Raw genomic sequence first — 72,089 nt, forward strand, 5'->3', positions numbered from 1 at the left:
ACAATGAAATTAATGCTGGAATCATCTTCAAATTGCTAAAATACACTAATGACAGCAAAAAGGTTGAGTCTACAACATTTAGTTAAGGTGTGAGAGCCAAAATGAACTTTGTATTGCTTTAAATGCATTTCCAGCCCAATTGTACACTTCAGGTGAAACTGTCAAAATCTTCAAAATGAGCAAAAGCACAATGCAATTAATGCTGGAATCATCTTCAAGTTGCTAAAATACACTAATGACAGCGAAAAGTTTGAGTCTACAACATTTAGTTAAGGTGTGAGAGCCAAAATGAACTTTGTATTGCTTTAAATGCATTTTCAGCCCGATTGTACACTTCAGGTGAAACTGTCAAAATCTTCAAAATGAGCAAAAGCACAATGAAATTAATGCTGGAATCATCTTCAAGTTGCTAAAATACACTAATGACAGCAAAAAGTTTGAGTCTACAACATTTAGTTAAGGTGTGAGAGCCAAAATGATTTTTGTATTGCTTTAAATGCATTTTCATTCCGATTATACACTTCAGGTGAAACTGTCAAAATCTTCAAAATGAGCAAAAGCACAATGAAATTAATGCTGGAATCATCTTCAAGTTTCTAAAATACACTAATGACAGCAAACAGTTTGAGTCTACGACATTTAGTTAAGGTGTGAGAGCCTAAATAAACTTTGTATTGCTTTAAACGCGTTTTCAGCCCCTGATTGTATACTTCAGGTGAAACTGTCAAAATCTTCAAAATGAGCAAAAGCACAATGAAATTAATAATGGAATCATATTCAAGTTGCTAAAATACACTAATGATAGCAAAAAGTTTGAGTCTACAACATTTAGTTAAGGTGTGAGAGCCAAAATGAACTTTGTATTGCTTTAAATGCATTTTCAGCCCGATTATACACTTCAGGTGAAACTGTCAAAATCTTCAAAATGAGCAAAAGCACAATGAAATTAATGCTGGAATCATCTTCAAGTTGCTAAAATACACTAATGACAGCAAACAGTTTGAGTCTAACACATTTAGTTAAGGTGAGAGAGCCTAAATTAACTTTTTATTGCTTTAAACGCGTTTTCAGCCCCTGATTGTATACTTCAGGTGAAATTGTCAAAATCTTCAAAATGAGCAAAAGCACAGTGAAATTAATGCTGGAATCATCTTCAAGTTGCTAAAATACACTAATGACAGCAAAAAGTTTGAGTCTACAACATTTAGTTAAGGTGTGAGAGCCAAAATGAACTTTGTATTGCTTTAAATGCATTTTTAGCCCCTGATTGTATACTTCAGGTGAAACTGTCAAAATCTTCAAAATGAGCAAAAGCACACTGAAATTAATGCTGGACTCATCTTCAAGTTGCTAAAATACACTAATGACAGCAAAAAGTTTGAGTCTACAACATTTAGTTAAGGTGTGAGAGCCAAAATGAACTTTGTATTGCTTTAAATGCATTTTCAACCCGATTATACACTTAATGTGAAACTGTCAAAATCTTCAAAATGAGCAAAAGCACAATGAAATTAATGCTGGAATCATCTTCATGTTGCTAAAATACACTAATGACAGCAAACAGTTTGAGTCTACAACATTTAGTTAAGGTGTGAGAGCCTAAATGAACTTTGTATTGCTTTAAACGCGTTTTCAGCCCCTGATTGTATCCTTCAGGTGAAACTGTCAAAATCTTCAAAATGAGCAAAAGCACAATGAAATTAATGCTGGAATCATCTTCAAGTTGCTAAAATACACTAATGACAGCAAAAAGGTTGAGTCTACAACATTTAGTTAAGGTGTGAGAGCCAAAATGAACTTTGTATTGCTTTAAATGCATTTCCAGCCCAATTGTACACTTCAGGTGAAACTGTCAAAATCTTCAAAATGAGCAAAAGCACAATGCAATTAATGCTGGAATCATCTTCAAGTTGCTAAAATACACTAATGACAGCGAAAAGTTTGAGTCTACAACATTTAGTTAAGGTGTGAGAGCCAAAATGAACTTTGTATTGCTTTAAATGCATTTTCAGCCAAATTGTACACTTCAGGTGAAACTGTCAAAATCTTAAAAATGAGCAAAAGCACAATGAAATTAATGCTGGAATCATCTTCAAGTTTCTAAAATACACTAATGACAGCAAAAAGTTTGAGTCTACAACATTTAGTTAAGGTGTGAGAGCCAAAATGAACTTTTTATTGCTGTAAATGCGTTTTCAGCACCTGATTGTACACTTCAGGTGAAACTGTCAAAATCTTCAAAATGAGCAAAAGCACAATGAAATTAATGCTGGAATCATCTTCAAGTTGCTAAAATACACTAATGACAGCAAAAAGGTTGAGTCTACAACATTTAGTTAAGGTGTGAGAGCCAAAATGAACTTTGTATTGCTTTAAATGCATTTCCAGCCCAATTGTACACTTCAGGTGAAACTGTCAAAATCTTCAAAATGAGCAAAAGCACAATGCAATTAATGCTGGAATCATCTTCAAGTTGCTAAAATACACTAATGACAGCGAAAAGTTTGAGTCTACAACATTTAGTTAAGGTGTGAGAGCCAAAATGAACTTTGTATTGCTTTAAATGCATTTTCAGCCCGATTGTACACTTCAGGTGAAACTGTCAAAATCTTCAAAATGAGCAAAAGCACAATGAAATTAATGCTGGAATCATCTTCAAGTTGCTAAAATACACTAATGACAGCAAAAAGTTTGAGTCTACAACATTTAGTTAAGGTGTGAGAGCCAAAATGATTTTTGTATTGCTTTAAATGCATTTTCAGCCCGATTATACACTTCAGGTGAAACTGTCAAAATCTTCAAAATGAGCAAAAGCACAATGAAATTAATGCTGGAATCATCTTCAAGTTTCTAAAATACACTAATGACAGCAAACAGTTTGAGTCTACGACATTTAGTTAAGGTGTGAGAGCCTAAATAAACTTTGTATTGCTTTAAACGCGTTTTCAGCCCCTGATTGTATACTTCAGGTGAAACTGTCAAAATCTTCAAAATGAGCAAAAGCACAATGAAATTAATAATGGAATCATATTCAAGTTGCTAAAATACACTAATGATAGCAAAAAGTTTGAGTCTACAACATTTAGTTAAGGTGTGAGAGCCAAAATGAACTTTGTATTGCTTTAAATGCATTTTCAGCCCGATTATACACTTCAGGTGAAACTGTCAAAATCTTCAAAATGAGCAAAAGCACAATGAAATTAATGCTGGAATCATCTTCAAGTTGCTAAAATACACTAATGACAGCAAACAGTTTGAGTCTAACACATTTAGTTAAGGTGAGAGAGCCTAAATTAACTTTTTATTGCTTTAAACGCGTTTTCAGCCCCTGATTGTATACTTCAGGTGAAATTGTCAAAATCTTCAAAATGAGCAAAAGCACAGTGAAATTAATGCTGGAATCATCTTCAAGTTGCTAAAATACACTAATGACAGCAAAAAGTTTGAGTCTACAACATTTAGTTAAGGTGTGAGAGCCAAAATGAACTTTGTATTGCTTTAAATGCATTTTCAGCCCGATTGTACACTTCAGGTGAAACTGTCAAAATCTTAAAAATGAGCAAAAGCACAATGAAATTAATGCTGGAATCATCTTCAAGTATCTAAAATACACTAATGACAGCAAAAAGTTTGAGTCTACAACATTTAGTTAAGGTGTGAGAGCCAAAATGAACTTTGTATTGCTTTAAATGCATTTTGAGCCCGATTGTACACTTCAGGTGAAACTGTCAAAATCTTAAAAATGAGCAAAAGCACAATGAAATTAATGCTGGAATCATCTTCAAGTTTCTAAAATACACTAATGACAGCAAAAAGTTTGAGTCTACAACATTTAGTTAAGGTGTGAGAGCCAAAATGAACTTTTTATTGCTGTAAATGCGTTTTCAGCACCTGATTGTACACTTCAGGTGAAACTGTCAAAATCTTCAAAATGAGCAAAAGCACAATGAAATTAATGCTGGAATCATCTTCAAGTTGCTAAAATACACTAATGACAGCAAAAAGGTTGAGTCTACAACATTTAGTTAAGGTGTGAGAGCCAAAATGAACTTTGTATTGCTTTAAATGCATTTCCAGCCCAATTGTACACTTCAGGTGAAACTGTCAAAATCTTCAAAATGAGCAAAAGCACAATGCAATTAATGCTGGAATCATCTTCAAGTTGCTAAAATACACTAATGACAGCGAAAAGTTTGAGTCTACAACATTTAGTTAAGGTGTGAGAGCCAAAATGAACTTTGTATTGCTTTAAATGCATTTTCAGCCCGATTGTACACTTCAGGTGAAACTGTCAAAATCTTCAAAATGAGCAAAAGCACAATGAAATTAATGCTGGAATCATCTTCAAGTTGCTAAAATACACTAATGACAGCAAAAAGTTTGAGTCTACAACATTTAGTTAAGGTGTGAGAGCCAAAATGAACTTTGTATTGCTTTAAATGCATTTCCAGCCCAATTGTACACTTCAGGTGAAACTGTCAAAATCTTCAAAATGAGCAAAAGCACAATGCAATTAATGCTGGAATCATCTTCAAGTTGCTAAAATACACTAATGACAGCGAAAAGTTTGAGTCTACAACATTTAGTTAAGGTGTGAGAGCCAAAATGAACTTTGTATTGCTTTAAATGCATTTTCAGCCCGATTGTACACTTCAGGTGAAACTGTCAAAATCTTCAAAATGAGCAAAAGCACAATGAAATTAATGCTGGAATCATCTTCAAGTTGCTAAAATACACTAATGACAGCAAAAAGTTTGAGTCTACAACATTTAGTTAAGGTGTGAGAGCCAAAATGATTTTTGTATTGCTTTAAATGCATTTTCAGCCCGATTATACACTTCAGGTGAAACTGTCAAAATCTTCAAAATGAGCAAAAGCACAATGAAATTAATGCTGGAATCATCTTCAAGTTTCTAAAATACACTAATGACAGCAAACAGTTTGAGTCTACGACATTTAGTTAAGGTGTGAGAGCCTAAATAAACTTTGTATTGCTTTAAACGCGTTTTCAGCCCCTGATTGTATACTTCAGGTGAAACTGTCAAAATCTTCAAAATGAGCAAAAGCACAATGAAATTAATAATGGAATCATATTCAAGTTGCTAAAATACACTAATGATAGCAAAAAGTTTGAGTCTACAACATTTAGTTAAGGTGTGAGAGCCAAAATGAACTTTGTATTGCTTTAAATGCATTTTCAGCCCGATTATACACTTCAGGTGAAACTGTCAAAATCTTCAAAATGAGCAAAAGCACAATGAAATTAATGCTGGAATCATCTTCAAGTTGCTAAAATACACTAATGACAGCAAAAAGTTTGAGTCTACAACATTTAGTTAAGGTGTGAGAGCCAAAATGAACTTTGTATTGCTTTAAATGCATTTTCAGCCCGATTGTACACTTCAGGTGAAACTGTCAAAATCTTAAAAATGAGCAAAAGCACAATGAAATTAATGCTGGAATCATCTTCAAGTATCTAAAATACACTAATGACAGCAAAAAGTTTGAGTCTACAACATTTAGTTAAGGTGTGAGAGCCAAAATGAACTTTGTATTGCTTTAAATGCATTTTGAGCCCGATTGTACACTTCAGGTGAAACTGTCAAAATCTTAAAAATGAGCAAAAGCACAATGAAATTAATGCTGGAATCATCTTCAAGTTTCTAAAATACACTAATGACAGCAAAAAGTTTGAGTCTACAACATTTAGTTAAGGTGTGAGAGCCAAAATGAACTTTTTATTGCTGTAAATGCGTTTTCAGCACCTGATTGTACACTTCAGGTGAAACTGTCAAAATCTTCAAAATGAGCAAAAGCACAATGAAATTAATGCTGGAATCATCTTCAAGTTGCTAAAATACACTAATGACAGCAAAAAGGTTGAGTCTACAACATTTAGTTAAGGTGTGAGAGCCAAAATGAACTTTGTATTGCTTTAAATGCATTTCCAGCCCAATTGTACACTTCAGGTGAAACTGTCAAAATCTTCAAAATGAGCAAAAGCACAATGCAATTAATGCTGGAATCATCTTCAAGTTGCTAAAATACACTAATGACAGCGAAAAGTTTGAGTCTACAACATTTAGTTAAGGTGTGAGAGCCAAAATGAACTTTGTATTGCTTTAAATGCATTTTCAGCCCGATTGTACACTTCAGGTGAAACTGTCAAAATCTTAAAAATGAGCAAAAGCACAATGAAATTAATGCTGGAATCATCTTCAAGTTTCTAAAATACACTAATGACAGCAAAAAGTTTGAGTCTACAACATTTAGTTAAGGTGTGAGAGCCAAAATGAACTTTTTATTGCTGTAAATGCGTTTTCAGCACCTGATTGTACACTTCAGGTGAAACTGTCAAAATCTTCAAAATGAGCAAAAGCACAATGAAATTAATGCTGGAATCATCTTCAAGTTGCTAAAATACACTAATGACAGCAAAAAGGTTGAGTCTACAACATTTAGTTAAGGTGTGAGAGCCAAAATGAACTTTGTATTGCTTTAAATGCATTTCCAGCCCAATTGTACACTTCAGGTGAAACTGTCAAAATCTTCAAAATGAGCAAAAGCACAATGCAATTAATGCTGGAATCATCTTCAAGTTGCTAAAATACACTAATGACAGCGAAAAGTTTGAGTCTACAACATTTAGTTAAGGTGTGAGAGCCAAAATGAACTTTGTATTGCTTTAAATGCATTTTCAGCCCGATTGTACACTTCAGGTGAAACTGTCAAAATCTTCAAAATGAGCAAAAGCACAATGAAATTAATGCTGGAATCATCTTCAAGTTGCTAAAATACACTAATGACAGCAAAAAGTTTGAGTCTACAACATTTAGTTAAGGTGTGAGAGCCAAAATGAACTTTGTATTGCTTTAAATGCATTTCCAGCCCAATTGTACACTTCAGGTGAAACTGTCAAAATCTTCAAAATGAGCAAAAGCACAATGCAATTAATGCTGGAATCATCTTCAAGTTGCTAAAATACACTAATGACAGCGAAAAGTTTGAGTCTACAACATTTAGTTAAGGTGTGAGAGCCAAAATGAACTTTGTATTGCTTTAAATGCATTTTCAGCCCGATTGTACACTTCAGGTGAAACTGTCAAAATCTTCAAAATGAGCAAAAGCACAATGAAATTAATGCTGGAATCATCTTCAAGTTGCTAAAATACACTAATGACAGCAAAAAGTTTGAGTCTACAACATTTAGTTAAGGTGTGAGAGCCAAAATGATTTTTGTATTGCTTTAAATGCATTTTCAGCCCGATTATACACTTCAGGTGAAACTGTCAAAATCTTCAAAATGAGCAAAAGCACAATGAAATTAATGCTGGAATCATCTTCAAGTTTCTAAAATACACTAATGACAGCAAACAGTTTGAGTCTACGACATTTAGTTAAGGTGTGAGAGCCTAAATAAACTTTGTATTGCTTTAAACGCGTTTTCAGCCCCTGATTGTATACTTCAGGTGAAACTGTCAAAATCTTCAAAATGAGCAAAAGCACAATGAAATTAATAATGGAATCATATTCAAGTTGCTAAAATACACTAATGATAGCAACAAGTTTGAGTCTACAACATTTAGTTAAGGTGTGAGAGCCAAAATGAACTTTGTATTGCTTTAAATGCATTTTCAGCCCGATTATACACTTCAGGTGAAACTGTCAAAATCTTCAAAATGAGCAAAAGCACAATGAAATTAATGCTGGAATCATCTTCAAGTTGCTAAAATACACTAATGACAGCAAACAGTTTGAGTCTAACACATTTAGTTAAGGTGAGAGAGCCTAAATTAACTTTTTATTGCTTTAAACGCGTTTTCAGCCCCTGATTGTATACTTCAGGTGAAATTGTCAAAATCTTCAAAATGAGCAAAAGCACAATGAAATTAATGCTGGAATCATCTTCAAGTTGCTAAAATACACTAATGACAGCAAAAAGTTTGAGTCTACAACATTTAGTTAAGGTGTGAGAGCCAAAATGAACTTTGTATTGCTTTAAATGCATTTTCAGCCCGATTGTACACTTCAGGTGAAACTGTCAAAATCTTAAAAATGAGCAAAAGCACAATGAAATTAATGCTGGAATCATCTTCAAGTATCTAAAATACACTAATGACAGCAAAAAGTTTGAGTCTACAACATTTAGTTAAGGTGTGAGAGCCAAAATGAACTTTGTATTGCTTTAAATGCATTTTGAGCCCGATTGTACACTTCAGGTGAAACTGTCAAAATCTTAAAAATGAGCAAAAGCACAATGAAATTAATGCTGGAATCATCTTCAAGTTTCTAAAATACACTAATGACAGCAAAAAGTTTGAGTCTACAACATTTAGTTAAGGTGTGAGAGCCAAAATGAACTTTTTATTGCTGTAAATGCGTTTTCAGCACCTGATTGTACACTTCAGGTGAAACTGTCAAAATCTTCAAAATGAGCAAAAGCACAATGAAATTAATGCTGGAATCATCTTCAAGTTGCTAAAATACACTAATGACAGCAAAAAGGTTGAGTCTACAACATTTAGTTAAGGTGTGAGAGCCAAAATGAACTTTGTATTGCTTTAAATGCATTTCCAGCCCAATTGTACACTTCAGGTGAAACTGTCAAAATCTTCAAAATGAGCAAAAGCACAATGCAATTAATGCTGGAATCATCTTCAAGTTGCTAAAATACACTAATGACAGCGAAAAGTTTGAGTCTACAACATTTAGTTAAGGTGTGAGAGCCAAAATGAACTTTGTATTGCTTTAAATGCATTTTCAGCCCGATTGTACACTTCAGGTGAAACTGTCAAAATCTTCAAAATGAGCAAAAGCACAATGAAATTAATGCTGGAATCATCTTCAAGTTGCTAAAATACACTAATGACAGCAAAAAGTTTGAGTCTACAACATTTAGTTAAGGTGTGAGAGCCAAAATGAACTTTGTATTGCTTTAAATGCATTTTCAGCCCGATTATACACTTCAGGTGAAACTGTCAAAATCTTCAAAATGAGCAAAAGCACAATGAAATTAATGCTGGGATCATCTTCAAGTTGCTAAAATACACTAATGACAGCAAACAGTTTGAGTCTAACACATTTAGTTAAGGTGTGAGAGCCAAAATTAACTTTTTATTGCTTTAAACGCGTTTTCAGCCCCTGATTGTATACTTCAGGTGAAATTGTCAAAATCTTCAAAATGAGCAAAAGCACAATGAAATTAATGCTGGAATCATCTTCAAGTTGCTAAAATACACTAATGACAGCAAACAGTTTGAGTCTACAACATTTAGTTAAGGTGTGAGAGCCAAAATAAACTTTGTATTGCTTTAAATGCATTTTCAGCCCGATTGTACACTTCAGGTGAAACTGTCAAAATCTTCAAAATGAGCAAAAGCACAATGAAATTAATGCTGGAATCATCTTCAAGTATCTAAAATACACTAATGACAGCAAAAAGTTTGAGTCTACAACATTTAGTTAAGGTGTGAGAGCCAAAATGAACTTTTTATTGCTGTAAATGCATTTTCAGCCCGATTGTACACTTCAGGTGAAACTGTCAAAATCTTCAAAATGTGCAAAAGCACAATGAAATTAATGCTGGAATCATCTTCAAGTTGTTAAAATACACTAATGACAGCAAAAAGTTTGAGTCTACAACATTTAGTTAAGGTGTGAGAGCCAAAATGAACTTTGTATTGCTTTAAATGCATTTTCAGCCCGATTGTACACTTCAGGTGAAACTGTCAAAATCTTCAAAATGAACAAAAGCACAATGAAATTAATGCTGGAATCATCTTCAAGTTGCTAAAATACACTAATGACAGCAAAAAGTTTGAGTCTACAACATTTAGTTAAGGTGTGAGAGCCAAAATGAACTTTTTATTGCTGTAAACGCATTTTCAGCACCTGATTGTACACTTCAGGTGAAACTGTCAAAATCTTCAAAATGAGCAAAAGCACAATGAAATTAATGCTGGAATCATCTTCAAGTTTCTAAAATACACTAACGACAGCAAAAAGTTTGAGTCTACAACATTTAGTTAAGTTGTGAGAGCCTAAATTAACTTTTTATTGCTTTAAACGCGTTTTCAGCCCTTGATTGTACACTTCAGGTGAAACTGTCAAAATGTTCAAAATGAGCAAAAGCACAATGAAATTAATGCTGGAATCATCTTCAAGTTGCTAAAATACACTAATGACAGCAACAAGTTTGAGTCTACAACATTTAGATAAGGTGTGAGAGCCAAAATGAACTTTGTATTGCTTTAAATGCATTTTCAGCCCGAATGTACACTTCAGGTGAAACTGTCAAATTCTTCTAAATGAGCAAAAGCACAATGAAATTAATGCTGGAAACATCTTCAAGTTGCTAAAATACACTAATGACAGCAACAAGTTTGAGTCTACAACATTTAGTTAAGGTGTGAGAGCCAAAATTAACTTTTTATTGCTTTAAATGCATTTTCAGCCCGATTGTACACTTCAGGTGAAACTGTCAAAATCTTCAAAATGAGCAAAAGCACAATGAAATTAATGCTGGAATCATTTTCAAGTTTCTAAAATACTCTAATGACAGCAAAAAGTTTGAGTCTACAACATTTAGTTAAGGTGTGAGAGCCAAAATGAACTTTGTATTGCTGTAAACACGTTTTCAGCACCTGATTGTACACTTCAGGTGAAACTGTCAAAATCTTCAAAATGAGCAAAAGCACAATGAAATTAATGCTGGAATCATCTTCAAGTTGCTAAAATACACTAATGACAGCAAAAAGTTTGAGTTTACAACATTTAGTTAAGGTGTGAGAGCCTAAATGAACTTTGTATTGCTTTAAACGCGTTTTCAGCCCCTGATTGTACACTTCAGGTGAAACTGTTTAAATCTTCAAAATGAGCAAAAGCACAATGAAATTAATGCTGGAATCATCTTCAAGTTGCTAAAATACACTAATGACAGCAAAAAGTTTGAGTCTACAACATTTAGTTAAGGTGTGAGAGCCTAAATGAACTTTGTATTGCTTTAAATGCATTTTCAGCCCGATTGTACACTTCAGGTAAAACTGTCAAAATCTTCAAAATGAGCAAAAGCACAATGAAATTAATGCTGGAATCATCTTCAAGTTGCTAAAATACACTAATGACAGCAAAAAGTTTGAGTCTACAACATTTAGTTAAGGTGTGAGAGCCAAAATGAACAATGTATTGCTGTAAACGCGTTTTCAGCACCTGAATGTACACTTCAGGTGAAACTGTCAAAATCTTCAAAATGAGCAAAAGCACAATGAAATTAATGTTGGAATCATCTTCAAGTTGCTAAAATACACTAATGACAGCAAAAAGTTTGAGTCTACAACATTTAGTTAAGGTGTGAGAGCCAAAATGAACTTTGTATTGCTTTAAATGCACTTTCAGCCCGAATGTACACTTCAGATGAAACTGTCAAAATCTTCAAAATGAGCAAAAGCACAATGAAATTAATGCTGGAATCATCTTCAAGTATCTAAAATACACTAATGACAGCAAAAAGTTTGAGTCTACAACATTTAGTTAAGGTGTGAGAGCCAAAATGAACTTTGTATTGCTTTAAATGCATTTTGAGCCCGATTGTACACTTCAGGTGAAACTGTCAAAATCTTAAAAATGAGCAAAAGCACAATGAAATTAATGCTGGAATCATCTTCAAGTTTCTAAAATACACTAATGACAGCAAAAAGTTTGAGTCTACAACATTTAGTTAAGGTGTGAGAGCCAAAATGAACTTTTTATTGCTGTAAATGCGTTTTCAGCACCTGATTGTACACTTCAGGTGAAACTGTCAAAATCTTCAAAATGAGCAAAAGCACAATGAAATTAATGCTGGAATCATCTTCAAGTTGCTAAAATACACTAATGACAGCAAAAAGGTTGAGTCTACAACATTTAGTTAAGGTGTGAGAGCCAAAATGAACTTTGTATTGCTTTAAATGCATTTCCAGCCCAATTGTACACTTCAGGTGAAACTGTCAAAATCTTCAAAATGAGCAAAAGCACAATGCAATTAATGCTGGAATCATCTTCAAGTTGCTAAAATACACTAATGACAGCGAAAAGTTTGAGTCTACAACATTTAGTTAAGGTGTGAGAGCCAAAATGAACTTTGTATTGCTTTAAATGCATTTTCAGCCCGATTGTACACTTCAGGTGAAACTGTCAAAATCTTCAAAATGAGCAAAAGCACAATGAAATTAATGCTGGAATCATCTTCAAGTTGCTAAAATACACTAATGACAGCAAAAAGTTTGAGTCTACAACATTTAGTTAAGGTGTGAGAGCCAAAATGATTTTTGTATTGCTTTAAATGCATTTTCAGCCCGATTATACACTTCAGGTGAAACTGTCAAAATCTTCAAAATGAGCAAAAGCACAATGAAATTAATGCTGGAATCATCTTCAAGTTTCTAAAATACACTAATGACAGCAAACAGTTTGAGTCTACGACATTTAGTTAAGGTGTGAGAGCCTAAATAAACTTTGTATTGCTTTAAACGCGTTTTCAGCCCCTGATTGTATACTTCAGGTGAAACTGTCAAAATCTTCAAAATGAGCAAAAGCACAATGAAATTAATAATGGAATCATATTCAAGTTGCTAAAATACACTAATGATAGCAAAAAGTTTGAGTCTACAACATTTAGTTAAGGTGTGAGAGCCAAAATGAACTTTGTATTGCTTTAAATGCATTTTCAGCCCGATTATACACTTCAGGTGAAACTGTCAAAATCTTCAAAATGAGCAAAAGCACAATGAAATTAATGCTGGAATCATCTTCAAGTTGCTAAAATACACTAATGACAGCAAACAGTTTGAGTCTAACACATTTAGTTAAGGTGAGAGAGCCTAAATTAACTTTTTATTGCTTTAAACGCGTTTTCAGCCCCTGATTGTATACTTCAGGTGAAATTGTCAAAATCTTCAAAATGAGCAAAAGCACAGTGAAATTAATGCTGGAATCATCTTCAAGTTGCTAAAATACACTAATGACAGCAAAAAGTTTGAGTCTACAACATTTAGTTAAGGTGTGAGAGCCAAAATGAACTTTGTATTGCTTTAAATGCATTTTCAGCCCGATTGTACACTTCAGGTGAAACTGTCAAAATCTTAAAAATGAGCAAAAGCACAATGAAATTAATGCTGGAATCATCTTCAAGTATCTAAAATACACTAATGACAGCAAAAAGTTTGAGTCTACAACATTTAGTTAAGGTGTGAGAGCCAAAATGAACTTTGTATTGCTTTAAATGCATTTTGAGCCCGATTGTACACTTCAGGTGAAACTGTCAAAATCTTAAAAATGAGCAAAAGCACAATGAAATTAATGCTGGAATCATCTTCAAGTTTCTAAAATACACTAATGACAGCAAAAAGTTTGAGTCTACAACATTTAGTTAAGGTGTGAGAGCCAAAATGAACTTTTTATTGCTGTAAATGCGTTTTCAGCACCTGATTGTACACTTCAGGTGAAACTGTCAAAATCTTCAAAATGAGCAAAAGCACAATGAAATTAATGCTGGAATCATCTTCAAGTTGCTAAAATACACTAATGACAGCAAAAAGGTTGAGTCTACAACATTTAGTTAAGGTGTGAGAGCCAAAATGAACTTTGTATTGCTTTAAATGCATTTCCAGCCCAATTGTACACTTCAGGTGAAACTGTCAAAATCTTCAAAATGAGCAAAAGCACAATGCAATTAATGCTGGAATCATCTTCAAGTTGCTAAAATACACTAATGACAGCGAAAAGTTTGAGTCTACAACATTTAGTTAAGGTGTGAGAGCCAAAATGAACTTTGTATTGCTTTAAATGCATTTTCAGCCCGATTGTACACTTCAGGTGAAACTGTCAAAATCTTCAAAATGAGCAAAAGCACAATGAAATTAATGCTGGAATCATCTTCAAGCTGCTAAAATACACTAATGACAGCAAAAAGTTTGAGTCTACAACATTTAGTTAAGGTGTGAGAGCCAAAATGAACTTTGTATTGCTTTAAATGCATTTCCAGCCCAATTGTACACTTCAGGTGAAACTGTCAAAATCTTCAAAATGAGCAAAAGCACAATGCAATTAATGCTGGAATCATCTTCAAGTTGCTAAAATACACTAATGACAGCGAAAAGTTTGAGTCTACAACATTTAGTTAAGGTGTGAAAGCCAAAATGAACTTTGTATTGCTTTAAATAAATTTTCAGCCCGATTGTACACTTCAGGTGAAACTGTCAAAATCTTCAAAATGAGCAAAAGCACAATGAAATTAATGCTGGAATCATCTTCAAGTTGCTAAAATACACTAATGACAGCAAAAAGTTTGAGTCTACAACATTTAGTTAAGGTGTGAGAGCCAAAATGATTTTTGTATTGCTTTAAATGCATTTTCAGCCCGATTATACACTTCAGGTGAAACTGTCAAAATCTTCAAAATGAGCAAAAGCACAATGAAATTAATGCTGGAATCATCTTCAAGTTTCTAAAATACACTAATGACAGCAAACAGTTTGAGTCTACGACATTTAGTTAAGGTGTGAGAGCCTAAATAAACTTTGTATTGCTTTAAACGCGTTTTCAGCCCCTGATTGTATACTTCAGGTGAAACTGTCAAAATCTTCAAAATGAGCAAAAGCACAATGAAATTAATAATGGAATCATATTCAAGTTGCTAAAATACACTAATGATAGCAAAAAGTTTGAGTCTACAACATTTAGTTAAGGTGTGAGAGCCAAAATGAACTTTGTATTGCTTTAAATGCATTTTCAGCCCAATTATACACTTCAGGTGAAACTGTCAAAATCTTCAAAATGAGCAAAAGCACAATGAAATTAATGCTGGAATCATCTTCAAGTTGCTAAAATACACTAATGACAGCAAACAGTTTGAGTCTAACACATTTAGTTAAGGTGAGAGAGCCTAAATTAACTTTTTATTGCTTTAAACGCGTTTTCAGCCCCTGATTGTATACTTCAGGTGAAATTGTCAAAATCTTCAAAATGAGCAAAAGCACAATGAAATTAATGCTGGAATCATCTTCAAGTTGCTAAAATACACTAATGACAGCAAAAAGTTTGAGTCTACAACATTTAGTTAAGGTGTGAGAGCCAAAATGAACTTTGTATTGCTTTAAATGCATTTTCAGCCCGATTGTACACTTCAGGTGAAACTGTCAAAATCTTAAAAATGAGCAAAAGCACAATGAAATTAATGCTGGAATCATCTTCAAGTATCTAAAATACACTAATGACAGCAAAAAGTTTGAGTCTACAACATTTAGTTAAGGTGTGAGAGCCAAAATGAACTTTGTATTGCTTTAAATGCATTTTGAGCCCGATTGTACACTTCAGGTGAAACTGTCAAAATCTTAAAAATGAGCAAAAGCACAATGAAATTAATGCTGGAATCATCTTCAAGTTTCTAAAATACACTAATGACAGCAAAAAGTTTGAGTCTACAACATTTAGTTAAGGTGTGAGAGCCAAAATGAACTTTTTATTGCTGTAAATGCGTTTTCAGCACCTGATTGTACACTTCAGGTGAAACTGTCAAAATCTTCAAAATGAGCAAAAGCACAATGAAATTAATGCTGGAATCATCTTCAAGTTGCTAAAATACACTAATGACAGCAAAAAGGTTGAGTCTACAACATTTAGTTAAGGTGTGAGAGCCAAAATGAACTTTGTATTGCTTTAAATGCATTTCCAGCCCAATTGTACACTTCAGGTGAAACTGTCAAAATCTTCAAAATGAGCAAAAGCACAATGCAATTAATGCTGGAATCATCTTCAAGTTGCTAAAATACACTAATGACAGCGAAAAGTTTGAGTCTACAACATTTAGTTAAGGTGTGAGAGCCAAAATGAACTTTGTATTGCTTTAAATGCATTTTCAGCCCGATTGTACACTTCAGGTGAAACTGTCAAAATCTTCAAAATGAGCAAAAGCACAATGAAATTAATGCTGGAATCATCTTCAAGTTGCTAAAATACACTAATGACAGCAAAAAGTTTGAGTCTACAACATTTAGTTAAGGTGTGAGAGCCAAAATGAACTTTGTATTGCTTTAAATGCATTTTCAGCCCGATTATACACTTCAGGTGAAACTGTCAAAATCTTCAAAATGAGCAAAAGCACAATGAAATTAATGCTGGGATCATCTTCAAGTTGCTAAAATACACTAATGACAGCAAACAGTTTGAGTCTAACACATTTAGTTAAGGTGTGAGAGCCAAAATTAACTTTTTATTGCTTTAAACGCGTTTTCAGCCCCTGATTGTATACTTCAGGTGAAATTGTCAAAATCTTCAAAATGAGCAAAAGCACAATGAAATTAATGCTGGAATCATCTTCAAGTTGCTAAAATACACTAATGACAGCAAACAGTTTGAGTCTACAACATTTAGTTAAGGTGTGAGAGCCAAAATAAACTTTGTATTGCTTTAAATGCATTTTCAGCCCGATTGTACACTTCAGGTGAAACTGTCAAAATCTTAAAAATGAGCAAAAGCACAATGAAATTAATGCTGGAATCATCTTCAAGTATCTAAAATACACTAATGACAGCAAAAAGTTTGAGTCTACAACATTTAGTTAAGGTGTGAGAGCCAAAATGAACTTTTTATTGCTGTAAATGCATTTTCAGCCCGATTGTACACTTCAGGTGAAACTGTCAAAATCTTCAAAATGAGCAAAAGCACAATGAAATTAATGCTGGAATCATCTTCAAGTTGCTAAAATACACTAATGACAGCAAAAAGTTTGAGTCTACAACATTTAGTTAAGGTGTGAGAGCCAAAAATTTACTTTGTATTGCTTTAAATGCATTTTCAGCACGATTGTACACTTCAGGTGAAACTGTCAAAATCTTCAAAATGAGCAAAAGCACAATGAAATTAATGCTGGAATCATCTTCAAGTTGTTAAAATACACTAATGACAGCAAAAAGTTTGAGTCTACAACATTTAGTTAAGGTGTGAGAGCCAAAATGAACTTTGTATTGCTTTAAATGCATTTTCAGCCCGATTGTACACTTCAGGTGAAACTGTCAAAATCTTCAAAATGAACAAAAGCACAATGAAATTAATGCTGGAATCATCTTCAAGTTGCTAAAATACACTAATGACAGCAAAAAGTTTGAGTCTACAACATTTAGTTAAGTTGTGAGAGCCTAAATTAACTTTTTATTGCTTTAAACGCGTTTTCAGCCCTTGATTGTACACTTCAGGTGAAACTGTCAAAATGTTCAAAATGAGCAAAAGCACAATGAAATTAATGCTGGAATCATCTTCAAGTTGCTAAAATACACTAATGACAGCAACAAGTTTGAGTCTACAACATTTAGATAAGGTGTGAGAGCCAAAATGAACTTTGTATTGCTTTAAATGCATTTTCAGCCCGATTGTACACTTCAGGTGAAACTGTCAAAATCTTCAAAATGAGCAAAAGCACAATGAAATTAATGCTGGAATCATTTTCAAGTTTCTAAAATACTCTAATGACAGCAAAAAGTTTGAGTCTACAACATTTAGTTAAGGTGTGAGAGCCAAAATGAACTTTGTATTGCTGTAAACACGTTTTCAGCACCTGATTGTACACTTCAGGTGAAACTGTCAAAATCTTCAAAATGAGCAAAAGCACAATGAAATTAATGCTGGAATCATCTTCAAGTTGCTAAAATACACTAATGACAGCAAAAAGTTTGAGTTTACAACATTTAGTTAAGGTGTGAGAGCCTAAATGAACTTTGTATTGCTTTAAACGCGTTTTCAGCCCCTGATTGTACACTTCAGGTGAAACTGTTTAAATCTTCAAAATGAGCAAAAGCACAATGAAATTAATGCTGGAATCATCTTCAAGTTGCTAAAATACACTAATGACAGCAAAAAGTTTGAGTCTACAACATTTAGTTAAGGTGTGAGAGCCTAAATGAACTTTGTATTGCTTTAAATGCATTTTCAGCCCGATTGTACACTTCAGGTAAAACTGTCAAAATCTTCAAAATGAGCAAAAGCACAATGAAATTAATGCTGGAATCATCTTCAAGTTGCTAAAATACACTAATGACAGCAAAAAGTTTGAGTCTACAACATTTAGTTAAGGTGTGAGAGCCAAAATGAACAATGTATTGCTGTAAACGCGTTTTCAGCACCTGAATGTACACTTCAGGTGAAACTGTCAAAATCTTCAAAATGAGCAAAAGCACAATGAAATTAATGTTGGAATCATCTTCAAGTTGCTAAAATACACTAATGACAGCAAAAAGTTTGAGTCTACAACATTTAGTTAAGGTGTGAGAGCCAAAATGAACTTTGTATTGCTTTAAATGCACTTTCAGCCCGAATGTACACTTCAGATGAAACTGTCAAAATCTTCAAAATGAGCAAAAGCACAATGAAATTAATGCTGGAATCATCTTCAAGTATCTAAAATACACTAATGACAGCAAAAAGTTTGAGTCTACAACATTTAGTTAAGGTGTGAGAGCCAAAATGAACTTTGTATTGCTTTAAATGCATTTTGAGCCCGATTGTACACTTCAGGTGAAACTGTCAAAATCTTAAAAATGAGCAAAAGCACAATGAAATTAATGCTGGAATCATCTTCAAGTTTCTAAAATACACTAATGACAGCAAAAAGTTTGAGTCTACAACATTTAGTTAAGGTGTGAGAGCCAAAATGAACTTTTTATTGCTGTAAATGCGTTTTCAGCACCTGATTGTACACTTCAGGTGAAACTGTCAAAATCTTCAAAATGAGCAAAAGCACAATGAAATTAATGCTGGAATCATCTTCAAGTTGCTAAAATACACTAATGACAGCAAAAAGGTTGAGTCTACAACATTTAGTTAAGGTGTGAGAGCCAAAATGAACTTTGTATTGCTTTAAATGCATTTCCAGCCCAATTGTACACTTCAGGTGAAACTGTCAAAATCTTCAAAATGAGCAAAAGCACAATGCAATTAATGCTGAAATCATCTTCAAGTTGCTAAAATACACTAATGACAGCGAAAAGTTTGAGTCTACAACATTTAGTTAAGGTGTGAGAGCCAAAATGAACTTTGTATTGCTTTAAATGCATTTTCAGCCCGATTGTACACTTCAGGTGAAACTGTCAAAATCTTCAAAATGAGCAAAAGCACAATGAAATTAATGCTGGAATCGTCCTCAAGTTGCTAAAATACACTAATGACAGCAAAAAGTTTGAGTCTACAACATTTAGTTAAGGTGTGAGAGCCAAAATGAACTTTGTATTGCTTTAAATGCATTTTCAGCCCGATTATACACTTCAGGTGAAACTGTCAAAATCTTCAAAATGAGCAAAAGCACAATGAAATTAATGCTGGGATCATCTTCAAGTTGCTAAAATACACTAATGACAGCAAACAGTTTGAGTCTAACACATTTAGTTAAGGTGTGAGAGCCAAAATTAACTTTTTATTGCTTTAAACGCGTTTTCAGCCCCTGATTGTATACTTCAGGTGAAATTGTCAAAATCTTCAAAATGAGCAAAAGCACAATGAAATTAATGCTGGAATCATCTTCAAGTTGCTAAAATACACTAATGACAGCAAACAGTTTGAGTCTACAACATTTAGTTAAGGTGTGAGAGCCAAAATAAACTTTGTATTGCTTTAAATGCATTTTCAGCCCGATTGTACACTTCAGGTGAAACTGTCAAAATCTTAAAAATGAGCAAAAGCACAATGAAATTAATGCTGGAATCATCTTCAAGTATCTAAAATACACTAATGACAGCAAAAAGTTTGAGTCTACAACATTTAGTTAAGGTGTGAGAGCCAAAATGAACTTTTTATTGCTGTAAATGCATTTTCAGCCCGATTGTACACTTCAGGTGAAACTGTCAAAATCTTCAAAATGAGCAAAAGCACAATGAAATTAATGCTGGAATCATCTTCAAGTTGCTAAAATACACTAATGACAGCAAAAAGTTTGAGTCTACAACATTTAGTTAAGGTGTGAGAGCCAAAAATTTACTTTGTATTGCTTTAAATGCATTTTCAGCACGATTGTACACTTCAGGTGAAACTGTCAAAATCTTCAAAATGAGCAAAAGCACAATGAAATTAATGCTGGAATCATCTTCAAGTTGTTAAAATACACTAATGACAGCAAAAAGTTTGAGTCTACAACATTTAGTTAAGTTGTGAGAGCCTAAATTAACTTTTTATTGCTTTAAACGCGTTTTCAGCCCTTGATTGTACACTTCAGGTGAAACTGTCAAAATGTTCAAAATGAGCAAAAGCACAATGAAATTAATGCTGGAATCATCTTCAAGTTGCTAAAATACACTAATGACAGCAACAAGTTTGAGTCTACAACATTTAGATAAGGTGTGAGAGCCAAAATGAACTTTGTATTGCTTTAAATGCATTTTCAGCCCGAATGTACACTTCAGGTGAAACTGTCAAATTCTTCTAAATGAGCAAAAGCACAATGAAATTAATGCTGGAAACATCTTCAAGTTGCTAAAATACACTAATGACAGCAACAAGTTTGAGTCTACAACATTTAGTTAAGGTGTGAGAGCCAAAATTAACTTTTTATTGCTTTAAATGCATTTTCAGCCCGATTGTACACTTCAGGTGAAACTGTCAAAATCTTCAAAATGAGCAAAAGCACAATGAAATTAATGCTGGAATCATTTTCAAGTTTCTAAAATACTCTAATGACAGCAAAAAGTTTGAGTCTACAACATTTAGTTAAGGTGTGAGAGCCAAAATGAACTTTGTATTGCTGTAAACACGTTTTCAGCACCTGATTGTACACTTCAGGTGAAACTGTCAAAATCTTCAAAATGAGCAAAAGCACAATGAAATTAATGCTGGAATCATCTTCAAGTTGCTAAAATACACTAATGACAGCAAAAAGTTTGAGTTTACAACATTTAGTTAAGGTGTGAGAGCCTAAATGAACTTTGTATTGCTTTAAACGCGTTTTCAGCCCCTGATTGTACACTTCAGGTGAAACTGTTTAAATCTTCAAAATGAGCAAAAGCACAATGAAATTAATGCTGGAATCATCTTCAAGTTGCTAAAATACACTAATGACAGCAAAAAGTTTGAGTCTACAACATTTAGTTAAGGTGTGAGAGCCTAAATGAACTTTGTATTGCTTTAAATGCATTTTCAGCCCGATTGTACACTTCAGGTAAAACTGTCAAAATCTTCAAAATGAGCAAAAGCACAATGAAATTAATGCTGGAATCATCTTCAAGTTGCTAAAATACACTAATGACAGCAAAAAGTTTGAGTCTACAACATTTAGTTAAGGTGTGAGAGCCAAAATGAACAATGTATTGCTGTAAACGCGTTTTCAGCACCTGAATGTACACTTCAGGTGAAACTGTCAAAATCTTCAAAATGAGCAAAAGCACAATGAAATTAATGTTGGAATCATCTTCAAGTTGCTAAAATACACTAATGACAGCAAAAAGTTTGAGTCTACAACATTTAGTTAAGGTGTGAGAGCCAAAATGAACTTTGTATTGCTTTAAATGCACTTTCAGCCCGAATGTACACTTCAGATGAAACTGTCAAAATCTTCAAAATGAGCAAAAGCACAATGAAATTAATGCTGGAATCATCTTCAAGTTGCTAAAATACACTAATGACAGTAAAAAGTTTGAGTGTACAACATTTAGTTAAGGTGTGAGAGCCAAAATGAACTTTGTATTGCTTTAAATGCACTTTCAGCCCGAATGTACACTTCAGATGAAACTGTCAAAATCTTCAAAATGAGCAAAAGCACAATGAAATTAATGCTGGAATCATCTTCAAGTTGCTAAAATACACTAATGACAGCAAAAAGTTTGAGTCTACAACATTTATTTAAAGGTGTGAGAGCCAAAATGAACTTTGTATTGCTTTAAATGCATTTTCAGCCCGAATGTACACTTCAGGTGAAACTGTCAAATTCTTCAAAATGAGCAAAAGCACAATGAAATTAATGCTGGAATCATCTTCAAGTTTCTAAAATACTCTAATGACAGCAAAAAGTTTGAGTCTACAACATTTAGTTAAGGTGTGAGAGCCAAAATGAACTTTGTATTGCTGTAAACGCGTTTTCAGCACCTGATTGTACACTTCAGGTGAAACTGTCAAAATCTTCAAAATGAGCAAAAGCACAATAAAATTAATGTTGGAATCATCTTCAAGTTGCTAAAATACACTAATGACAGCAAAAAGTTTGAGTTTACAACATTTAGATAAGGTGTGAGAGCCTAAATGAACTTTGTATTGCTTTAAACGCGTTTTCAGCCCCTGATTGTACACTTCAGGTGAAACTGTCAAAATCTTCAAAATGAGCAAAAGCACAAGGAAATTAATGCTGGAATCATCTTCAAGTTGCTAAAATACACTAATGACAGCAACAAGTTTGAGTCTACAACATTTAGTTAAGGTGTGCGAGCCTAAATGAACTTTGTATTGCTTTAAATGCATTTTCAGCCCGATTGTACACTTCAGGTAAAACTGTCAAAATCTTCAAAATGAGCAAAAGCACAATGAAATTAATGCTGGAATCATCTTCAAGTTGCTAAAATACACTAATGACAGCAAAAAGTTTGAGTCTACAACATTTAGTTAAGGTGTGAGAGCCAAAATGAACAATGTATTGCTGTAAACGCGTTTTCAGCACCTGAATGTACACTTCAGGTGAAACTGTCAAAATCTTCAAAATGAGCAAAAGCACAATGAAATTAATGTTGGAATCATCTTTAAGTTGCTAAAATACACTAATGACAGCAAAAAGTTTGAGTCTACAACATTTAGTTAAGGTGTGAGAGCCAAAATTAACTTTGTATTGCTTTAAATGCACTTTCAGCCCGAATGTACACTTCAGATGAAACTGTCAAAATCTTCAAAATGAGCAAAAGCACAATGAAATTAATGCTGGAATCATCTTCAAGTTGCTAAAATACACTAATGACAGTAAAAAGTTTGAGTGTACAACATTTAGTTAAGGTGTGAGAGCCAAAATGAACTTTGTATTGCTTTAAATGCACTTTCAGCCCGAATGTACACTTCAGATGAAACTGTCAAAATCTTCAAAATGAGCAAAAGCACAATGAAATTAATGCTGGAATCATCTTCAAGTTGTTAAAATACACTAATGACAGCAAAAAGTTTGAGTCTACAACATTTAGTTAAGGTGTGAGAGCCAAAATGAACAATGTATTGCTGTAAACGCGTTTTCAGCACCTGAATGTACACTTCAGGTGAAACTGTCAAAATCTTCAAAATGAGCAAAAGCACAATGAAATTAATGTTGGAATCATCTTCAAGTTGCTAAAATACACTAATGACAGCAAAAAGTTTGAGTCTACAACATTTAGTTAAGGTGTGAGAGCCAAAATGAACTTTGTATTGCTTTAAATGCACTTTCAGCCCGAATGTACACTTCAGATGAAACTGTCAAAATCTTCAAAATGAGCAAAAGCACAATGAAATTAATGCTGGAATCATCTTCAAGTTGCTAAAATACACTAATGACAGCAACAAGTTTGAGTCTACAACATTTAGTTAAGGTGTGCGAGCCTAAATGAACTTTGTATTGCTTTAAATGCATTTTCAGCCCGATTGTACACTTCAGGTAAAACTGTCAAAATCTTCAAAATGAGCAAAAGCACAATGAAATTAATGCTGGAATCATCTTCAAGTTGCTAAAATACACTAATGACAGCAACAAGTTTGAGTCTACAACATTTAGTTAAGGTGTGAGAGCCAAAATGAACTTTGTATTGCTGTAAACGCGTTTTCAGCACCTGATTGTACACTTCAGGTGAAACTGTCAAAATCTTCAAAATGAGCAAAAGCACAATGAAATTAATGCTGGAATCATCTTCAAGTTGCTAAAATACACTATTGACAGCAAAAAGTTTGAGTTTACAACATTTAGTTAAGGTGTGAGAGCCAAAATGAACTTTGTATTGCTTTAAATGCGTTTTCAGCCCGAATGTACACTTCAGGTGAAACTGTCAAATTCTTCAAAATGAGCAAAAGCACAATGAAATTAATGCTGGAAACATCTTCAAGTTGCTAAAATACACTAATGACAGCAACAAGTTTGAGTCTACAACATTTAGTTAAGGTGTGAGAGCCAAAATTAACTTTTTATTGCTTTAAATGCATTTTCAGCCCGATTGTACACTTCAGGTGAAACTGTCAAAATCTTCAAAATGAGCAAAAGCACAATGAAATTAATGCTGGAATCATTTTCAAGTTTCTAAAATACTCTAATGACAGCAAAAAGTTTGAGTCTACAACATTTAGTTAAGGTGTGAGAGCCAAAATGAACTTTGTATTGCTGTAAAACCGGTTTTCAGCACCTGATTGTACACTTCAGGTGAAACTGTCAAAATCTTCAAAATGAGCAAAAGCACAATGAAATTAATGCTGGAATCATAATCAAGTTGCTAAAATACACTAATGACAGCAAAAAGTTTGAGTTTACAACATTTAGTTAAGGTGTGAGAGCCTAAATGAACTTTGTATTGCTTTAAACGCGTTTTCAGCCCCTGATAGTACACTTCAGGTGAAACTGTTTAAATCTTCAAAATGAGCAAAAGCACAATGAAATTAATGCTGGAATCATCTTCAAGTTGCTAAAATACACTAATGACAGCAAAAAGTTTGAGTCTACAACATTTAGTTAAGGTGTGAGAGCCTAAATGAACTTTGTATTGCTTTAAATGCATTTTCAGCCCGATTGTACACTTCAGGTAAAACTGTCAAAATCTTCAAAATGAGCAAAAGCACAATGGAATTAATGCTGGAATCATCTTCAAGTTGCTAAAATACACTAATGACAGCAACAAGTTTGAGTCTACAACATTTAGTTAAGGTGTGCGAGCCTAAATGAACTTTGTATTGCTTTAAATGCATTTTCAGCCCGATTGTACACTTCAGGTAAAACTGTCAAAATCTTCAAAATGAGCAAAAGCACAATGAAATTAATGCTGGAATCATCTTCAAGTTGCTAAAATACACTAATGACAGCAAAAAGTTTGAGTCTACAACATTTAGTTAAGGTGTGAGAGCCAAAATGAACAATGTATTGCTGTAAACGCGTTTTCAGCACCTGAATGTACACTTCAGGTGAAACTGTCAAAATCTTCAAAATGAGCAAAAGCACAATGAAATTAATGTTGGAATCATCTTCAAGTTGCTAAAATACACTAATGACAGCAAAAAGTTTGAGTCTACAACATTTAGTTAAGGTGTGAGAGCCAAAATGAACTTTGTATTGCTTTAAATGCACTTTCAGCCCGAATGTACACTTCAGATGAAACTGTCAAAATCTTCAAAATGAGCAAAAGCACAATGAAATTAATGCTGGAATCATCTTCAAGTTGCTAAAATACACTAATGACAGTAAAAAGTTTGAGTGTACAACATTTAGTTAAGGTGTGAGAGCCAAAATGAACTTTGTATTGCTTTAAATGCACTTTCAGCCCGAATGTACACTTCAGATGAAACTGTCAAAATCTTCAAAATGAGCAAAAGCACAATGAAATTAATGCTGGAATCATCTTCAAGTTGCTAAAATACACTAATGACAGCAAAAAGTTTGAGTCTACAACATTTATTTAAAGGTGCGAGAGCCAAAATGAACTTTGTATTGCTTTAAATGCATTTTCAGCCCGAATGTACACTTCAGGTGAAACTGTCAAATTCTTCAAAATGAGCAAAAGCACAATGAAATTAATGCTGGAAACATCTTCAAGTTGCTAAAATACACTAATGACAGCAACAAGTTTGAGTCTACAACATTTAGTTAAGGTGTGAGAGCCAAAATTAACTTTGTATTGCTTTAAATGCATTTTCAGCCAGAATGTACACTTCAGGTGAAACTGTCAAATTCTTCAAAATGAGCAAAAGCACAATGAAATTAATGCTGGAAACATCTTCAAGTTTCTAAAATACTCTAATGACAGCAAAAAGTTTGAGTCTACAACATTTAGTTAAGGTGTGAGAGCCAAAATGAACTTTGTATTGCTGTAAACGCGTTTTAAGCACCTGATTGTACACTTCAGGTGAAACTGTCAAAATCTTCAAAATGAGCAAAAGCACAATGAAATTAATGCTGGAATCATCTTCAAGTTGCTAAAATACACTAATGACAGCAACGAGTTTGAGTCTACAACATTTAGTTAAGGTGTGCGAGCCTAAATGAACTTTGTATTGCTTTAAATGCATTTTCAGCCCGATTGTACACTTCAGGTAAAACTGTCAAAATCTTCAAAATGAGCAAAAGCACAATGAAATTAATGCTGGAATCATCTTCAAGTTGCTAAAATACACTAATGACAGCAAAAAGTTTGAGTCTACAACATTTAGTTAAGGTGTGAGAGCCAAAATGAACTTTGTATTGCTGTAAACGCGTTTTCAGCACCTGATTGTACACTTCAGGTGAAACTGTCAAAATCTTCAAAATGAGCAAAACCACAATGAAATTAATGCTGGAATCATCTACAAGTTGCTAAAATACACTATTGACAGCAAAAAGTTTGAGTTTACAACATTTAGTTAAGGTGTGAGAGCCTAAATGAACTTTGTATTGCTTTAAACGCGTTTTCAGCCCCTGATTGTACACTTCAGGTGAAACTGTCAAAATCTTCAAAATGAGCAAAAGCACAATGAAATTAATGCTGGAATCATCTTCAAGTTGCTAAAATACACTAATGACAGCAAAAAGTTTGAGTCTACAACATTTAGTTAAGGTGCGAGAGCCGAAATGAACTTTGTATTGCTTTAAATACATTTTCAGCCCGAATGTACACTTCAGGTGAAACTGTCAAATTCTTCAAAATGAGCAAAAGCACAATGAAATTAATGTTGGAATCATTTTCAAGTTGCTAAAATACACTAATGACAGCAAATAGTTTGAGTCTACAACATTTAGTTAAGGTGTGAGAGCCAAAATGAACTTTGTATTGCTGTAAACGCGTTTTCAGCACCTGATTGTACACTTCAGGTGAAACTGTCAAAATCTTCAAAATGAGCAAAAGCACAATGAAATTAATGCTGGAATCATCTTCAAGTTGCTAAAATACACTAATGACAGCAAATAGTTTGAGTCTACAACATTTAGTTAAGTTGTGAGAGCCTAAATTAACTTTTTATTGCTTTAAACGCGTTTTCAGCCCTTGATTGTACACTTCAGGTGAAACTGTCAAAATGTTCAAAATGAGCAAAAGCACAATGAAATTAATGCTGGAATCATCTTCAAGTTGCTAAAATACACTAATGACAGCAACAAGTTTGAGTCTACAACATTTAGATAAGGTGTGAGAGCCAAAATGAACTTTGTATTGCTTTAAATGCATTTTCAGCCCGAATGTACACTTCAGGTGAAACTGTCAAATTCTTCTAAATGAGCAAAAGCACAATGAAATTAATGCTGGAAACATCTTCAAGTTGCTAAAATACACTAATGACAGCAACAAGTTTGAGTCTACAACATTTAGTTAAGGTGTGAGAGCCAAAATGAACTTTGTATTGCTGTAAACACGTTTTCAGCACCTGATTGTACACTTCAGGTGAAACTGTCAAAATCTTCAAAATGAGCAAAAGCACAATGAAATTAATGCTGGAATCATCTTCAAGTTGCTAAAATACACTAATGACAGCAAAAAGTTTGAGTTTACAACATTTAGTTAAGGTGTGAGAGCCTAAATGAACTTTGTATTGCTTTAAACGCGTTTTCAGCCCCTGATTGTACACTTCAGGTGAAACTGTTTAAATCTTCAAAATGAGCAAAAGCACAATGAAATTAATGCTGGAATCATCTTCAAGTTGCTAAAATACACTAATGACAGCAAATATTTTGAGTCTACAACGTTTAGTTAAGTTGTGAGAGCCTAAATTAACTTTTTATTGCTTTAAACGCGTTTTCAGCCCTTGATTGTACACTTCAGGTGAAACTGTCAAAATGTTCAAAATGAGCAAAAGCACAATGAAACTAATGCTGGAATCATCTTCAAGTTGCTAAAATACACTAATGACAGCAACAAGTTTGAGTCTACAACATTTAGATAAGGTGTGAGAGCCAAAATGAACTTTGTATTGCTTTAAATGCATTTTCAGCCCGAATGTACACTTCAGGTGAAACTGTCAAATTCTTCTAAATGAGCAAAAGCACAATGAAATTAATGCTGGAAACATCTTCAAGTTGCTAAAATACACTAATGACAGCAACAAGTTTGAGTCTACAACATTTAGTTAAGGTGTGAGAGCCAAAATTAACTTTTTATTGCTTTAAATGCATTTTCAGCCCGATTGTACACTTCAGGTGAAACTGTCAAAATCTTCAAAATGAGCAAAAGCACAATGAAATTAATGCTGGAATCATTTTCAAGTTTCTAAAATACTCTAATGACAGCAAAAAGTTTGAGTCTACAACATTTAGTTAAGGTGTGAGAGCCAAAATGAACTTTGTATTGCTGTAAACACGTTTTCAGCACCTGATTGTACACTTCAGGTGAAACTGTCAAAATCTTCAAAATGAGCAAAAGCACAATGAAATTAATGCTGGAATCATCTTCAAGTTGCTAAAATACACTAATGACAGCAAAAAGTTTGAGTTTACAACATTTAGTTAAGGTGTGAGAGCCTAAATGAACTTTGTATTGCTTTAAACGCGTTTTCAGCCCCTGATTGTACACTTCAGGTGAAACTGTTTAAATCTTCAAAATGAGCAAAAGCACAATGAAATTAATGCTGGAATCATCTTCAAGTTGCTAAAATACACTAATGACAGCAAAAAGTTTGAGTCTACAACATTTAGTTAAGGTGTGAGAGCCTAAATGAACTTTGTATTGCTTTAAATGCATTTTCAGCCCGATTGTACACTTCAGGTAAAACTGTCAAAATCTTCAAAATGAGCAAAAGCACAATGAAATTAATGCTGGAATCATCTTCAAGTTGCTAAAATACACTAATGACAGCAAAAAGTTTGAGTCTACAACATTTAGTTAAGGTGTGAGAGCCAAAATGAACAATGTATTGCTGTAAACGCGTTTTCAGCACCTGAATGTACACTTCAGGTGAAACTGTCAAAATCTTCAAAATGAGCAAAAGCACAATGAAATTAATGTTGGAATCATCTTCAAGTTGCTAAAATACACTAATGACAGCAAAAAGTTTGAGTCTACAACATTTAGTTAAGGTGTGAGAGCCAAAATGAACTTTGTATTGCTTTAAATGCACTTTCAGCCCGAATGTACACTTCAGATGAAACTGTCAAAATCTTCAAAATGAGCAAAAGCACAATGAAATTAATGCTGGAATCATCTTCAAGTTGCTAAAATACACTAATGACAGTAAAAAGTTTGAGTGTACAACATTTAGTTAAGGTGTGAGAGCCAAAATGAACTTTGTATTGCTTTAAATGCACTTTCAGCCCGAATGTACACTTCAGATGAAACTGTCAAAATCTTCAAAATGAGCAAAAGCACAATGAAATTAATGCTGGAATCATCTTCAAGTTGCTAAAATACACTAATGACAGCAAAAAGTTTGAGTCTACAACATTTATTTAAAGGTGTGAGAGCCAAAATGAACTTTGTATTGCTTTAAATGCATTTTCAGCCCGAATGTACACTTCAGGTGAAACTGTCAAATTCTTCAAAATGAGCAAAAGCACAATGAAATTAATGCTGGAATCATCTTCAAGTTTCTAAAATACTCTAATGACAGCAAAAAGTTTGAGTCTACAACATTTAGATAAGGTGTGAGAGCCTAAATGAACTTTGTATTGCTTTAAACGCGTTTTCAGCCCCTGATTGTACACTTCAGGTGAAACTGTCAAAATCTTCAAAATGAGCAAAAGCACAATGAAATTAATGCTGGAATCATCTTCAAGTTGCTAAAATACACTAATGACAGCAACAAGTTTGAGTCTACAACATTTAGTTAAGGTGTGCGAGCCTAAATGAACTTTGTATTGCTTTAAATGCATTTTCAGCCTGATTGTACACTTCAGGTAAAACTGTCAAAATCTTCAAAATGAGCAAAAGCACAATGAAATTAATGCTGGAATCATCTTCAAGTTGCTAAAATACACTAATGACAGCAAAAAGTTTGAGTCTACAACATTTAGTTAAGGTGTGAGAGCCAAAATGAACAATGTATTGCTGTAAACGCGTTTTCAGCACCTGAATGTACACTTCAGGTGAAACTGTCAAAATCTTCAAAATGAGCAAAAGCACAATGAAATTAATGCTGGAATCATCTTCAAGTTGCTAAAATACACTAATGACAGCAAAAAGTTTGAGTCTACAACATTTAGTTAAGGTGTGAGAGCCAAAATGAACAATGTATTGCTGTAAACGCGTTTTCAGCACCTGAATGTACACTTCAGGTGAAACTGTCAAAATCTTCAAAATGAGCAAAAGCACAATGAAATTAATGTTGGAATCATCTTTAAGTTGCTAAAATACACTAATGACAGCAAAAAGTTTGAGTCTACAACATTTAGTTAAGGTGTGAGAGCCAAAATTAACTTTGTATTGCTTTAAATGCACTTTCAGCCCGAATGTACACTTCAGATGAAACTGTCAAAATCTTCAAAATGAGCAAAAGCACAATGAAATTAATGCTGGAATCATCTTCAAGTTGCTAAAATACACTAATGACAGCAAAAAGTTTGAGTCTACAACATTTAGTTAAGGTGTGAGAGCCAAAATGAACAATGTATTGCTGTAAACGCGTTTTCAGCACCTGAATGTACACTTCAGGTGAAACTGTCAAAATCTTCAAAATGAGCAAAAGCACAATGAAATTAATGTTGGAATCATCTTCAAGTTGCTAAAATACACTAATGACAGCAAAAAGTTTGAGTCTACAACATTTAGTTAAGGTGTGAGAGCCAAAATGAACTTTGTATTGCTTTAAATGCACTTTCAGCCCGAATGTACACTTCAGATGAAACTGTCAAAATCTTCAAAATGAGCAAAAGCACAATGAAATTAATGCTGGAATCATCTTCAAGTTGCTAAAATACACTAATGACAGCAACAAGTTTGAGTCTACAACATTTAGTTAAGGTGTGCGAGCCTAAATGAACTTTGTATTGCTTTAAATGCATTTTCAGCCCGATTGTACACTTCAGGTAAAACTGTCAAAATCTTCAAAATGAGCAAAAGCACAATGAAATTAATGCTGGAATCATCTTCAAGTTGCTAAAATACACTAATGAAAGCAACAAGTTTGAGTCTACAACATTTAGTTAAGGTGTGAGAGCCAAAATGAACTTTGTATTGCTGTAAACGCGTTTTCAGCACCTGATTGTACACTTCAGGTGAAACTGTCAAAATCTTCAAAATGAGCAAAAGCACAATGAAATTAATGCTGGAATCATCTTCAAGTTGCTAAAGTACACTATTGACAGCAAAAAGTTTGAGTTTACAACATTTAGTTAAGGTGTGAGAGCCAAAATGAACTTTGTATTGCTTTAAATGCGTTTTCAGCCCGAATGTACACTTCAGGTGAAACTGTCAAATTCTTCAAAATGAGCAAAAGCACAATGAAATTAATGCTGGAAACATCTTCAAGTTGCTAAAATACACTAATGACAGCAACAAGTTTGAGTCTACAACATTTAGTTAAGGTGTGAGAGCCAAAATTAACTTTTTATTGCTTTAAATGCATTTTCAGCCCGATTGTACACTTCAGGTGAAACTGTCAAAATCTTCAAAATGAGCAAAAGCACAATGAAATTAATGCTGGAATCATTTTCAAGTTTCTAAAATACTCTAATGACAGCAAAAAGTTTGAGTCTACAACATTTAGTTAAGGTGTGAGAGCCAAAATGAACTTTGTATTGCTGTAAAACCGGTTTTCAGCACCTGATTGTACACTTCAGGTGAAACTGTCAAAATCTTCAAAATGAGCAAAAGCACAATGAAATTAATGCTGGAATCATCTTCAAGTTGCTAAAATACACTAATGACAGCAAAAAGTTTGAGTTTACAACATTTAGTTAAGGTGTGAGAGCCTAAATGAACTTTGTATTGCTTTAAACGCGTTTTCAGCCCCTGATAGTACACTTCAGGTGAAACTGTTTAAATCTTCAAAATGAGCAAAAGCACAATGAAATTAATGCTGGAATCATCTTCAAGTTGCTAAAATACACTAATGACAGCAAAAAGTTTGAGTCTACAACATTTAGTTAAGGTGTGAGAGCCTAAATGAACTTTGTATTGCTTTAAATGCATTTTCAGCCCGATTGTACACTTCAGGTAAAACTGTCAAAATCTTCAAAATGAGCAAAAGCACAATGGAATTAATGCTGGAATCATCTTCAAGTTGCTAAAATACACTAATGACAGCAACAAGTTTGAGTCTACAACATTTAGTTAAGGTGTGCGAGCCTAAATGAACTTTGTATTGCTTTAAATGCATTTTCAGCCCGATTGTACACTTCAGGTAAAACTGTCAAAATCTTCAAAATGAGCAAAAGCACAATGAAATTAATGCTGGAATCATCTTCAAGTTGCTAAAATACACTAATGACAGCAAAAAGTTTGAGTCTACAACATTTAGTTAAGGTGTGAGAGCCAAAATGAACAATGTATTGCTGTAAACGCGTTTTCAGCACCTGAATGTACACTTCAGGTGAAACTGTCAAAATCTTCAAAATGAGCAAAAGCACAATGAAATTAATGTTGGAATCATCTTCAAGTTGCTAAAATACACTAATGACAGCAAAAAGTTTGAGTCTACAACATTTAGTTAAGGTGTGAGAGCCAAAATGAACTTTGTATTGCTTTAAATGCACTTTCAGCCCGAATGTACACTTCAGATGAAACTGTCAAAATCTTCAAAATGAGCAAAAGCACAATGAAATTAATGCTGGAATCATCTTCAAGTTGCTAAAATACACTAATGACAGTAAAAAGTTTGAGTGTACAACATTTAGTTAAGGTGTGAGAGCCAAAATGAACTTTGTATTGCTTTAAATGCACTTTCAGCCCGAATGTACACTTCAGATGAAACTGTCAAAATCTTCAAAATGAGCAAAAGCACAATGAAATTAATGGTGGAATCATCTTCAAGTTGCTAAAATACACTAATGACAGCAAAAAGTTTGAGTCTACAACATTTATTTAAAGGTGTGAGAGCCAAAATGAACTTTGTATTGCTTTAAATGCATTTTCAGCCCGAATGTACACTTCAGGTGAAACTGTCAAATTCTTCAAAATGAGCAAAAGCACAATGAAATTAATGCTGGAATCATCTTCAAGTTGCTAAAATACACTAATGACAGCAACAAGTTTGAGTCTACAACATTTAGTTAAGGTGTGAGAGCCTAAATGAACTTTGTATTGCTTTAAATGCATTTTCAGCCCGATTGTACACTTCAGGTAAAACTGTCAAAATCTTCAAAATGAGCAAAAGCACAATGAAATGAATGCTGGAATCATCTTCAAGTTGCTAAAATACACTAATGACAGCAAAAAGTTTGAGTCTACAACATTTAGTTAAGGTGTGAGAGCCAAAATGAACTTTGTATTGCTGTAAACGCGTTTTCAGCACCTGATTGTACACTTCAGGTGAAACTGTCAAATTCTTCAAAATGAGCAAAAGCACAATGAAATTAATGCTGGAAACATCTTCAAGTTGCTAAAATACACTAATGACAGCAACAAGTTTGAGTCTACAACATTTAGTTAAGGTGTGAGAAACAAAATTAACTTTTTATTGCTTTAAATGCATTTTCAGCCCGTTTGTACACTTCAGGTGAAACTGTCAAAATCTTCAAAATGAGCAAAAGCACAATGAAATTAATGCTGGAATCATCTTCAAGTTGCTAAAATACACTAATGACAGCAAAAAGTTTGAGTCTACAACATTTAGTTAAGGTGTGAGAGCCAAAATGAACTTTGTATTGCTGTAAACGCGTTTTCAGCACCTGATTGTACACTTCAGGTGAAACTGATAAAATCTTCAAAATGAGCAAAAGCACAATGAAATTAATGCTGGAATCATCTTCAAGTTGCTAAAATACACTAATGACAGTAAAAAGTTTGAGTTTACAACATTTAGATAAGGTGTGAGAGCCTAAATGAACTTTGTATTGCTTTAAACGCGTTTTCAGCCCCTGATTGTACACTTCAGGTGAAACTGTCAAAATCTTCAAAATGAGCAAAAGCACAATGAAATTAATGCTGGAATCATCTTCAAGTTGCTAAAATACACTAATGACAGCAACAAGTTTGAGTCTACAACATTTAGTTAAGGTGTGAGAGCCTAAATGAACTTTGTATTGCTTTAAATGCATTTTCAGCCCGATTGTACACTTCAGGTAAAACTGTCAAAATCTTCAAAATGAGCAAAAGCACAATGAAATTAATGCTGGAATCATCTTCAAGTTGCTAAAATACACTAATGACAGTAAAAAGTTTGAGTGTACAACATTTAGTTAAGGTGTGAGAGCCAAAATGAACTTTGTATTGCTTTAAATGCACTTTCAGCCCGAATGTACACTTCAGATGAAACTGTCAAAATCTTCAAAATGAGCAAAAGCACAATGAAATTAATGCTGGAATCATCTTCAAGTTGCTAAAATACACTAATGACAGCAAAAAGTTTGAGTCTACAACATTTAGTTAAGGTGTGAGAGCCAAAATGAACAATGTATTGCTGTAAACGCGTTTTCAGCACCTGAATGTACACTTCAGGTGAAACTGTCAAAATCTTCAAAATGAGCAAAAGCACAGTGAAATTAATGTTGGAATCATCTTCAAGTTGCTAAAATACACTAATGACAGCAAAAAGTTTGAGTCTACAACATTTAGTTAAGGTGTGAGAGCCAAAATGAACTTTGTATTGCTTTAAATGCACTTTCAGCCCGAATGTACACTTCAGATGAAACTGTCAAAATCTTCAAAATGAGCAAAAGCACAATGAAATTAATGTTGGAATCATCTTCAAGTTGCTAAAATACACTAATGACAGCAAAAAGTTTGAGTCTACAACATTTAGTTAAGGTGTGAGAGCCAAAATGAACAATGTATTGCTGTAAACGCGTTTTCAGCACCTGAATGTACACTTCAGGTGAAACTGTCAAAATCTTCAAAATGAGCAAAAGCACAATGAAATTAATGTTGGAATCATCTTCAAGTTGCTAAAATACACTAATGACAGCAAAAAGTTTGAGTCTACAACATTTAGTTAAGGTGTGAGAGCCAAAATCAACTTTGTATTGCTTTAAATGCACTTTCAGCCCGAATGTACACTTCAGATGAAACTGTCAAAATCTTCAAAATGAGCAAAAGCACAATGAAATTAATGCTGGAATCATCTTCAAGTTGCTAAAATACACTAATGACAGCAACAAGTTTGAGTCTACAACATTTAGTTAAGGTGTGCGAGCCTAAATGAACTTTGTATTGCTTTAAATGCATTTTCAGCCCGATTGTACACTTCAGGTAAAACTGTCAAAATCTTCAAAATGAGCAAAAGCACAATGAAATTAATGCTGGAATCATCTTCAAGTTGCTAAAATACACTAATGACAGCAACAAGTTTGAGTCTACAACATTTAGTTAAGGTGTGAGAGCCAAAATGAACTTTGTATTGCTGTAAACGCGTTTTCAGCACCTGATTGTACACTTCAGGTGAAACTGTCAAAATCTTCAAAATGAGCAAAAGCACAATGAAATTAATGCTGGAATCATCTTCAAGTTGCTAAAATACACTATTGACAGCAAAAAGTTTGAGTTTACAACATTTAGTTAAGGTGTGAGAGCCAAAATGAACTTTGTATTGCTTTAAATGCGTTTTCAGCCCGAATGTACACTTCAGGTGAAACTGTCAAATTCTTCAAAATGAGCAAAAGCACAATGAAATTAATGCTGGAAACATCTTCAAGTTGCTAAAATACACTAATGACAGCAACAAGTTTGAGTCTACAACATTTAGTTAAGGTGTGAGAGCCAAAATTAACTTTTTATTGCTTTAAATGCATTTTCAGCCCGATTGTACACTTCAGGTGAAACTGTCAAAATCTTCAAAATGAGCAAAAGCACAATGAAATTAATGCTGGAATCATTTTCAAGTTTCTAAAATACTCTAATGACAGCAAAAAGTTTGAGTCTACAACATTTAGTTAAGGTGTGAGAGCCAAAATGAACTTTGTATTGCTGTAAACACGTTTTCAGCACCTGATTGTACACTTCAGGTGAAACTGTCAAAATCTTCAAAATGAGCAAAAGCACAATGAAATGAATGCTGGAATCATCTTCAAGTTGCTAAAATACACTAATGACAGCAAAAAGTTTGAGTTTACAACATTTAGTTAAGGTGTGAGAGCCTAAATGAACTTTGTATTGCTTTAAACGCGTTTTCAGCCCCTGATTGTACACTTCAGGTGAAACTGTTTAAATCTTCAAAATGAGCAAAAGCACAATGAAATTAATGCTGGAATCATCTTCAAGTTGCTAAAATACACTAATGACAGCAAAAAGTTTGAGTCTACAACATTTAGTTAAGGTGTGAGAGCCTAAATGAACTTTGTATTGCTTTAAATGCATTTTCAGCCCGATTGTACACTTCAGGTAAAACTGTCAAAATCTTCAAAATGAGCAAAAGCACAATGGAATTAATGCTGGAATCATCTTCAAGTTGCTAAAATACACTAATGACAGCAACAAGTTTGAGTCTACAACATTTAGTTAAGGTGTGCGAGCCTAAATGAACTTTGTATTGCTTTAAATGCATTTTCAGCCCGATTGTACACTTCAGGTAAAACTGTCAAAATCTTCAAAATGAGCAAAAGCACAATGAAATTAATGCTGGAATCATCTTCAAGTTGCTAAAATACACTAATGACAGCAAAAAGTTTGAGTCTACAACATTTAGTTAAGGTGTGAGAGCCAAAATGAACAATGTATTGCTGTAAACGCGTTTTCAGCACCTGAATGTACACTTCAGGTGAAACTGTCAAAATCTTCAAAATGAGCAAAAGCACAATGAAATTAATGTTGGAATCATCTTCAAGTTGCTAAAATACACTAATGACAGCAAAAAGTTTGAGTCTACAACATTTAGTTAAGGTGTGAGAGCCAAAATGAACTTTGTATTGCTTTAAATGCACTTTCAGCCCGAATGTACACTTCAGATGAAACTGTCAAAATCTTCAAAATGAGCAAAAGCACAATGAAATTAATGCTGGAATCATCTTCAAGTTGCTAAAATACACTAATGACAGTAAAAAGTTTGAGTGTACAACATTTAGTTAAGGTGTGAGAGCCAAAATGAACTTTGTATTGCTTTAAATGCACTTTCAGCCCGAATGTACACTTCAGATGAAACTGTCAAAATCTTCAAAATGAGCAAAAGCACAATGAAATTAATGCTGGAATCATCTTCAAGTTGCTAAAATACACTAATGACAGCAAAAAGTTTGAGTCTACAACATTTAGTTAAGGTGTGAGAGCCAAAATGAACTTTGTATTGCTTTAAATGCACTTTCAGCCCGAATGTACACTTCAGATGAAACTGTCAAAATCTTCAAAATGAGCAAAAGCACAATGAAATTAATGCTGGAATCATCTTCAAGTTGCTAAAATACACTAATGACAGTAAAAAGTTTGAGTGTACAAAATTAGTTAAGGTGTGAGAGCCAAAATGAACTTTGTATTGCTTTAAATGCACTTTCAGCCCGAATGTACACTTCAGATGAAACTGTCAAAATCTTCAAAATGAGCAAAAGCACAATGAAATTAATGCTGGAATCATCTTCAAGTTGCTAAAATACACTAATGACAGCAAAAAGTTTGAGTCTACAACATTTAGTTAAGGTGTGCGAGCCTAAATGAACTTTGTATTGCTTTAAATGCATTTTCAGCCCGATTGTACACTTCAGGTAAAACTGTCAAAATCTTCAAAATGAGCAAAAGCACAATGAAATTAATGCTGGAATCATCTTCAAGTTGCTAAAATACACTAATGACAGCAACAAGTTTGAGTCTACAACATTTAGTTAAGGTGTGAGAGCCAAAATGAACTTTGTATTGCTGTAAACGCGTTTTCAGCACCTGATTGTACACTTCAGGTGAAACTGTCAAAATCTTCAAAATGAGCAAAAGCACAATGAAATTAATGCTGGAATCATCTTCAAGTTGCTAAAATACACTATTGACAGCAAAAAGTTTGAGTTTACAACATTTAGTTAAGGTGTGAGAGCCAAAATGAACTTTGTATTGCTTTAAATGCGTTTTCAGCCCGAATGTACACTTCAGGTGAAACTGTCAAATTCTTCAAAATGAGCAAAAGCACAATGAAATTAATGCTGGAAACATCTTCAAGTTGCTAAAATACACTAATGACAGCAACAAGTTTGAGTCTACAACATTTAGTTAAGGTGTGAGAGCCAAAATTAACTTTTTATTGCTTTAAATGCATTTTCAGCCCGATTGTACACTTCAGGTGAAACTGTCAAAATCTTCAAAATGAGCAAAAGCACAATGAAATTAATGCTGGAATCATTTTCAAGTTTCTAAAATACTCTAATGACAGCAAAAAGTTTGAGTCTACAACATTTAGTTAAGGTGTGAGAGCCAAAATGAACTTTGTATTGCTGTAAACACGTTTTCAGCACCTGATTGTACACTTCAGGTGAAACTGTCAAAATCTTCAAAATGAGCAAAAGCACAATGAAATGAATGCTGGAATCATCTTCAAGTTGCTAAAATACACTAATGACAGCAAAAAGTTTGAGTTTACAACATTTAGTTAAGGTGTGAGAGCCTAAATGAACTTTGTATTGCTTTAAACGCGTTTTCAGCCCCTGATTGTACACTTCAGGTGAAACTGTTTAAATCTTCAAAATGAGCAAAAGCACAATGAAATTAATGCTGGAATCATCTTCAAGTTGCTAAAATACACTAATGACAGCAAAAAGTTTGAGTCTACAACATTTAGTTAAGGTGTGAGAGCCTAAATGAACTTTGTATTGCTTTAAATGCATTTTCAGCCCGATTGTACACTTCAGGTAAAACTGTCAAAATCTTCAAAATGAGCAAAAGCACAATGGAATTAATGCTGGAATCATCTTCAAGTTGCTAAAATACACTAATGACAGCAACAAGTTTGAGTCTACAACATTTAGTTAAGGTGTGCGAGCCTAAATGAACTTTGTATTGCTTTAAATGCATTTTCAGCCCGATTGTACACTTCAGGTAAAACTGTCAAAATCTTCAAAATGAGCAAAAGCACAATGAAATTAATGCTGGAATCATCTTCAAGTTGCTAAAATACACTAATGACAGCAAAAAGTTTGAGTCTACAACATTTAGTTAAGGTGTGAGAGCCAAAATGAACAATGTATTGCTGTAAACGCGTTTTCAGCACCTGAATGTACACTTCAGGTGAAACTGTCAAAATCTTCAAAATGAGCAAAAGCACAATGAAATTAATGTTGGAATCATCTTCAAGTTGCTAAAATACACTAATGACAGCAAAAAGTTTGAGTCTACAACATTTAGTTAAGGTGTGAGAGCCAAAATGAACTTTGTATTGCTTTAAATGCACTTTCAGCCCGAATGTACACTTCAGATGAAACTGTCAAAATCTTCAAAATGAGCAAAAGCACAATGAAATTAATGCTGGAATCATCTTCAAGTTGCTAAAATACACTAATGACAGTAAAAAGTTTGAGTGTACAACATTTAGTTAAGGTGTGAGAGCCAAAATGAACTTTGTATTGCTTTAAATGCACTTTCAGCCCGAATGTACACTTCAGATGAAACTGTCAAAATCTTCAAAATGAGCAAAAGCACAATGAAATTAATGCTGGAATCATCTTCAAGTTGCTAAAATACACTAATGACAGCAAAAAGTTTGAGTCTACAACATTTAGTTAAGGTGTGAGAGCCAAAATGAACTTTGTATTGCTTTAAATGCACTTTCAGCCCGAATGTACACTTCAGATGAAACTGTCAAAATCTTCAAAATGAGCAAAAGCACAATGAAATTAATGCTGGAATCATCTTCAAGTTGCTAAAATACACTAATGACAGTAAAAAGTTTGAGTGTACAACATTTAGTTAAGGTGTGAGAGCCAAAATGAACTTTGTATTGCTTTAAATGCACTTTCAGCCCGAATGTACACTTCAGATGAAACTGTCAAAATCTTCAAAATGAGCAAAAGCACAATGAAATTAATGCTGGAATCATCTTCAAGTTGCTAAAATACACTAATGACAGCAAAAAGTTTGAGTCTACAACATTTATTTAAAGGTGTGAGAGCCAAAATGAACTTTGTATTGCTTTAAATGCATTTTCAGCCCGAATGTACACTTCAGGTGAAACTGTCAAATTCTTCAAAATGAGCAAAAGCACAATGAAATTAATGCTGGAAACATCTTCAAGTTGCTAAAATACACTAATGACAGCAACAAGTTTGAGTCTACAACATTTAGTTAAGGTGTGAGAGCCAAAATTAACTTTGTATTGCTTTAAATGCATTTTCAGCCAGAATGTACACTTCAGGTGAAACTGTCAAATTCTTCAAAATGAGCAAAAGCACAATGAAATTAATGCTGGAAACATCTTCAAGTTTCTAAAATACTCTAATGACAGCAAAAAGTTTGAGTCTACAACATTTAGTTAAGGTGTGAGAGCCAAAATGAACTTTGTATTGCTGTAAACGCGTTTTAAGCACCTGATTGTACACTTCAGGTGAAACTGTCAAAATCTTCAAAATGAGCAAAAGCACAATGAAATTAATGCTGGAATCATCTTCAAGTTGCTAAAATACACTAATGACAGCAACGAGTTTGAGTCTACAACATTTAGTTAAGGTGTGCGAGCCTAAATGAACTTTGTATTGCTTTAAATGCATTTTCAGCCCGATTGTACACTTCAGGTAAAACTGTCAAAATCTTCAAAATGAGCAAAAGCACAATGAAATTAATGCTGGAATCATCTTCAAGTTGCTAAAATACACTAATGACAGCAAAAAGTTTGAGTCTACAACATTTAGTTAAGGTGTGAGAGCCAAAATGAACTTTGTATTGCTGTAAACGCGTTTTCAGCACCTGATTGTACACTTCAGGTGAAACTGTCAAAATCTTCAAAATGAGCAAAACCACAATGAAATTAATGCTGGAATCATCTACAAGTTGCTAAAATACACTATTGACAGCAAAAAGTTTGAGTTTACAACATTTAGTTAAGGTGTGAGAGCCTAAATGAACTTTGTATTGCTTTAAACGCGTTTTCAGCCCCTGATTATACACTTCAGGTGAAACTGTCAAAATCTTCAAAATGAGCAAAAGCACAATGAAATTAATGCTGGAATCATCTTCAAGTTGCTAAAATACACTAATGACAGCAAAAAGTTTGAGTCTACAACATTTAGTTAAGGTGCGAGAGCCGAAATGAACTTTGTATTGCTTTAAATACATTTTCAGCCCGAATGTACACTTCAGGTGAAACTGTCAAATTCTTCAAAATGAGCAAAAGCACAATGAAATTAATGTTGGAATCATTTTCAAGTTGCTAAAATACACTAATGACAGCAAATAGTTTGAGTCTACAACATTTAGTTAAGGTGTGAGAGCCAAAATGAACTTTGTATTGCTGTAAACGCGTTTTCAGCACCTGATTGTACACTTCAGGTGAAACTGTCAAAATCTTCAAAATGAGCAAAAGCACAATGAAATTAATGCTGGAATCATCTTCAAGTTGCTAAAATACACTAATGACAGCAAATAGTTTGAGTCTACAACATTTAGTTAAGTTGTGAGAGCCTAAATTAACTTTTTATTGCTTTAAACGCGTTTTCAGCCCTTGATTGTACACTTCAGGTGAAACTGTCAAAATGTTCAAAATGAGCAAAAGCACAATGAAATTAATGCTGGAATCATCTTCAAGTTGCTAAAATACACTAATGACAGCAACAAGTTTGAGTCTACAACATTTAGATAAGGTGTGAGAGCCAAAATGAACTTTGTATTGCTTTAAATGCATTTTCAGCCCGAATGTACACTTCAGGTGAAACTGTCAAATTCTTCTAAATGAGCAAAAGCACAATGAAATTAATGCTGGAAACATCTTCAAGTTGCTAAAATACACTAATGACAGCAACAAGTTTGAGTCTACAACATTTAGTTAAGGTGTGAGAGCCAAAATTAACTTTTTATTGCTTTAAATGCATTTTCAGCCCGATTGTACACTTCAGGTGAAACTGTCAAAATCTTCAAAATGAGCAAAAGCACAATGAAATTAATGCTGGAATCATTTTCAAGTTTCTAAAATACTCTAATGACAGCAAAAAGTTTGAGTCTACAACATTTAGTTAAGGTGTGAGAGCCAAAATGAACTTTGTATTGCTGTAAACACGTTTTCAGCACCTGATTGTACACTTCAGGTGAAACTGTCAAAATCTTCAAAATGAGCAAAAGCACAATGAAATTAATGCTGGAATCATCTTCAAGTTGCTAAAATACACTAATGACAGCAAAAAGTTTGAGTTTACAACATTTAGTTAAGGTGTGAGAGCCTAAATGAACTTTGTATTGCTTTAAACGCGTTTTCAGCCCCTGATTGTACACTTCAGGTGAAACTGTTTAAATCTTCAAAATGAGCAAAAGCACAATGAAATTAATGCTGGAATCATCTTCAAGTTGCTAAAATACACTAATGACAGCAAATATTTTGAGTCTACAACGTTTAGTTAAGTTGTGAGAGCCTAAATTAACTTTTTATTGCTTTAAACGCGTTTTCAGCCCTTGATTGTACACTTCAGGTGAAACTGTCAAAATGTTCAAAATGAGCAAAAGCACAATGAAACTAATGCTGGAATCATCTTCAAGTTGCTAAAATACACTAATGACAGCAACAAGTTTGAGTCTACAACATTTAGATAAGGTGTGAGAGCCAAAATGAACTTTGTATTGCTTTAAATGCATTTTCAGCCCGAATGTACACTTCAGGTGAAACTGTCAAATTCTTCTAAATGAGCAAAAGCACAATGAAATTAATGCTGGAAACATCTTCAAGTTGCTAAAATACACTAATGACAGCAACAAGTTTGAGTCTACAACATTTAGTTAAGGTGTGAGAGCCAAAATTAACTTTTTATTGCTTTAAATGCATTTTCAGCCCGATTGTACACTTCAGGTGAAACTGTCAAAATCTTCAAAATGAGCAAAAGCACAATGAAATTAATGCTGGAATCATTTTCAAGTTTCTAAAATACTCTAATGACAGCAAAAAGTTTGAGTCTACAACATTTAGTTAAGGTGTGAGAGCCAAAATGAACTTTGTATTGCTGTAAACACGTTTTCAGCACCTGATTGTACACTTCAGGTGAAACTGTCAAAATCTTCAAAATGAGCAAAAGCACAATGAAATTAATGCTGGAATCATCTTCAAGTTGCTAAAATACACTAATGACAGCAAAAAGTTTGAGTTTACAACATTTAGTTAAGGTGTGAGAGCCTAAATGAACTTTGTATTGCTTTAAACGCGTTTTCAGCCCCTGATTGTACACTTCAGGTGAAACTGTTTAAATCTTCAAAATGAGCAAAAGCACAATGAAATTAATGCTGGAATCATCTTCAAGTTGCTAAAATACACTAATGACAGCAAAAAGTTTGAGTCTACAACATTTAGTTAAGGTGTGAGAGCCTAAATGAACTTTGTATTGCTTTAAATGCATTTTCAGCCCGATTGTACACTTCAGGTAAAACTGTCAAAATCTTCAAAATGAGCAAAAGCACAATGGAATTAATGCTGGAATCATCTTCAAGTTGCTAAAATACACTAATGACAGCAACAAGTTTGAGTCTACAACATTTAGTTAAGGTGTGCGAGCCTAAATGAACTTTGTATTGCTTTAAATGCATTTTCAGCCCGATTGTACACTTCAGGTAAAACTGTCAAAATCTTCAAAATGAGCAAAAGCACAATGAAATTAATGCTGGAATCATCTTCAAGTTGCTAAAATACACTAATGACAGCAAAAAGTTTGAGTCTACAACATTTAGTTAAGGTGTGAGAGCCAAAATGAACAATGTATTGCTGTAAACGCGTTTTCAGCACCTGAATGTACACTTCAGGTGAAACTGTCAAAATCTTCAAAATGAGCAAAAGCACAATGAAATTAATGTTGGAATCATCTTCAAGTTGCTAAAATACACTAATGACAGCAAAAAGTTTGAGTCTACAACATTTAGTTAAGGTGTGAGAGCCAAAATGAACTTTGTATTGCTTTAAATGCACTTTCAGCCCGAATGTACACTTCAGATGAAACTGTCAAAATCTTCAAAATGAGCAAAAGCACAATGAAATTAATGCTGGAATCATCTTCAAGTTGCTAAAATACACTAATGACAGTAAAAAGTTTGAGTGTACAACATTTAGTTAAGGTGTGAGAGCCAAAATGAACTTTGTATTGCTTTAAATGCACTTTCAGCCCGAATGTACACTTCAGATGAAACTGTCAAAATCTTCAAAATGAGCAAAAGCACAATGAAATTAATGCTGGAATCATCTTCAAGTTGCTAAAATACACTAATGACAGCAAAAAGTTTGAGTCTACAACATTTAGTTAAGGTGTGAGAGCCAAAATGAACTTTGTATTGCTTTAAATGCACTTTCAGCCCGAATGTACACTTCAGATGAAACTGTCAAAATCTTCAAAATGAGCAAAAGCACAATGAAATTAATGCTGGAATCATCTTCAAGTTGCTAAAATACACTAATGACAGTAAAAAGTTTGAGTGTACAACATTTAGTTAAGGTGTGAGAGCCAAAATGAACTTTGTATTGCTTTAAATGCACTTTCAGCCCGAATGTACACTTCAGATGAAACTGTCAAAATCTTCAAAATGAGCAAAAGCACAATGAAATTAATGCTGGAATCATCTTCAAGTTGCTAAAATACACTAATGACAGCAAAAAGTTTGAGTCTACAACATTTATTTAAAGGTGTGAGAGCCAAAATGAACTTTGTATTGCTTTAAATGCATTTTCAGCCCGAATGTACACTTCAGGTGAAACTGTCAAATTCTTCAAAATGAGCAAAAGCACAATGAAATTAATGCTGGAAACATCTTCAAGTTGCTAAAATACACTAATGACAGCAACAAGTTTGAGTCTACAACATTTAGTTAAGGTGTGAGAGCCAAAATTAACTTTGTATTGCTTTAAATGCATTTTCAGCCAGAATGTACACTTCAGGTGAAACTGTCAAATTCTTCAAAATGAGCAAAAGCACAATGAAATTAATGCTGGAAACATCTTCAAGTTTCTAAAATACTCTAATGACAGCAAAAAGTTTGAGTCTACAACATTTAGTTAAGGTGTGAGAGCCAAAATGAACTTTGTATTGCTGTAAACGCGTTTTAAGCACCTGATTGTACACTTCAGGTGAAACTGTCAAAATCTTCAAAATGAGCAAAAGCACAATGAAATTAATGCTGGAATCATCTTCAAGTTGCTAAAATACACTAATGACAGCAACGAGTTTGAGTCTACAACATTTAGTTAAGGTGTGCGAGCCTAAATGAACTTTGTATTGCTTTAAATGCATTTTCAGCCCGATTGTACACTTCAGGTAAAACTGTCAAAATCTTCAAAATGAGCAAAAGCACAATGAAATTAATGCTGGAATCATCTTCAAGTTGCTAAAATACACTAATGACAGCAAAAAGTTTGAGTCTACAACATTTAGTTAAGGTGTGAGAGCCAAAATGAACTTTGTATTGCTGTAAACGCGTTTTCAGCACCTGATTGTACACTTCAGGTGAAACTGTCAAAATCTTCAAAATGAGCAAAACCACAATGAAATTAATGCTGGAATCATCTACAAGTTGCTAAAATACACTATTGACAGCAAAAAGTTTGAGTTTACAACATTTAGTTAAGGTGTGAGAGCCTAAATGAACTTTGTATTGCTTTAAACGCGTTTTCAGCCCCTGATTATACACTTCAGGTGAAACTGTCAAAATCTTCAAAATGAGCAAAAGCACAATGAAATTAATGCTGGAATCATCTTCAAGTTGCTAAAATACACTAATGACAGCAAAAAGTTTGAGTCTACAACATTTAGTTAAGGTGCGAGAGCCGAAATGAACTTTGTATTGCTTTAAATACATTTTCAGCCCGAATGTACACTTCAGGTGAAACTGTCAAATTCTTCAAAATGAGCAAAAGCACAATGAAATTAATGTTGGAATCATTTTCAAGTTGCTAAAATACACTAATGACAGCAAATAGTTTGAGTCTACAACATTTAGTTAAGGTGTGAGAGCCAAAATGAACTTTGTATTGCTGTAAACGCGTTTTCAGCACCTGATTGTACACTTCAGGTGAAACTGTCAAAATCTTCAAAATGAGCAAAAGCACAATGAAATTAATGCTGGAATCATCTTCAAGTTGCTAAAATACACTAATGACAGCAAATAGTTTGAGTCTACAACATTTAGTTAAGTTGTGAGAGCCTAAATTAACTTTTTATTGCTTTAAACGCGTTTTCAGCCCTTGATTGTACACTTCAGGTGAAACTGTCAAAATGTTCAAAATGAGCAAAAGCACAATGAAATTAATGCTGGAATCATCTTCAAGTTGCTAAAATACACTAATGACAGCAACAAGTTTGAGTCTACAACATTTAGATAAGGTGTGAGAGCCAAAATGAACTTTGTATTGCTTTAAATGCATTTTCAGCCCGAATGTACACTTCAGGTGAAACTGTCAAATTCTTCTAAATGAGCAAAAGCACAATGAAATTAATGCTGGAAACATCTTCAAGTTGCTAAAATACACTAATGACAGCAACAAGTTTGAGTCTACAACATTTAGTTAAGGTGTGAGAGCCAAAATTAACTTTTTATTGCTTTAAATGCATTTTCAGCCCGATTGTACACTTCAGGTGAAACTGTCAAAATCTTCAAAATGAGCAAAAGCACAATGAAATTAATGCTGGAATCATTTTCAAGTTTCTAAAATACTCTAATGACAGCAAAAAGTTTGAGTCTACAACATTTAGTTAAGGTGTGAGAGCCAAAATGAACTTTGTATTGCTGTAAACACGTTTTCAGCACCTGATTGTACACTTCAGGTGAAACTGTCAAAATCTTCAAAATGAGCAAAAGCACAATGAAATTAATGCTGGAATCATCTTCAAGTTGCTAAAATACACTAATGACAGCAAAAAGTTTGAGTTTACAACATTTAGTTAAGGTGTGAGAGCCTAAATGAACTTTGTATTGCTTTAAACGCGTTTTCAGCCCCTGATTGTACACTTCAGGTGAAACTGTTTAAATCTTCAAAATGAGCAAAAGCACAATGAAATTAATGCTGGAATCATCTTCAAGTTGCTAAAATACACTAATGACAGCAAATATTTTGAGTCTACAACGTTTAGTTAAGTTGTGAGAGCCTAAATTAACTTTTTATTGCTTTAAACGCGTTTTCAGCCCTTGATTGTACACTTCAGGTGAAACTGTCAAAATGTTCAAAATGAGCAAAAGCACAATGAAACTAATGCTGGAATCATCTTCAAGTTGCTAAAATACACTAATGACAGCAACAAGTTTGAGTCTACAACATTTAGATAAGGTGTGAGAGCCAAAATGAACTTTGTATTGCTTTAAATGCATTTTCAGCCCGAATGTACACTTCAGGTGAAACTGTCAAATTCTTCTAAATGAGCAAAAGCACAATGAAATTAATGCTGGAAACATCTTCAAGTTGCTAAAATACACTAATGACAGCAACAAGTTTGAGTCTACAACATTTAGTTAAGGTGTGAGAGCCAAAATTAACTTTTTATTGCTTTAAATGCATTTTCAGCCCGATTGTACACTTCAGGTGAAACTGTCAAAATCTTCAAAATGAGCAAAAGCACAATGAAATTAATGCTGGAATCATTTTCAAGTTTCTAAAATACTCTAATGACAGCAAAAAGTTTGAGTCTACAACATTTAGTTAAGGTGTGAGAGCCAAAATGAACTTTGTATTGCTGTAAACACGTTTTCAGCACCTGATTGTACACTTCAGGTGAAACTGTCAAAATCTTCAAAATGAGCAAAAGCACAATGAAATTAATGCTGGAATCATCTTCAAGTTGCTAAAATACACTAATGACAGCAAAAAGTTTGAGTTTACAACATTTAGTTAAGGTGTGAGAGCCTAAATGAACTTTGTATTGCTTTAAACGCGTTTTCAGCCCCTGATTGTACACTTCAGGTGAAACTGTTTAAATCTTCAAAATGAGCAAAAGCACAATGAAATTAATGCTGGAATCATCTTCAAGTTGCTAAAATACACTAATGACAGCAAAAAGTTTGAGTCTACAACATTTAGTTAAGGTGTGAGAGCCTAAATGAACTTTGTATTGCTTTAAATGCATTTTCAGCCCGATTGTACACTTCAGGTAAAACTGTCAAAATCTTCAAAATGAGCAAAAGCACAATTAAATTAATGCTGGAATCATCTTCAAGTTGCTAAAATACACTAATGACAGCAAAAAGTTTGAGTCTACAACATTTAGTTAAGGTGTGAGAGCCAAAATGAACAATGTATTGCTGTAAACGCGTTTTCAGCACCTGAATGTACACTTCAGGTGAAACTGTCAAAATCTTCAAAATGAGCAAAAGCACAATGAAATTAATGTTGGAATCATCTTCAAGTTGCTAAAATACACTAATGACAGCAAAAAGTTTGAGTCTACAACATTTAGTTAAGGTGTGAGAGCCAAAATGAACTTTGTATTGCTTTAAATGCACTTTCAGCCCGAATGTACACTTCAGATGAAACTGTCAAAATCTTCAAAATGAGCAAAAGCACAATGAAATTAATGCTGGAATCATCTTCAAGTTGCTAAAATACACTAATGACAGTAAAAAGTTTGAGTGTACAACATTTAGTTAAGGTGTGAGAGCCAAAATGAACTTTGTATTGCTTTAAATGCACTTTCAGCCCGAATGTACACTTCAGATGAAACTGTCAAAATCTTCAAAATGAGCAAAAGCACAATGAAATTAATGCTGGAATCATCTTCAAGTTGCTAAAATACACTAATGACAGCAAAAAGTTTGAGTCTACAACATTTATTTAAAGGTGTGAGAGCCAAAATGAACTTTGTATTGCTTTAAATGCATTTTCAGCCCGAATGTACACTTCAGGTGAAACTGTCAAATTCTTCAAAATGAGCAAAAGCACAATGAAATTAATGCTGGAATCATCTTCAAGTTTCTAAAATACTCTAATGACAGCAAAAAGTTTGAGTCTACAACATTTAGTTAAGGTGTGAGAGCCAAAATGAACTTTGTATTGCTGTAAACGCGTTTTCAGCACCTGATTGTACACTTCAGGTGAAACTGTCAAAATCTTCAAAATGAGCAAAAGCACAATGAAATTAATGTTGGAATCATCTTCAAGTTGCTAAAATACACTAATGACAGCAAAAAGTTTGAGTTTACAACATTTAGATAAGGTGTGAGAGCCTAAATGAACTTTGTATTGCTTTAAACGCGTTTTCAGCCCCTGATTGTACACTTCAGGTGAAACTGTCAAAATCTTCAAAATGAGCAAAAGCACAATGAAATTAATGCTGGAATCATCTTCAAGTTGCTAAAATACACTAATGACAGCAACAAGTTTGAGTCTACAACATTTAGTTAAGGTGTGCGAGCCTAAATGAACTTTGTATTGCTTTAAATGCATTTTCAGCCCGATTGTACACTTCAGGTAAAACTGTCAAAATCTTCAAAATGAGCAAAAGCACAATGAAATTAATGCTGGAATCATCTTCAAGTTGCTAAAATACACTAATGACAGCAAAAAGTTTGAGTCTACAACATTTAGTTAAGGTGTGAGAGCCAAAATGAACAATGTATTGCTGTAAACGCGTTTTCAGCACCTGAATGTACACTTCAGGTGAAACTGTCAAAATCTTCAAAATGAGCAAAAGCACAATGAAATTAATGTTGGAATCATCTTTAAGTTGCTAAAATACACTAATGACAGCAAAAAGTTTGAGTCTACAACATTTAGTTAAGGTGTGAGAGCCAAAATTAACTTTGTATTGCTTTAAATGCACTTTCAGCCCGAATGTACACTTCAGATGAAACTGTCAAAATCTTCAAAATGAGCAAAAGCACAATGAAATTAATGCTGGAATCATCTTCAAGTTGCTAAAATACACTAATGACAGCAAAAAGTTTGAGTCTACAACATTTAGTTAAGGTGTGAGAGCCAAAATGAACTTTGTATTGCTGTAAACGCGTTTTCAGCACATGATTGTACACTTCAGGTGAAACTGTCAAAATCTTCAAAATGAGCAAAAGCACAATGAAATTAATGTTGGAATCATCTTCAAGTTGCTAAAATACACTAATGACAGCAAAAAGTTTGAGTTTACAACATTTAGATAAGGTGTGAGAGCCTAAATGAACTTTGTATTGCTTTAAACGCGTTTTCAGCCCCTGATTGTACACTTCAGGTGAAACTGTCAAAATCTTCAAAATGAGCAAAAGCACAATGAAATTAATGCTGGAATCATCTTCAAGTTGCTAAAATACACTAATGACAGCAACAAGTTTGAGTCTACAACATTTAGTTAAGGTGTGCGAGCCTAAATGAACTTTGTATTGCTTTAAATGCATTTTCAGCCCGATTGTACACTTCAGGTAAAACTGTCAAAATCTTCAAAATGAGCAAAAGCACAATGAAATTAATGCTGGAATCATCTTCAAGTTGCTAAAATACACTAATGACAGCAAAAAGTTTGAGTCTACAACATTTAGTTAAGGTGTGAGAGCCAAAATGAACAATGTATTGCTGTAAACGCGTTTTCAGCACCTGAATGTACACTTCAGGTGAAACTGTCAAAATCTTCAAAATGAGCAAAAGCACAATGAAATTAATGCTGGAATCATCTTCAAGTTGCTAAAATACACTAATGACAGTAAAAAGTTTGAGTGTACAACATTTAGTTAAGGTGTGAGAGCCAAAATTAACTTTGTATTGCTTTAAATGCACTTTCAGCCCGAATGTACACTTCAGATGAAACTGTCAAAATCTTCAAAATGAGCAAAAGCACAATGAAATTAATGCTGGAATCATCTTCAAGTTGCTAAAATACACTAATGACAGCAAAAAGTTTGAGTCTACAACATTTAGTTAAGGTGTGAGAGCCAAAATGAACAATGTATTGCTGTAAACGCGTTTTCAGCACCTGAATGTACACTTCAGGTGAAACTGTCAAAATCTTCAAAATGAGCAAAAGCACAATGAAATTAATGTTGGAATCATCTTCAAGTTGCTAAAATACACTAATGACAGCAAAAAGTTTGAGTCTACAACATTTAGTTAAGGTGTGAGAGCCAAAATGAACTTTGTATTGCTTTAAATGCACTTTCAGCCCGAATGTACACTTCAGATGAAACTGTCAAAATCTTCAAAATGAGCAAAAGCACAATGAAATTAATGCTGGAATCATCTTCAAGTTGCTAAAATACACTAATGACAGCAACAAGTTTGAGTCTACAACATTTAGTTAAGGTGTGCGAGCCTAAATGAACTTTGTATTGCTTTAAATGCATTTTCAGCCCGATTGTACACTTCAGGTAAAACTGTCAAAATCTTCAAAATGAGCAAAAGCACAATGAAATTAATGCTGGAATCATCTTCAAGTTGCTAAAATACACTAATGAAAGCAACAAGTTTGAGTCTACAACATTTAGTTAAGGTGTGAGAGCCAAAATGAACTTTGTATTGCTGTAAACGCGTTTTCAGCACCTGATTGTACACTTCAGGTGAAACTGTCAAAATCTTCAAAATGAGCAAAAGCACAATGAAATTAATGCTGGAATCATCTTCAAGTTGCTAAAATACACTATTGACAGCAAAAAGTTTGAGTTTACAACATTTAGTTAAGGTGTGAGAGCCAAAATGAACTTTGTATTGCTTTAAATGCGTTTTCAGCCCGAATGTACACTTCAGGTGAAACTGTCAAATTCTTCAAAATGAGCAAAAGCACAATGAAATTAATGCTGGAAACATCTTCAAGTTGCTAAAATACACTAATGACAGCAACAAGTTTGAGTCTACAACATTTAGTTAAGGTGTGAGAGCCAAAATTAACTTTTTATTGCTTTAAATGCATTTTCAGCCCGATTGTACACTTCAGGTGAAACTGTCAAAATCTTCAAAATGAGCAAAAGCACAATGAAATTAATGCTGGAATCATTTTCAAGTTTCTAAAATACTCTAATGACAGCAAAAAGTTTGAGTCTACAACATTTAGTTAAGGTGTGAGAGCCAAAATGAACTTTGTATTGCTGTAAAACCGGTTTTCAGCACCTGATTGTACACTTCAGGTGAAACTGTCAAAATCTTCAAAATGAGCAAAAGCACAATGAAATTAATGCTGGAATCATCTTCAAGTTGCTAAAATACACTAATGACAGCAAAAAGTTTGAGTTTACAACATTTAGTTAAGGTGTGAGAGCCTAAATGAACTTTGTATTGCTTTAAACGCGTTTTCAGCCCCTGATAGTACACTTCAGGTGAAACTGTTTAAATCTTCAAAATGAGCAAAAGCACAATGAAATTAATGCTGGAATCATCTTCAAGTTGCTAAAATACACTAATGACAGCAAAAAGTTTGAGTCTACAACATTTAGTTAAGGTGTGAGAGCCTAAATGAACTTTGTATTGCTTTAAATGCATTTTCAGCCCGATTGTACACTTCAGGTAAAACTGTCAAAATCTTCAAAATGAGCAAAAGCACAATGGAATTAATGCTGGAATCATCTTCAAGTTGCTAAAATACACTAATGACAGCAACAAGTTTGAGTCTACAACATTTAGTTAAGGTGTGCGAGCCTAAATGAACTTTGTATTGCTTTAAATGCATTTTCAGCCCGATTGTACACTTCAGGTAAAACTGTCAAAATCTTCAAAATGAGCAAAAGCACAATGAAATTAATGCTGGAATCATCTTCAAGTTGCTAAAATACACTAATGACAGCAAAAAGTTTGAGTCTACAACATTTAGTTAAGGTGTGAGAGCCAAAATGAACAATGTATTGCTGTAAACGCGTTTTCAGCACCTGAATGTACACTTCAGGTGAAACTGTCAAAATCTTCAAAATGAGCAAAAGCACAATGAAATTAATGTTGGAATCATCTTCAAGTTGCTAAAATACACTAATGACAGCAAAAAGTTTGAGTCTACAACATTTAGTTAAGGTGTGAGAGCCAAAATGAACTTTGTATTGCTTTAAATGCACTTTCAGCCCGAATGTACACTTCAGATGAAACTGTCAAAATCTTCAAAATGAGCAAAAGCACAATGAAATTAATGCTGGAATCATCTTCAAGTTGCTAAAATACACTAATGACAGTAAAAAGTTTGAGTGTACAACATTTAGTTAAGGTGTGAGAGCCAAAATGAACTTTGTATTGCTTTAAATGCACTTTCAGCCCGAATGTACACTTCAGATGAAACTGTCAAAATCTTCAAAATGAGCAAAAGCACAATGAAATTAATGCTGGAATCATCTTCAAGTTGCTAAAATACACTAATGACAGCAAAAAGTTTGAGTCTACAACATTTATTTAAAGGTGTGAGAGCCAAAATGAACTTTGTATTGCTTTAAATGCATTTTCAGCCCGAATGTACACTTCAGGTGAAACTGTCAAATTCTTCAAAATGAGCAAAAGCACAATGAAATTAATGCTGGAATCATCTTCAAGTTGCTAAAATACACTAATGACAGCAACAAGTTTGAGTCTACAACATTTAGTTAAGGTGTGAGAGCCTAAATGAACTTTGTATTGCTTTAAATGCATTTTCAGCCCGATTGTACACTTCAGGTAAAACTGTCAAAATCTTCAAAATGAGCAAAAGCACAATGAAATGAATGCTGGAATCATCTTCAAGTTGCTAAAATACACTAATGACAGCAAAAAGTTTGAGTCTACAACATTTAGTTAAGGTGTGAGAGCCAAAATGAACTTTGTATTGCTGTAAACGCGTTTTCAGCACCTGATTGTACACTTCAGGTGAAACTGTCAAATTCTTCAAAATGAGCAAAAGCACAATGAAATTAATGCTGGAAACATCTTCAAGTTGCTAAAATACACTAATGACAGCAACAAGTTTGAGTCTACAACATTTAGTTAAGGTGTGAGAAACAAAATTAACTTTTTATTGCTTTAAATGCATTTTCAGCCCGTTTGTACACTTCAGGTGAAACTGTCAAAATCTTCAAAATGAGCAAAAGCACAATGAAATTAATGCTGGAATCATCTTCAAGTTTCTAAAATACTCTAATGACAGCAAAAAGTTTGAGTCTACAACATTTAGTTAAGGTGTGAGAGCCAAAATGAACTTTGTATTGCTGTAAACGCGTTTTCAGCACCTGATTGTACACTTCAGGTGAAACTGATAAAATCTTCAAAATGAGCAAAAGCACAATGAAATTAATGCTGGAATCATCTTCAAGTTGCTAAAATACACTAATGACAGTAAAAAGTTTGAGTTTACAACATTTAGATAAGGTGTGAGAGCCTAAATGAACTTTGTATTGCTTTAAACGCGTTTTCAGCCCCTGATTGTACACTTCAGGTGAAACTGTCAAAATCTTCAAAATGAGCAAAAGCACAATGAAATTAATGCTGGAATCATCTTCAAGTTGCTAAAATACACTAATGACAGCAACAAGTTTGAGTCTACAACATTTAGTTAAGGTGTGAGAGCCTAAATGAACTTTGTATTGCTTTAAATGCATTTTCAGCCCGATTGTACACTTCAGGTAAAACTGTCAAAATCTTCAAAATGAGCAAAAGCACAATGAAATTAATGCTGGAATCATCTTCAAGTTGCTAAAATACACTAATGACAGTAAAAAGTTTGAGTGTACAACATTTAGTTAAGGTGTGAGAGCCAAAATGAACTTTGTATTGCTTTAAATGCACTTTCAGCCCGAATGTACACTTCAGATGAAACTGTCAAAATCTTCAAAATGAGCAAAAGCACAATGAAATTAATGCTGGAATCATCTTCAAGTTGCTAAAATACACTAATGACAGCAAAAAGTTTGAGTCTACAACATTTAGTTAAGGTGTGAGAGCCAAAATGAACAATGTATTGCTGTAAACGCGTTTTCAGCACCTGAATGTACACTTCAGGTGAAACTGTCAAAATCTTCAAAATGAGCAAAAGCACAGTGAAATTAATGTTGGAATCATCTTCAAGTTGCTAAAATACACTAATGACAGCAAAAAGTTTGAGTCTACAACATTTAGTTAAGGTGTGAGAGCCAAAATGAACTTTGTATTGCTTTAAATGCACTTTCAGCCCGAATGTACACTTCAGATGAAACTGTCAAAATCTTCAAAATGAGCAAAAGCACAATGAAATTAATGTTGGAATCATCTTCAAGTTGCTAAAATACACTAATGACAGCAAAAAGTTTGAGTCTACAACATTTAGTTAAGGTGTGAGAGCCAAAATGAACAATGTATTGCTGTAAACGCGTTTTCAGCACCTGAATGTACACTTCAGGTGAAACTGTCAAAATCTTCAAAATGAGCAAAAGCACAATGAAATTAATGTTGGAATCATCTTCAAGTTGCTAAAATACACTAATGACAGCAAAAAGTTTGAGTCTACAACATTTAGTTAAGGTGTGAGAGCCAAAATCAACTTTGTATTGCTTTAAATGCACTTTCAGCCCGAATGTACACTTCAGATGAAACTGTCAAAATCTTCAAAATGAGCAAAAGCACAATGAAATTAATGCTGGAATCATCTTCAAGTTGCTAAAATACACTAATGACAGCAACAAGTTTGAGTCTACAACATTTAGTTAAGGTGTGCGAGCCTAAATGAACTTTGTATTGCTTTAAATGCATTTTCAGCCCGATTGTACACTTCAGGTAAAACTGTCAAAATCTTCAAAATGAGCAAAAGCACAATGAAATTAATGCTGGAATCATCTTCAAGTTGCTAAAATACACTAATGACAGCAACAAGTTTGAGTCTACAACATTTAGTTAAGGTGTGAGAGCCAAAATGAACTTTGTATTGCTGTAAACGCGTTTTCAGCACCTGATTGTACACTTCAGGTGAAACTGTCAAAATCTTCAAAATGAGCAAAAGCACAATGAAATTAATGCTGGAATCATCTTCAAGTTGCTAAAATACACTATTGACAGCAAAAAGTTTGAGTTTACAACATTTAGTTAAGGTGTGAGAGCCAAAATGAACTTTGTATTGCTTTAAATGCGTTTTCAGCCCGAATGTACACTTCAGGTGAAACTGTCAAATTCTTCAAAATGAGCAAAAGCACAATGAAATTAATGCTGGAAACATCTTCAAGTTGCTAAAATACACTAATGACAGCAACAAGTTTGAGTCTACAACATTTAGTTAAGGTGTGAGAGCCAAAATTAACTTTTTATTGCTTTAAATGCATTTTCAGCCCGATTGTACACTTCAGGTGAAACTGTCAAAATCTTCAAAATGAGCAAAAGCACAATGAAATTAATGCTGGAATCATTTTCAAGTTTCTAAAATACTCTAATGACAGCAAAAAGTTTGAGTCTACAACATTTAGTTAAGGTGTGAGAGCCAAAATGAACTTTGTATTGCTGTAAACACGTTTTCAGCACCTGATTGTACACTTCAGGTGAAACTGTCAAAATCTTCAAAATGAGCAAAAGCACAATGAAATGAATGCTGGAATCATCTTCAAGTTGCTAAAATACACTAATGACAGCAAAAAGTTTGAGTTTACAACATTTAGTTAAGGTGTGAGAGCCTAAATGAACTTTGTATTGCTTTAAACGCGTTTTCAGCCCCTGATTGTACACTTCAGGTGAAACTGTTTAAATCTTCAAAATGAGCAAAAGCACAATGAAATTAATGCTGGAATCATCTTCAAGTTGCTAAAATACACTAATGACAGCAAAAAGTTTGAGTCTACAACATTTAGTTAAGGTGTGAGAGCCTAAATGAACTTTGTATTGCTTTAAATGCATTTTCAGCCCGATTGTACACTTCAGGTAAAACTGTCAAAATCTTCAAAATGAGCAAAAGCACAATGGAATTAATGCTGGAATCATCTTCAAGTTGCTAAAATACACTAATGACAGCAACAAGTTTGAGTCTACAACATTTAGTTAAGGTGTGCGAGCCTAAATGAACTTTGTATTGCTTTAAATGCATTTTCAGCCCGATTGTACACTTCAGGTAAAACTGTCAAAATCTTCAAAATGAGCAAAAGCACAATGAAATTAATGCTGGAATCATCTTCAAGTTGCTAAAATACACTAATGACAGCAAAAAGTTTGAGTCTACAACATTTAGTTAAGGTGTGAGAGCCAAAATGAACAATGTATTGCTGTAAACGCGTTTTCAGCACCTGAATGTACACTTCAGGTGAAACTGTCAAAATCTTCAAAATGAGCAAAAGCACAATGAAATTAATGTTGGAATCATCTTCAAGTTGCTAAAATACACTAATGACAGCAAAAAGTTTGAGTCTACAACATTTAGTTAAGGTGTGAGAGCCAAAATGAACTTTGTATTGCTTTAAATGCACTTTCAGCCCGAATGTACACTTCAGATGAAACTGTCAAAATCTTCAAAATGAGCAAAAGCACAATGAAATTAATGCTGGAATCATCTTCAAGTTGCTAAAATACACTAATGACAGTAAAAAGTTTGAGTGTACAACATTTAGTTAAGGTGTGAGAGCCAAAATGAACTTTGTATTGCTTTAAATGCACTTTCAGCCCGAATGTACACTTCAGATGAAACTGTCAAAATCTTCAAAATGAGCAAAAGCACAATGAAATTAATGCTGGAATCATCTTCAAGTTGCTAAAATACACTAATGACAGCAAAAAGTTTGAGTCTACAACATTTATTTAAAGGTGTGAGAGCCAAAATGAACTTTGTATTGCTTTAAATGCATTTTCAGCCCGAATGTACACTTCAGGTGAAACTGTCAAATTCTTCAAAATGAGCAAAAGCACAATGAAATTAATGCTGGAAACATCTTCAAGTTGCTAAAATACACAAATGACAGCAACAAGTTTGAGTCTACAACATTTAGTTAAGGTGTGAGAGCCAAAATTAACTTTGTATTGCTTTAAATGCATTTTCAGCCAGAATGTACACTTCAGGTGAAACTGTCAAATTCTTCAAAATGAGCAAAAGCACAATGAAATTAATGCTGGAAACATCTTCAAGTTTCTAAAATACTCTAATGACAGCAAAAAGTTTGAGTCTACAACATTTAGTTAAGGTGTGAGAGCCAAAATGAACTTTGTATTGCTGTAAACGCGTTTTAAGCACCTGATTGTACACTTCAGGTGAAACTGTCAAAATCTTCAAAATGAGCAAAAGCACAATGAAATTAATGCTGGAATCATCTTCAAGTTGCTAAAATACACTAATGACAGCAACAAGTTTGAGTCTACAACATTTAGTTAAGGTGTGAGAGCCTAAATGAACTTTGTATTGCTTTAAATGCATTTTCAGCCCGATTGTACACTTCAGGTAAAACTGTCAAAATCTTCAAAATGAGCAAAAGCACAATGAAATGAATGCTGGAATCATCTTCAAGTTGCTAAAATACACTAATGACAGCAAAAAGTTTGAGTCTACAACATTTAGTTAAGGTGTGAGAGCCAAAATGAACTTTGTATTGCTGTAAACGCGTTTTCAGCACCTGATTGTACACTTCAGGTGAAACTGTCAAATTCTTCAAAATGAGCAAAAGCACAATGAAATTAATGCTGGAAACATCTTCAAGTTGCTAAAATACACTAATGACAGCAACAAGTTTGAGTCTACAACATTTAGTTAAGGTGTGAGAAACAAAATTAACTTTTTATTGCTTTAAATGCATTTTCAGCCCGTTTGTACACTTCAGGTGAAACTGTCAAAATCTTCAAAATGAGCAAAAGCACAATGAAATTAATGCTGGAATCATCTTCAAGTTTCTAAAATACTCTAATGACAGCAAAAAGTTTGAGTCTACAACATTTAGTTAAGGTGTGAGAGCCAAAATGAACTTTGTATTGCTGTAAACGCGTTTTCAGCACCTGATTGTACACTTCAGGTGAAACTGTCAAAATCTTCAAAATGAGCAAAAGCACAATGAAATTAATGCTGGAATCATCTTCAAGTTGCTAAAATACACTAATGACAGCAACAAGTTTGAGTCTACAACATTTAGATAAGGTGTGAGAGCCAAAATGAACTTTGTATTGCTTTAAATGCATTTTCAGCCCGAATGTACACTTCAGGTGAAACTGTCAAATTCTTCTAAATGAGCAAAAGCACAATGAAATTAATGCTGGAAACATCTTCAAGTTGCTAAAATACACTAATGACAGCAACAAGTTTGAGTCTACAACATTTAGTTAAGGTGTGAGAGCCAAAATTAACTTTTTATTGCTTTAAATGCATTTTCAGCCCGATTGTACACTTCAGGTGAAACTGTCAAAATCTTCAAAATGAGCAAAAGCACAATGAAATTAATGCTGGAATCATTTTCAAGTTTCTAAAATACTCTAATGACAGCAAAAAGTTTGAGTCTACAACATTTAGTTAAGGTGTGAGAGCCAAAATGAACTTTGTATTGCTGTAAACACGTTTTCAGCACCTGATTGTACACTTCAGGTGAAACTGTCAAAATCTTCAAAATGAGCAAAAGCACAATGAAATTAATGCTGGAATCATCTTCAAGTTGCTAAAATACACTAATGACAGCAAAAAGTTTGAGTTTACAACATTTAGTTAAGGTGTGAGAGCCTAAATGAACTTTGTATTGCTTTAAACGCGTTTTCAGCCCCTGATTGTACACTTCAGGTGAAACTGTTTAAATCTTCAAAATGAGCAAAAGCACAATGAAATTAATGCTGGAATCATCTTCAAGTTGCTAAAATACACTAATGACAGCAAAAAGTTTGAGTCTACAACATTTAGTTAAGGTGTGAGAGCCTAAATGAACTTTGTATTGCTTTAAATGCATTTTCAGCCCGATTGTACACTTCAGGTAAAACTGTCAAAATCTTCAAAATGAGCAAAAGCACAATGAAATTAATGCTGGAATCATCTTCAAGTTGCTAAAATACACTAATGACAGTAAAAAGTTTGAGTGTACAACATTTAGTTAAGGTGTGAGAGCCAAAATGAACTTTGTATTGCTTTAAATGCACTTTCAGCCCGAATGTACACTTCAGATGAAACTGTCAAAATCTTCAAAATGAGCAAAAGCACAATGAAATTAATGCTGGAATCATCTTCAAGTTGCTAAAATACACTAATGACAGCAAAAAGTTTGAGTCTACAACATTTATTTAAAGGTGTGAGAGCCAAAATGAACTTTGTATTGCTTTAAATGCATTTTCAGCCCGAATGTACACTTCAGGTGAAACTGTCAAATTCTTCAAAATGAGCAAAAGCACAATGAAATTAATGCTGGAATCATCTTCAAGTTTCTAAAATACTCTAATGACAGCAAAAAGTTTGAGTCTACAACATTTAGTTAAGGTGTGAGAGCCAAAATGAACTTTGTATTGCTGTAAACGCGTTTTCAGCACCTGATTGTACACTTCAGGTGAAACTGTCAAAATCTTCAAAATGAGCAAAAGCACAATGAAATTAATGTTGGAATCATCTTCAAGTTGCTAAAATACACTAATGACAGCAAAAAGTTTGAGTTTACAACATTTAGATAAGGTGTGAGAGCCTAAATGAACTTTGTATTGCTTTAAACGCGTTTTCAGCCCCTGATTGTACACTTCAGGTGAAACTGTCAAAATCTTCAAAATGAGCAAAAGCACAATGAAATTAATGCTGGAATCATCTTCAAGTTGCTAAAATACACTAATGACAGCAACAAGTTTGAGTCTACAACATTTAGTTAAGGTGTGCGAGCCTAAATGAACTTTGTATTGCTTTAAATGCATTTTCAGCCCGATTGTACACTTCAGGTAAAACTGTCAAAATCTTCAAAATGAGCAAAAGCACAATGAAATTAATGCTGGAATCATCTTCAAGTTGCTAAAATACACTAATGACAGCAAAAAGTTTGAGTCTACAACATTTAGTTAAGGTGTGAGAGCCAAAATGAACAATGTATTGCTGTAAACGCGTTTTCAGCACCTGAATGTACACTTCAGGTGAAACTGTCAAAATCTTCAAAATGAGCAAAAGCACAATGAAATTAATGTTGGAATCATCTTTAAGTTGCTAAAATACACTAATGACAGCAAAAAGTTTGAGTCTACAACATTTAGTTAAGGTGTGAGAGCCAAAATGAACTTTGTATTGCTTTAAATGCACTTTCAGCCCGAATGTACACTTCAGATGAAACTGTCAAAATCTTCAAAATGAGCAAAAGCACAATGAAATTAATGCTGGAATCATCTTCAAGTTGCTAAAATACACTAATGACAGTAAAAAGTTTGAGTGTACAACATTTAGTTAAGGTGTGAGAGCCAAAATGAACTTTGTATTGCTTTAAATGCACTTTCAGCCCGAATGTACACTTCAGATGAAACTGTCAAAATCTTCAAAATGAGCAAAAGCACAATGAAATTAATGCTGGAATCATCTTCAAGTTGCTAAAATACACTAATGACAGCAAAAAGTTTGAGTCTACAACATTTAGTTAAGGTGTGAGAGCCAAAATGAACTTTGTATTGCTTTAAATGCACTTTCAGCCCGAATGTACACTTCAGATGAAACTGTCAAAATCTTCAAAATGAGCAAAAGCACAATGAAATTAATGCTGGAATCATCTTCAAGTTGCTAAAATACACTAATGACAGCAACAAGTTTGAGTCTACAACATTTAGTTAAGGTGTGCGAGCCTAAATGAACTTTGTATTGCTTTAAATGCATTTTCAGCCCGATTGTACACTTCAGGTAAAACTGTCAAAATCTTCAAAATGAGCAAAAGCACAATGAAATTAATGCTGGAATCATCTTCAAGTTGCTAAAATACACTAATGACAGCAACAAGTTTGAGTCTACAACATTTAGTTAAGGTGTGAGAGCCAAAATGAACTTTGTATTGCTGTAAACGCGTTTTCAGCACCTGATTGTACACTTCAGGTGAAACTGTCAAAATCTTCAAAATGAGCAAAAGCACAATGAAATTAATGCTGGAATCATCTTCAAGTTGCTAAAATACACTATTGACAGCAAAAAGTTTGAGTTTACAACATTTAGTTAAGGTGTGAGAGCCAAAATGAACTTTGTATTGCTTTAAATGCGTTTTCAGCCCGAATGTACACTTCAGGTGAAACTGTCAAATTCTTCAAAATGAGCAAAAGCACAATGAAATTAATGCTGGAAACATCTTCAAGTTGCTAAAATACACTAATGACAGCAACAAGTTTGAGTCTACAACATTTAGTTAAGGTGTGAGAGCCAAAATTAACTTTTTATTGCTTTAAATGCATTTTCAGCCCGATTGTACACTTCAGGTGAAACTGTCAAAATCTTCAAAATGAGCAAAAGCACAATGAAATTAATGCTGGAAACATCTTCAAGTTGCTAAAATACACTAATGACAGCAACAAGTTTGAGTCTACAACATTTAGTTAAGGTGTGAGAGCCAAAATTAACTTTGTATTGCTGTAAAACCGGTTTTCAGCACCTGATTGTACACTTCAGGTGAAACTGTCAAAATCTTCAAAATGAGCAAAAGCACAATGAAATTAATGCTGGAATCATCTTCAAGTTGCTAAAATACACTAATGACAGCAAAAAGTTTGAGTTTACAACATTTAGTTAAGGTGTGAGAGCCTAAATGAACTTTGTATTGCTTTAAACGCGTTTTCAGCCCCTGATAGTACACTTCAGGTGAAACTGTTTAAATCTTCAAAATGAGCAAAAGCACAATGAAATTAATGCTGGAATCATCTTCAAGTTGCTAAAATACACTAATGACAGCAAAAAGTTTGAGTCTACAACATTTAGTTAAGGTGTGAGAGCCTAAATGAACTTTGTATTGCTTTAAATGCATTTTCAGCCCGATTGTACACTTCAGGTAAAACTGTCAAAATCTTCAAAATGAGCAAAAGCACAATGAAATGAATGCTGGAATCATCTTCAAGTTGCTAAAATACACTAATGACAGCAAAAAGTTTGAGTCTACAACATTTAGTTAAGGTGTGAGAGCCAAAATGAACTTTGTATTGCTGTAAACGCGTTTTCAGCACCTGATTGTACACTTCAGGTGAAACTGTCAAATTCTTCAAAATGAGCAAAAGCACAATGAAATTAATGCTGGAAACATCTTCAAGTTGCTAAAATACACTAATGACAGCAACAAGTTTGAGTCTACAACATTTAGTTAAGGTGTGAGAAACAAAATTAACTTTTTATTGCTTTAAATGCATTTTCAGCCCGTTTGTACACTTCAGGTGAAACTGTCAAAATCTTCAAAATGAGCAAAAGCACAATGAAATTAATGCTGGAATCATCTTCAAGTTTCTAAAATACTCTAATGACAGCAAAAAGTTTGAGTCTACAACATTTAGTTAAGGTGTGAGAGCCAAAATGAACAATGTATTGCTGTAAACGCGTTTTCAGCACCTGAATGTACACTTCAGGTGAAACTGTCAAAATCTTCAAAATGAGCAAAAGCACAATGAAATTAATGTTGGAATCATCTTCAAGTTGCTAAAATACACTAATGACAGCAAAAAGTTTGAGTCTACAACATTTAGTTAAGGTGTGAGAGCCAAAATTAACTTTGTATTGCTTTAAATGCACTTTCAGCCCGAATGTACACTTCAGATGAAACTGTCAAAATCTTCAAAATGAGCAAAAGCACAATGAAATTAATGCTGGAATCATCTTCAAGTTGCTAAAATACACTAATGACAGTAAAAAGTTTGAGTGTACAACATTTAGTTAAGGTGTGAGAGCCAAAATGAACTTTGTATTGCTTTAAATGCACTTTCAGCCCGAATGTACACTTCAGATGAAACTGTCAAAATCTTCAAAATGAGCAAAAGCACAATGAAATTAATGCTGGAATCATCTTCAAGTTGCTAAAATACACTAATGACAGCAAAAAGTTTGAGTCTACAACATTTATTTAAAGGTGTGAGAGCCAAAATGAACTTTGTATTGCTTTAAATGCATTTTCAGCCCGAATGTACACTTCAGGTGAAACTGTCAAATTCTTCAAAATGAGCAAAAGCACAATGAAATTAATGCTGGAAACATCTTCAAGTTGCTAAAATACACTAATGACAGCAACAAGTTTGAGTCTACAACATTTAGTTAAGGTGTGAGAGCCAAAATTAACTTTGTATTGCTTTAAATGCATTTTCAGCCAGAATGTACACTTCAGGTGAAACTGTCAAATTCTTCAAAATGAGCAAAAGCACAATGAAATTAATGCTGGAAACATCTTCAAGTTTCTAAAATACTCTAATGACAGCAAAAAGTTTGAGTCTACAACATTTAGTTAAGGTGTGAGAGCCAAAATGAACTTTGTATTGCTGTAAACGCGTTTTAAGCACCTGATTGTACACTTCAGGTGAAACTGTCAAAATCTTCAAAATGAGCAAAAGCACAATGAAATTAATGCTGGAATCATCTTCAAGTTGCTAAAATACACTAATGACAGCAACAAGTTTGAGTCTACAACATTTAGTTAAGGTGTGAGAGCCTAAATGAACTTTGTATTGCTTTAAATGCATTTTCAGCCCGATTGTACACTTCAGGTAAAACTGTCAAAATCTTCAAAATGAGCAAAAGCACAATGAAATGAATGCTGGAATCATCTTCAAGTTGCTAAAATACACTAATGACAGCAAAAAGTTTGAGTCTACAACATTTAGTTAAGGTGTGAGAGCCAAAATGAACTTTGTATTGCTGTAAACGCGTTTTCAGCACCTGATTGTACACTTCAGGTGAAACTGTCAAAATCTTCAAAATGAGCAAAAGCACAATGAAATTAATGCTGGAATCATCTTCAAGTTGCTAAAATACACTAATGACAGCAACAAGTTTGAGTCTACAACATTTAGATAAGGTGTGAGAGCCAAAATGAACTTTGTATTGCTTTAAATGCATTTTCAGCCCGAATGTACACTTCAGGTGAAACTGTCAAATTCTTCTAAATGAGCAAAAGCACAATGAAATTAATGCTGGAAACATCTTCAAGTTGCTAAAATACACTAATGACAGCAACAAGTTTGAGTCTACAACATTTAGTTAAGGTGTGAGAGCCTAAATGAACTTTGTATTGCTTTAAACGCGTTTTCAGCCCCTGATTGTACACTTCAGGTGAAACTGTTTAAATCTTCAAAATGAGCAAAAGCACAATGAAATTAATGCTGGAATCATCTTCAAGTTGCTAAAATACACTAATGACAGCAAAAAGTTTGAGTCTACAACATTTAGTTAAGGTGTGAGAGCCTAAATGAACTTTGTATTGCTTTAAATGCATTTTCAGCCCGATTGTACACTTCAGGTAAAACTGTCAAAATCTTCAAAATGAGCAAAAGCACAATGAAATTAATGCTGGAATCATCTTCAAGTTGCTAAAATACACTAATGACAGCAAAAAGTTTGAGTCTACAACATTTAGTTAAGGTGTGAGAGCCAAAATGAACAATGTATTGCTGTAAACGCGTTTTCAGCACCTGAATGTACACTTCAGGTGAAACTGTCAAAATCTTCAAAATGAGCAAAAGCACAATGAAATTAATGTTGGAATCATCTTCAAGTTGCTAAAATACACTAATGACAGCAAAAAGTTTGAGTCTACAACATTTAGTTAAGGTGTGAGAGCCAAAATGAACTTTGTATTGCTTTAAATGCACTTTCAGCCCGAATGTACACTTCAGATGAAACTGTCAAAATCTTCAAAATGAGCAAAAAAACAAAGAAATTAATGCTGGAATCATCTTCAAGTTGCTAAAATACACTAATGACAGTAAAAAGTTTGAGTGTACAACATTTAGTTAAGGTGTGAGAGCCAAAATGAACTTTGTATTGCTTTAAATGCACTTTCAGCCCGAATGTACACTTCAGATGAAACTGTCAAAATCTTCAAAATGAGCAAAAGCACAATGAAATTAATGCTGGAATCATCTTCAAGTTGCTAAAATACACTAATGACAGCAAAAAGTTTGAGTCTACAACATTTATTTAAAGGTGTGAGAGCCAAAATGAACTTTGTATTGCTTTAAATGCATTTTCAGCCCGAATGTACACTTCAGGTGAAACTGTCAAATTCTTCAAAATGAGCAAAAGCACAATGAAATTAATGCTGGAATCATCTTCAAGTTTCTAAAATACTCTAATGACAGCAAAAAGTTTGAGTCTACAACATTTAGTTAAGGTGTGAGAGCCAAAATGAACTTTGTATTGCTGTAAACGCGTTTTCAGCACCTGATTGTACACTTCAGGTGAAACTGTCAAAATCTTCAAAATGAGCAAAAGCACAATGAAATTAATGTTGGAATCATCTTCAAGTTGCTAAAATACACTAATGACAGCAAAAAGTTTGAGTTTACAACATTTAGATAAGGTGTGAGAGCCTAAATGAACTTTGTATTGCTTTAAACGCGTTTTCAGCCCCTGATTGTACACTTCAGGTGAAACTGTCAAAATCTTCAAAATGAGCAAAAGCACAATGAAATTAATGCTGGAATCATCTTCAAGTTGCTAAAATACACTAATGACAGCAACAAGTTTGAGTCTACAACATTTAGTTAAGGTGTGCGAGCCTAAATGAACTTTGTATTGCTTTAAATGCATTTTCAGCCCGATTGTACACTTCAGGTAAAACTGTCAAAATCTTCAAAATGAGCAAAAGCACAATGAAATTAATGCTGGAATCATCTTCAAGTTGCTAAAATACACTAATGACAGCAAAAAGTTTGAGTCTACAACATTTAGTTAAGGTGTGAGAGCCAAAATGAACAATGTATTGCTGTAAACGCGTTTTCAGCACCTGAATGTACACTTCAGGTGAAACTGTCAAAATCTTCAAAATGAGCAAAAGCACAATGAAATTAATGTTGGAATCATCTTTAAGTTGCTAAAATACACTAATGACAGCAAAAAGTTTGAGTCTACAACATTTAGTTAAGGTGTGAGAGCCAAAATTAACTTTGTATTGCTTTAAATGCACTTTCAGCCCGAATGTACACTTCAGATGAAACTGTCAAAATCTTCAAAATGAGCAAAAGCACAATGAAATTAATGCTGGAATCATCTTCAAGTTGCTAAAATACACTAATGACAGTAAAAAGTTTGAGTGTACAACATTTAGTTAAGGTGTGAGAGCCAAAATGAACTTTGTATTGCTTTAAATGCACTTTCAGCCCGAATGTACACTTCAGATGAAACTGTCAAAATCTTCAAAATGAGCAAAAGCACAATGAAATTAATGCTGGAATCATCTTCAAGTTGCTAAAATACACTAATGACAGCAAAAAGTTTGAGTCTACAACATTTAGTTAAGGTGTGAGAGCCAAAATGAACAATGTATTGCTGTAAACACGTTTTCAGCACCTGAATGTACACTTCAGGTGAAACTGTCAAAATCTTCAAAATGAGCAAAAGCACAATGAAATTAATGTTGGAATCATCTTCAAGTTGCTAAAATACACTAATGACAGCAAAAAGTTTGAGTCTACAACATTTAGTTAAGGTGTGAGAGTCAAAATGAACTTTGTATTGCTTTAAATGCACTTTCAGCCCGAATGTACACTTCAGATGAAACTGTCAAAATCTTCAAAATGAGCAAAAGCACAATGAAATTAATGCTGGAATCATCTTCAAGTTGCTAAAATACACTAATGACAGCAACAAGTTTGAGTCTACAACATTTAGTTAAGGTGTGCGAGCCTAAATGAACTTTGTATTGCTTTAAATGCATTTTCAGCCCGATTGTACACTTCAGGTAAAACTGTCAAAATCTTCAAAATGAGCAAAAGCACAATGAAATTAATGCTGGAATCATCTTCAAGTTGCTAAAATACACTAATGACAGCAACAAGTTTGAGTCTACAACATTTAGTTAAGGTGTGAGAGCCAAAATGAACTTTGTATTGCTGTAAACGTGTTTTCAGCACCTGATTGTACACTTCAGGTGAAACTGTCAAAATCTTCAAAATGAGCAAAAGCACAATGAAATTAATGCTGGAATCATCTTCAAGTTGCTAAAATACACTATTGACAGCAAAAAGTTTGAGTTTACAACATTTAGTTAAGGTGTGAGAGCCAAAATGAACTTTGTATTGCTTTAAATGCGTTTTCAGCCCGAATGTACACTTCAGGTGAAACTGTCAAATTCTTCAAAATGAGCAAAAGCACAATGAAATTAATGCTGGAAACATCTTCAAGTTGCTAAAATACACTAATGACAGCAACAAGTTTGAGTCTACAACATTTAGTTAAGGTGTGAGAGCCAAAATTAACTTTTTATTGCTTTAAATGCATTTTCAGCCCGATTGTACACTTCAGGTGAAACTGTCAAAATCTTCAAAATGAGCAAAAGCACAATGAAATTAATGCTGGAATCATTTTCAAGTTTCTAAAATACTCTAATGACAGCAAAAAGTTTGAGTCTACAACATTTAGTTAAGGTGTGAGAGCCAAAATGAACTTTGTATTGCTGTAAAACCGGTTTTCAGCACCTGATTGTACACTTCAGGTGAAACTGTCAAAATCTTCAAAATGAGCAAAAGCACAATGAAATTAATGCTGGAATCATCTTCAAGTTGCTAAAATACACTAATGACAGCAAAAAGTTTGAGTTTACAACATTTAGTTAAGGTGTGAGAGCCTAAATGAACTTTGTATTGCTTTAAACGCGTTTTCAGCCCCTGATAGTACACTTCAGGTGAAACTGTTTAAATCTTCAAAATGAGCAAAAGCACAATGAAATTAATGCTGGAATCATCTTCAAGTTGCTAAAATACACTAATGACAGCAAAAAGTTTGAGTCTACAACATTTAGTTAAGGTGTGAGAGCCTAAATGAACTTTGTATTGCTTTAAATGCATTTTCAGCCCGATTGTACACTTCAGGTAAAACTGTCAAAATCTTCAAAATGAGCAAAAGCACAATGAAATGAATGCTGGAATCATCTTCAAGTTGCTAAAATACACTAATGACAGCAAAAAGTTTGAGTCTACAACATTTAGTTAAGGTGTGAGAGCCAAAATGAACTTTGTATTGCTGTAAACGCGTTTTCAGCACCTGATTGTACACTTCAGGTGAAACTGTCAAATTCTTCAAAATGAGCAAAAGCACAATGAAATTAATGCTGGAAACATCTTCAAGTTGCTAAAATACACTAATGACAGCAACAAGTTTGAGTCTACAACATTTAGTTAAGGTGTGAGAAACAAAATTAACTTTTTATTGCTTTAAATGCATTTTCAGCCCGTTTGTACACTTCAGGTGAAACTGTCAAAATCTTCAAAATGAGCAAAAGCACAATGAAATTAATGCTGGAATCATCTTCAAGTTGCTAAAATACTCTAATGACAGCAAAAAGTTTGAGTCTACAACATTTAGTTAAGGTGTGAGAGCCAAAATGAACAATGTATTGCTGTAAACGCGTTTTCAGCACCTGAATGTACACTTCAGGTGAAACTGTCAAAATCTTCAAAATGAGCAAAAGCACAATGAAATTAATGTTGGAATCATCTTCAAGTTGCTAAAATACACTAATGACAGCAAAAAGTTTGAGTCTACAACATTTAGTTAAGGTGTGAGAGCCAAAATGAACTTTGTATTGCTTTAAATGCACTTTCAGCCCGAATGTACACTTCAGATGAAACTGTCAAAATCTTCAAAATGAGCAAAAGCACAATGAAATTAATGCTGGAATCATCTTCAAGTTGCTAAAATACACTAATGACAGTAAAAAGTTTGAGTGTACAACATTTAGTTAAGGTGTGAGAGCCAAAATGAACTTTGTATTGCTGTAAACGCGTTTTCAGCACCTGATTGTACACTTCAGGTGAAACTGTCAAAATCTTCAAAATGAGCAAAAGCACAATGAAATTAATGCTGGAATCATCTTCAAGTTGCTAAAATACACTATTGACAGCAAAAAGTTTGAGTTTACAACATTTAGTTAAGGTGTGAGAGCCAAAATGAACTTTGTATTGCTTTAAATGCGTTTTCAGCCCGAATGTACACTTCAGGTGAAACTGTCAAATTCTTCAAAATGAGCAAAAGCACAATGAAATTAATGCTGGAAACATCTTCAAGTTGCTAAAATACACTAATGACAGCAACAAGTTTGAGTCTACAACATTTAGTTAAGGTGTGAGAGCCAAAATTAACTTTTTATTGCTTTAAATGCATTTTCAGCCCGATTGTACACTTCAGGTGAAACTGTCAAAATCTTCAAAATGAGCAAAAGCACAATGAAATTAATGCTGGAATCATTTTCAAGTTTCTAAAATACTCTAATGACAGCAAAAAGTTTGAGTCTACAACATTTAGTTAAGGTGTGAGAGCCAAAATGAACTTTGTATTGCTGTAAAACCGGTTTTCAGCACCTGATTGTACACTTCAGGTGAAACTGTTTAAATCTTCAAAATGAGCAAAAGCACAATGAAATTAATGCTGGAATCATCTTCAAGTTGCTAAAATACACTAATGACAGCAAAAAGTTTGAGTCTACAACATTTAGTTAAGGTGTGAGAGCCTAAATGAACTTTGTATTGCTTTAAATGCATTTTCAGCCCGATTGTACACTTCAGGTAAAACTGTCAAAATCTTCAAAATGAGCAAAAGCACAATGGAATTAATGCTGGAATCATCTTCAAGTTGCTAAAATACACTAATGACAGCAACAAGTTTGAGTCTACAACATTTAGTTAAGGTGTGCGAGCCTAAATGAACTTTGTATTGCTTTAAATGCATTTTCAGCCCGATTGTACACTTCAGGTAAAACTGTCAAAATCTTCAAAATGAGCAAAAGCACAATGAAATTAATGCTGGAATCATCTTCAAGTTGCTAAAATACACTAATGACAGCAAAAAGTTTGAGTCTACAACATTTAGTTAAGGTGTGAGAGCCAAAATGAACAATGTATTGCTGTAAACGCGTTTTCAGCACCTGAATGTACACTTCAGGTGAAACTGTCAAAATCTTCAAAATGAGCAAAAGCACAATGAAATTAATGTTGGAATCATCTTCAAGTTGCTAAAATACACTAATGACAGCAAAAAGTTTGAGTCTACAACATTTAGTTAAGGTGTGAGAGCCAAAATGAACTTTGTATTGCTTTAAATGCACTTTCAGCCCGAATGTACACTTCAGATGAAACTGTCAAAATCTTCAAAATGAGCAAAAGCACAATGAAATTAATGCTGGAATCATCTTCAAGTTGCTAAAATACACTAATGACAGTAAAAAGTGTGAGTGTACAACATTTAGTTAAGGTGTGAGAGCCAAAATGAACTTTGTATTGCTTTAAATGCACTTTCAGCCCGAATGTACACTTCAGATGAAACTGTCAAAATCTTCAAAATGAGCAAAAGCACAATGAAATTAATGCTGGAATCATCTTCAAGTTGCTAAAATACACTAATGACAGCAAAAAGTTTGAGTCTACAACATTTATTTAAAGGTGTGAGAGCCAAAATGAACTTTGTATTGCTTTAAATGCATTTTCAGCCCGAATGTACACTTCAGGTGAAACTGTCAAATTCTTCAAAATGAGCAAAAGCACAATGAAATTAATGCTGGAAACATCTTCAAGTTGCTAAAATACACTAATGACAGCAACAAGTTTGAGTCTACAACATTTAGTTAAGGTGTGAGAGCCAAAATTAACTTTGTATTGCTTTAAATGCATTTTCAGCCAGAATGTACACTTCAGGTGAAACTGTCAAATTCTTCAAAATGAGCAAAAGCACAATGAAATTAATGCTGGAAACATCTTCAAGTTTCTAAAATACTCTAATGACAGCAAAAAGTTTGAGTCTACAACATTTAGTTAAGGTGTGAGAGCCAAAATGAACTTTGTATTGCTGTAAACGCGTTTTAAGCACCTGATTGTACACT

The sequence above is a fragment of the Leptonotus elevatus genome, chromosome 4 (genome assembly GCF_054856555.1).
Source record: "Leptonotus elevatus isolate MCC_2025b chromosome 4, RoL_Lele_1.0, whole genome shotgun sequence".
Taxonomy (NCBI): domain Eukaryota; kingdom Metazoa; phylum Chordata; class Actinopteri; order Syngnathiformes; family Syngnathidae; genus Leptonotus; species Leptonotus elevatus.